The 72,089-nt window shown below is 42.1% G+C and overlaps 1 protein-coding gene and 1 pseudogene across 4 annotated transcripts; both read left to right on the forward strand.

The window, feature by feature from the left end:
- The first annotated feature begins 2,911 nt into the window (after nt 1–2,911).
- LOC140516364 (E3 SUMO-protein ligase KIAA1586-like) lies at nt 2,912–6,264 on the forward strand (annotated as a pseudogene).
- A 32,515-nt stretch (nt 6,265–38,779) lies between these two features.
- On the forward strand, nt 38,780–59,434 carry LOC140516133 (putative P2Y purinoceptor 10). Of its 4 annotated transcripts, none has more exons than XM_072627108.1 (2): nt 38,780–38,886; nt 55,662–59,434. In XM_072627108.1, the coding sequence occupies exon 2, from the start codon at nt 55,708–55,710 to the stop codon at nt 56,695–56,697; it is 990 nt and encodes a 329-aa protein (XP_072483209.1). In that variant the 5' UTR covers nt 38,780–38,886; nt 55,662–55,707; the 3' UTR covers nt 56,698–59,434. The 4 variants fall into 4 exon arrangements, with proteins under 4 accessions (XP_072483209.1, XP_072483213.1, XP_072483211.1 ...); XM_072627112.1 differs by lacking the exon at nt 38,780–38,886 and adding an exon at nt 38,893–39,098; XM_072627110.1 differs by lacking the exon at nt 38,780–38,886 and adding an exon at nt 50,604–55,001.
- Nucleotides 59,435–72,089: the final 12,655 nt, after the last annotated feature.

A 72,089-nucleotide genomic window follows, 5' to 3' on the forward strand; every position in this document is an offset into this window, starting at 1 on the left:
CAAAGCCTAATTGTGGTGTTTGGGTTTGGTTTGGTTTTGAAGTCAGGAGACCCTGGAGTGTGTTTGAAGGTAGAAAACAGTCCGAGGAGAGCTGGGGATTCCAGAAGCTGGGAAGAAGGCATCTTGTTGGATAGGGGCTTATTATGGGGTGCAGTGGGGGTAGCGGGATTTTCATTTTCACAGAAGCTTCTTTGATGTGGAAGTGTCTTAAACCAAAGGAATGAAGCTTTAATCGTAGAATTTCAGGTGCTTGGAGCCTGGGGGTCTGATCCTTACTCCTCCAGTGCCCCAGGTAGGCATCTGCCTTTGCATGAAGCCTCTCGAAAGAGCCTGCAGGAGGGCTGGCTTCGAAACCACCCGTGTCTACCAGGCAGTTGGTGAAAAAAATCACTGATTTCAAGAAGATAAGGTGCTGACTGACATGACCAAAGTGTTCGTTTTTTATCTGGTTGAGGTGTCTTCTTACAGAACCAGAAGCAGCAGATGGAAATGGCAAAGGGGAGAATTTGAGATTGATGATAGGAAAAAAAAAACAACACACCAGAGCAAAGCAAACCCAAAGCCAACTTTCTAACAATCAGTGCTGTCCAAAAGTGGACTGGACTCGCTTGAGGAGGCCTCTGGGCAGAGGCTCATGGGTACAACGTGTCTTCTGTGTTTCAGTGAGGATTCTTTTCCAAGTATGGGTAGGACTAGGTATCCCCTGAGGCCCAGCCCGAACTCTCAAATTCTGTGGTTCTGTGACATAGCTTTAGGTGAGTTACCAAGGAAAGAAATAAAGATAATTGCCCTGGTATTAAAAGACAGACATTTTAGGGCCTGGGTTTTTCCTTTACAAAATGTGTGTTTATTTGGGTTTGGGAAGGAACAAAAAGTAGCTTCCCTTTCCCGCAGGTTTTCTTTTCGTGGAGGAGGATGTCTCCCCAAACCCCAGTTAAACCCACAATTAGAGACTGAGAGCAGGAAGAAAACTTCGAGATCACTTAGGTTTTTTTGTGTTCTGAATCCCTTTAACCATCTAGTGAAACCTTTAGAACCCTTTCTCAGAATAATGTTTTTAAATGCATGAAATAAAATGTATAGCATTACCAAGGAAAACAGTTACATGGGAATAAAACTATCCTTTTTCCCCATCCAAGTTCACAGACCCCCTGAAATCTGTGACCCCAGATTAAAGACCCCTGGTCTAGTGCAACTCCTTCGTTTTATAGAGCAGAGAACTGAAGTTCCGAAATGGGAAGTAACCTGAGGTCACACAGCAGGCTGGTGTCTGAGCTGGGATTAGCACAGAGGTGGCCACACTCCACAGCCCTTCCTAACTCTACCGCATTGCAAAGGCATGCTCTCATTAGCTCAAGTGTTCCCCCCACACTCCCTCCCCAGCCTCACACACCCCCAGCTCTTTAAAATGTCAGAAGTGGGGCCCAAGTGCTGTGGTTCTCTGGTGAACTGAGAAGTACCAGATATGAAGAAAGGTGGGAACACCCAGGGAGGAAATGTCATCCATGCAGTGCCTGGAAGTTGGCCTGCCACGGGGAGGACTGTACTATCTCTACTTCTGTCAGCTGGCAAACCTCCCTGAGGTTACATAGGCCAGGCCAGGAGTCTGGAGGGGGGCCTCTCTCTCCCAGAGGGACCAGCTTGAAGCCGCCTGCCTGAGCCATTCAGGCTCAGCCTGATTACGGGCCCAGCCTTGCTCAGTTCAGCACGGGGAGGAAAGGTGACTTCCACAGATGAAGGTGACTGTGTGGGCAGGTGAGGTTTGGCGGCTTTTTGACACACAGACTTTTGTTACAGTTTGTGCTGATGGGCCCAAAGCAGTAACCACAGCCATATGTGCACCTTCCTCTCTTGAGTCTGCCTGTCCTGCCTTGAGTTCTCCAGAAGCCCAGCTGTTCCTTAGTGTGGTCACTCAGAGAGAAACAGGGCCTTTCCTGCCACGTACAAATTTCCATTTTCTGTTTTATTGCATTTTTATTGATTTTGTTCCATATTTCCCAATTTTATTGTAATCTGGTTCAGGTGTACTCATAAGTATTGCTGGCTGTAATGCCTCATGTTTAATCTATAGTGTCAGTGGCTGCAGAGAGCTCACAAAGGATGATGATGGAGAAAAGGTCATTAGATTTGGTCATGAGGAATCATGGGTAACTGGAGAGAGCAGTTTTAGTTGAATGACGAGGTCAGAAGCCAGACTACAAAGAGTTAAGAAAAAAGTGAGAGGAAAGGAAGTGGAGGCCCTGTTTATAGAAGGCCTTGAGGAGTTTAGGCAGGACTGACAGGAGGATGTAAGATGATCTCGAGAGGGAACAGAGATCACTGTGTCCAACCCTTCAGTCTACCTAGCAGGAAAGTGAGGACCGGAGAAGGGAAGGGATCGGTTCATCACAGAGACAGTAGCCAACAAACTGGAATTCAAATCCATGTCTTCTTGCTCCAGCCAGTGGAACTTGCACACTTCCCTCTACCCATAGTACCACAGGATCAGATTCAAGGCCGAGTAAGAGAGAAAGTGATAATCTGATGGCAGAAATCAGGAGGAAGAGGTGAGAAAGATAGGAAGTTTAGCTGTAGACAGATTGAGCTGGAGATGATGTATAGATATCCAAATGGGATGAGTGCTTGGCATTATGCAGATATGCCAAGATATGCAGATCTGAAGCCATTGACCCCAGAAGTTCCTTGAGTATGAATACAACATGGCTCCCTCCCCATCTCTTCATGCTTTCTCCTGGCCTAGACCAGGGGTGCGGAACATGCAGCCTTGAGGTCACATGTAACCCTCTAAGTCCTCAAGTGCATCCCTTTGACTCAATCCAAACATCACAGAACAAATCACCTTAATAAAAGGATTTGTTCTATAAAACTTGGACTCAGTCTGTGGGCCACACCCAAGGACCTAGAAGGTCACATGGGGCCTGAAGCTCGCCACAGGTTCCCCACCCCTGATCTAGACCTTTGTGAGGTTGAATTCACTGGTATGTGGAACTACCCTTTTGGGTTTCAGATTCCTGCCCCTAGTTACCCCCTCACTCACTGCCACACTGAGCTTAGCTCTCCCCCTGCTGCGACCCTGGTTTTCAGTTGCCTTTTACCACTCTTGCCCTGAACATGCCACTGAGTGCTTCTCAGCTCTAACTTGTCTCCACCTCTGAAAGATACGTGTTACTTACAACATATCCCCCCTTTCCATTTAGGTAAGTCCACGCTCTCTTGACAGTGTTAGCTTTGGAGTCAGGAGGCCTGGGTTGGAATCATATGTCTCGGTCCACTACTAGCTATGTGACCTTAACGTCTTTCTGGGCCTCATATCCCACCTTGGTCACATGAGGGGTTTAGATTCCGTGACCTCAAAGGTTCCTTTCAGTACCGTAGCCTATGGTGCTCTGACCACATGTGTCTGTCTTTGCCCTCCAACCAAACGTTCCTGGAATGGATACAGGCATTGCAGTTTCTTTTCTCTCACACACTCTTCCATCCAGTGGCATTCGTCTCCTTACTGTTTGTTCTTCAAACAAGACTCTCCCTCTCCCAACTGGCTGTTCTCCATGCATGGAATGCCTTCCTTCACCTCCATTTCCTGGTTTTCATGGCTTCCTTCAGGTCTCAACTAAAATCCCACCTTCTGCAATGAACCTTTCTTGTCTGTCTCAATGCTAGTGCCTTCCCTTTGAGATTACTTCCAATTTATCATATACATATTTATGTGTAATATATTGTTTGAAGAGCAGCTAGGTGGTACAGTGTGCAGAGCACTGGGCTGGGAATCAGGAGGACTTATCTTCATGAGTTCAAATCCAGCCTCAGGCACGCACTAGCTGTGTGATCTTGGGCAAGTCACTTTATTCTGTTTGCCTCAGTTGCCTCATCTGTAAAATCATCTGGAGAAGGAAATGGCAGACCACAGTATCTTTGCCAAGAAAACCCCAAATGGGGACGAGATGAGTTGTGATCGAAAAACTTCAGAACAAAAACCAGAATATATTGTATTTATATAGTTGTTTGCATCTTGCCTCCCCCATTAGAAATGAAGCTCCTTGAAGGCAGGGACTGATGGTTGTGTCTGTTTGGTTTTCTTTTGGGAGGGAATGTTCTTTGAATCGACAACAGGAGGCACATAGTAAGAACTTAATTGCTTATTCACTTGATTCTCAGATCCCTTCCAGTTCCATCCTATTGTCTTGAATTCTTCTTTTACACCTCTGTCCCATCAGCACTTAAATCCTGTCATTTCTTCATCTTTAATTTCACTTGCATCCTTATCTTCCTTCTTCTACTTTTTCTCGACAACATCAATCCAATACTTGTTGCCTCTCACCTGAATTATTGTAATGGCCTGCTAACTGCTATCCCTCCTTTTGGTGTTTTCCCTCCTTGATCCATCCTGCACACCCAATCAGATTAATCCTCCTAAAATCCTTTTTAAGATATCCTATTATTCTTTCAGTGGTGTGCTGGAGCAAATCATTAAATTTTCAGAAATTTTCCAAACCAGTTGGTAATACAGCCATTGGGCAGTTCAATCAGCACCTGCAGAAGTAATGTGATTTGTTTCTTTAAAAGCATTGGTATTGTCTACTTTAGGTGATTGTAGCTTTAATAATGAATATTTAAAAGCTTATTTGAAATGAAATATTTGAAAATATTTGGGGTGTAGGGTCTGTTCAGGGAAGACTAGTACCTCTGGTGAGAAGGTTGCTTTTCACCTTTGGTTCCCTCTGTTCCACCTAACTCTCACCTGTGACTCCAAGATGCTGTAGCATGCCCATTGTCCACATCCCGGTAAACTGTTTCAGCAAACCAGTTTAAACTGGGTTGAGGGTAACTGAAGGGTCTCAAACCCATCAATGAACTGGGGAGGGAGGTGTCTACCCCAAGCATGTGAAGACTTCCTCTGCTGAATGGGCAAATGAGAACACTTTGCTCTAACTGCCATGAAGGTAGCGGAAGCAGGTACTGTGGAGCGCTTGGAGCTTGGTTCAACATCAAAGCCACCAAGGTCCTCCACTGCATCCTGAGCCATCACCATTTCTCTTGACTGTGTTCTGCCACTGGACTGTGAAGACTCTGGAGGAGAGAGTGAGGCAGACTACTTCATGCAACCCTGCCTCATTTCAATCCAGTTTACGAAGGAATCAAAAGATATCACCCATACCATTTGAAATGGAATCAAATTGCATTTTTCTCTGATGATGCTAATACAGTACTGGGGAAAAAGTCTGTAGTGGCTAAGGGTTTGCTAGAATTTTTTCCTAAAAGCATCATTTGAAACTGTTTAAGTGATAGATTGCAATTATCACTTGATAATTCAACATTTGAAACAAAATAAGTCAATCATTTAAAAATATTTCAAGATAAAATTTATTCTATTTACCACCTATATATGACATGTATATTCTGCATTACATATTCGTTTTTCTTGCTCTTATTCTGGTTTGGTAAAGAGATTAGCTAACATTAACTTCTTATAAAGTCTCGTTTTAATGATTAACATTGTTGAAGAATTCTCATTACTTTCAAGTGCATTACAATCAAGACCACCTAAAATTCAGAAAGCACAAAAATTAATCAAATGTACCATAAGAGTTTTGGAAATTTTAAAGATTGGTACTGTAAAGCATGAGTCTCAGATTGAAGATTTGATAAAGTTAGATAATTTTAGAGACATTCTATTTAGTAAAAGATAATAAATTTAATGTTCTTCCTAGGCATATGTAACTAGAAAATACGATTCAGCACATGAATTTATGTCTCTTATTCGACAGAAACAATGATGAAAGCATTTTAAATTATTTTGATTTATTAGGACCATCTACTTGACTTTATAAAGAACTAACTTCATCATGGATGACTGGTGAGGAAAATTGAATGATTTAAGTGAAATTTTAAAACACCAAATTGATTTGAATGTATTTAAGAATTGTGTAGATAGTAATATAGAATTAAACAATGTTCCAGTCCCTGCCACCAATAATAAAGCTAAAAAGATAGTTGACACTATCGTGCTCAGTAGTGCTAAAGCTGAAAGAGGTTCAGTTTAATGAACATAATTTGTATGAGGGTAAGAAATAGTTTAACAGTGGACCTTATATCAGATCTAATAATGGGTTGTGTTCCCAACAAACACATTGGGCAAGAAGTTAGTGTATTGGGATGCAATTCCATTTGTCAAGTCATGGTTGGATTGCAACATAGATGGTTATAGATAGAAGAGATCAGCAAAAATCAACGAAAGCATTTTGTGAGAATCAATTGGCTATGTGAAATTTACAAAAAGGGTCTTGTATTTTTTTTATTAATTGTAAATTGTGTGCTAGATACCCTTTATATCAGTAAATTACTATATACGGATGGATGGATGTATCCGGTTTTAAATGTTGTCTTTCATCCCCAAAGAGGACCAAAACGACATCACTATGTTAGAGTTGTTACAATGTATCTGACTGTGGCTGATCAGACCAATATGAGCTCAGAATGTTCTACCACACATAGGGCACAAATGGTCTGTATGAACATTTGGGGTGGACTCTAAATTTTTGCATCTTGAGTTTCTTTTGAGCTACTTCACTTCTGCTTTGCTCATAGAGTACAGCACCTTCTCTGATGAGGGCACACCATGCTGGGTGGTCCTGGGCCAGTGTCTCCCATGTCACACACTCATTAGATGTGTGTATATGCACATATATGTACATATATGCACACATACAGGCTTTTTTGGAGAGTTAGTTAACCATTTGCCAGCATCCCATCGTATTCCTCCCACCTCACATCTTTGATGGCTTCCTGACTTAGCTCATATCTTTGCTGGTGATTCTTCGATCTACTTTTCTAGCTCTAACCTCTGTGCTGGCCTTCATTCTTACATCTCTAACTACCTCATTGAACAACTTGACATGGATGTCCCCTAGACATCTTAAACTCAGCATGCCCAAACTGAGTTGTTTTCTTTCCCCCTCAACTTTCCCCTCTTCCTAATTTCTCTATTACTGTTGGGATAGATGGATGTATCCGGTTTTGATGGCTGTCTTTCATCCTCAAAGGGGATCAAAATGACATCACTATGTTACAGTTAAACAATCTGCACATTTGCATGTTGCTTCCCCCATTAGACTGTGAGCTCCTTGAGATCAGGGGCTGCTTTTTGCCTTCTGTTGTATCCACATAGAAGGTGCTTAATAAATGCTGTTAACTTGCCTTGATTATAGGAAAAAATCCAGATTTCTTAATCTGGCATTCAGGCACAACCTTTTCAACCTTTATCTCCTATTTAATCCTTTGCTTTATTCTAGAACAGATCCACTAAGGTCCCTCACGTTCTGCTTGTTCCTGTAGTCCCCAATCTTCAAGGTCCAGCTTGTATTAACCTCATCTGGAAAGGTTCCCTTTAGTGCCCCAGTTCACAGAGTGCTCCCTTGTCTCTCAGAACCCTTCTTTTCTGTGTTGCTTATTTGGTAAAGCATCACAATGTCGCTTTTTCATTCAGCAATGTCTTGTCTTCCCAGCTTGACTAAGTTCTTTGGAGACAGAATCCATGCCTTAGAACCTCTGTAAGTGTCTATTTGCCTCATCTCCCCCAACAAACATTGAGAACTTATCATTACACCCACCATTTTACTAGATATTATGGAGTGGTAGAATTACAAAGGAATAGTATAATTCTAGGGCCAGAGGAACCTAGAACCTATCCCAGGAGTGGGGAACCTGTGGCCTCGAGGCCACATGTGGCCCTCTGGATCCTCAAGTGTGGCCCTTTGACTGAATCCAAACTTCAAAGAACACATGTGCTTTTATTGGGGATTTGTTCTGCAGTGGACAGAGCTCCAGGCTGGCAGTCAGGGATACCTAAGTTCAGATCCAGCCTCAGACACTTACTAGCTGTGTGACCCTGGACAAGTCATTTTACCATTTGCCTCAGTTTCCTCATCTGTAAAATGATCTGGAGAAGGAAATGACAAACTATTCCTGTATCCCCAAATGGGATCAGGAAGAGTTGAACAGGACTGAATCACAAGTGATGGAATATGGCTTAGCCAGAGGGGCATAGAGGAAGAAGATGGAAAGAAGTAGTATTTCTGATTAGAAGATGTGTAAAGAAATACACCCTGGAACGGGAAGGAAACAGCAGAAACCATCCTAATCCAGCCCTGACTGCAAAGTTAACCATGCTTCTTTCTTTGATTTCTAGGAGCCCTGGAATCAGTTTTGTCATTTTTAAAACAGGGTGCTCTGGAAGCTTAATTTCAACTCTAACATTCTATGAATTGATATTTTGTGAGGGAGGGAGAGCTAAGGAGTTGGTCCCAACCCTGAGGTACGGTAGTGTGCCATGAGCTGAATTTGGAGTTATAGTTCTTGAGTTTGATAGTTATTGCTGATATGTAGCATTAAGACCTTGGACAGATCATTTCACTTTTCAATTGGCCTCAGTTTTCTCCTCTACAAAATGATTGGATTGGTCTCTAAGTTTACTTCCAACTTAGAATCCTACCACTAAAAAGGGATTTTGGAACTATTTCTCCTCCCCCTCTTTCAACCTGTTTCATCGTCTTCTCCCTTTCTCCTCCTTCCCTCACCCCCAGGAAAGGAAGGGATGTGTGTGTGTGTGTGGGGGGTATCATTGCCATGTGGCAGAACCTGTCAGGGATGTAACCCTCCTTCAGACTAATAATCCAAAGCAATAATGGCCAATATCTGTAAGACACTTGAAGGTTTGCAAAGTGTGTAGATACATGATCTCATTTGAGCCTCATAACAGCCCATTGAGATGGGTGCTCGCTGCACTATTGGCATCTCCATTTTACTGATGACAAGCCTGGGAATCAGAGAGGGTGGGTGGATGACTGCCTGTAATCACCACAGCTGGTAAATATTTGAGGCAAGCTCCCAATCCAGGGTTTCGGATTCCTAGTCTAGCATGTTGCCCATTTTGTTCTGCAGTCTCTCTTTCAAAATGTTTTACACACTCAAGGTTGCAGAAGACAGATATCTATGGGAGGGGCTTCCTGCCCCCAGTGCTCTTAAATAGTTCTGCCTTCTCCATTCCAATCTAAAGTCTAACAAAAGAATCTCTGTGAACCTTATGCAAATCTTAAAGTATTATAGAAATGTTAGCAAGCCATTATGGTAGTGTGGTCTAGAGAGCTTGTCTTGGAGTCAGGAAGACCTGAGTTTGAATCCTGCCACAGACACTAGCTGCGTGAGTCTTGTCAAGTGACTTTACTTTGCAGTATCTCACTTTCCTCATCTACAAAATGGGAGTAATACTTCACAGGGTTGTTATAGGGCTCAAATAAAGTATTGTATTGTGCTATATAAATGTTACCTCTTATTTTGAGATAAATTATTAATACCTTAATGGGAATTAGGTTTAGGCCTTACCCCTCCCAGAAGTACCATCTTTTTATAAGAAGTTTGGAATGACGCCAAAGGAGTGACTAATGGTGGTATTTGAGGCACAGTGAGACCTGATACTTTTTTTTGAGTGGGAGAGAAGGGCTTCTTGATCCACTTCATCACGCTCTATAAGCAACTGCCTACCCTTCTTGGCTGTTAGGGCAGTCCTACCTATACTAACTCTCTTGGGATTTAGAGTTGAAAGAGACCTTAGAGCTTATTTGGTACAGCTGTATCATCATAATAATGGCTACCATGTGTATGGTGCTCCAAGGCTGACAAACATACTTTATATCATTTGATCCTTACAACAACCCTGGGAAGTTATTGCTATTATTATTTCAGTTTTACAGATGAGGAAACTGAGGCTCTAAGAGATTAAGTGACTTGCTCAGAGTTACATAGTAAATGTCTGAAGTTAGAACCCAGGCCATCCTGACCTCAGACCCAGCACTTGATAGACCCATAAGGTCAGAGTAGAACCCAGGTCTTCCAAATACAAATCTGTCTTTCCTCTACACTACAGGGTCACCTCTTTGGGATCCCTTCTGGCCCTGATTCCTCAGATCTCTAATGCCTCTGATTGACAGGTGTGCTGGAGTCAACTTGAACCCAGAGAGCCGCATTTCCACCTAAAGATCAGCAAATGCTACAAAGGGAAGGCTTGGCTTATTGTTTTATTGATTGCCTAGACTTGAGAAAGGGGTAGAGAAAATGTTAATAATGCAGATTATTAATAATGCATATTAAAAGTGTATCCTGTATACTTTTTTTTCCTGGAGAGATGCCATCACAACCCTGGTTTGAAAAGTGGACTCTAGGATTTGAGGCTTTAGAGCTTAGAGGTACCTGAGGGGTCCTCTGGTATAACTCCCCCATTATACAGAGAAGGAAGCTAAAGCCTGGGGAGGGAAAGTGACTTGCTTAAGGTCACACAGGTAGTTACAGTGTAGCTGAAAGGATTATTGGGAATGTTAAACAGAGAGCTTCCCACTCAGGTAATTCTCTCTGGTCCTCAGTTTCCTCCATTATAAAATGAGGGCATCGGACTTTATGACTTCTGAGGGGCTGCCCACCTCTAAATCCACGTGTGCTCCCCCCCAAGTCTTAGTCCAACTCTGAAATTCCCCATCTCTGTTCTGGAATTCTTCAGTCAAACACAAGACAAGGGCTGTTTAAAGCTGCACGTGTTAGCTGTAATGGTTTCCCTTTCTAGTAATGCTTGAGGCTGGACACATAACAGCTTCTCAAATCCTTGCTTGATTGAAGAGTGGAAAGGGCCTGAATGGCTGTAAAGAATTGGCAGGAGAGCGTGGGAAGCACAGAATTCAGCCGAGACAAGTCATTACTAGTTGGTGGCTGGCGGGTTGCTACTCTCCAGAAGTATGTGAGTGGGTCCAAGTACTGTAAGTAACAGATGGATTTGTCATGGACCAAAGCATCCCAGTTACTGCTCATCAAGCCTCTTGTGTTTTCTGACAGAAAGGGCCCTGGCTTCCAAGAGACTTTGGTCCCAGACCAGTCTCCTCACAGAGTTTCCCCTGACCTGTGCCTGCTCCGTCTGTTTCCCAGGTCCAGTCTATGTTTGGGGTATTTGGACCTTCCAGTCTGGGAGCTTTTAGAAAGATGGACTTCACTCCCACACAAAGAAATGTTGGAGAAGCTTAAGCTGAAAAACTCTTCTTAACCAAAACAAGGCACTAAAAACTGAAACCCGAAGTCCCTGTTTAATAAATCAGTCAGGCTTATTGTTTTAACAACCTTGTCTCTTACTCACAGAGCCTCACAAGAGCCCTCAGGAGATTAGGGGGTTTCCAGCTTTCTCCAGTTAGTTTTAACAGTTAATAGTCAAGAGGGGCCCTTCCTGCCGAGTGCTGTGTGTATGGTTTCTGAGCACTAGTGACCTATCTAGCAGCCTTCGGGCATTATGTTCCATCAATCTTTCTGACCACGCTCAGGAAGAATTAGCTAATCAGGCACAAAAGGCATCCTTATCTGCTATCCTAATGTCACTCATACATCCCCAAGCCTTTCCTTTCTATATCTCCCCTCTGCCCCCCTCCCCACCATAGGGCACTGGCATGACTTCCTTAGTGGATCTCTAACCCAAGAGATTCCCTCTTCTTTCTCTCTGTCTCCCCTCTCCCACCCCTCTCATTTTAGTCAATTATAAATATTTCAAAAGTCAATCCCTGATATTGTGCTCACCAGCATGGACATCCTTGTCTCCCCTTTTCTGCTATATGTTACTGAAAACTGAAGACCTTCTGCTATGTCTCAGAATACAAAGTGCCTTGAGTTCAGGCTAGCCTTTTCATAGCTTTACCCCTTGCTAACACAGAGCTGAAGTCTATTGCAGGTAAAGGGCTGTTCAACACTATGCCACCCTCTACTCCATCCCCCTCCCCATACCACACTACACACATGCGTACCTAATACTCCTGTCCCTGCAAGGGAAAAGGGAATTGCCCAGAATCATCATGAGCCATGACTGTGTGTTTTGGGCCAACCAAGGGGAAAAAATAAAAAAGGAAGTATATCTAGCAGTCTCTAAGTCTCTGTGACATTTGTATGGACTGTTTAGGGGCTTTTGAAAATGTGTGATGTCAGTATTCAAAGCACAGAGGATTATTTTTCCCTCCAGCAAAGACCAGAAAAAACACCAAATGCACATTTTTTTCTTAATAAAAGTGAGGACCAGCTTAGGGGGCCAGGACAAGGTTGGTGAGGAGAAATCAATGCCTCCCAAGGGCTACTATAAAATAAAGCTCTACTCAGAGATTAGAATGAAGTCAGTCATCCCAAAGAACCGATGGTGCCAAGATCTACTGAGAGTTGTAATTTAAACAGTTCAAGTCATAAGCTTATATGATTTTGAGCTGGAAGGGCCTTTTGAGACATGTGATTAGTCAATCACCACGAATTTATTAAGCAGTTATAGTGTGTCAGGCACTATGCTAAATGCTGAGGATACAAAGAAAGGCCAAAATATGGTCTCTGCCCTCAGGGAGCTCATGTTCTAATGGGGAGATGATATGCTAATAATAATGTACATACAAGATACATACAGTATAAACGAAAGGTAATCTCAACAGCAAGGTACTAGAAATGGGGGGTGTAGGATGGGGGACCAGGAAAGATCTCCTGCAAAAGATGGGATTTGAGCTGTCTCAAAGGAAGCTAGGGAATTTGGGAGGTAGAAGTGAGGAGGGAGAGCATTCCGGGCATGGGGACAAACAGTGCAAATTTCCTGAAGGTAGAAATGAGAACAGTTTACAAGAGATTGAATGGGAATGGTGATGAGAGAGAGTGAAGAGTCAAGGATGACACCTAGGTTTCAAGACTGGATGTTTGGGAGGATGGTGATGCCTTTTACATAGGAAAGCTGGGAAGAGAGGAGGGTTTAGGTAGAACTAGAAGGTCTGATCCTTTATAGTGTGGATGGCCTTAGAGCCAGAAGAGACTCACAAAGTCATCTAGTCCAGTCTTCTTACTTTCTACAACAAGAACCTGAACATGTATTCACATGGAAGGTGACTAGTCAGTATCACACACAGGAAGCAGCAGAGGTGGGATTTGAACTCAGATTCTTTGATCCTAAATCCAGTTTATACTATGCTGTCTACATTGATACACTGGACAATTATTCCTTGCTAAAAGATTAGGCCTGGACAAAGATAGTGACCCAAGCAATTTGTTGTTTTGTTCTGTGTCCAAGGTAGTCAGGAGTTAAGAATAAGGAGGGTTAACTCTGGGTATTTGAAGGGAGGGTTGTGGATTTAGTGTGGCCTCATCAGTACAGTAATAGCACGGCCTAAACTTTCCTCCCCAGGGGCCTGCCTGAATCCCTGCCATTGACCTCCATTGTGTTAACTTTGAATAGACCGCTTGACCTTGCCCTTGATTGTACCTAAGGCCTGACACAAGCCTGGACCCTTCCTTTCAGTGAGGTAACCAGTGATGCTCAGCTCCCCAGGGGGGAATTCCCTTTCTCATCTGTTTAGCCCTACCCCACCCGTTTTATTTATGGCTTGGAAAGCCCCCAGAGCTTTTGCCCTTTTATGCAGTACTTCCATTGATATCCTAGGCAACAAAAGGGCTACAGGGGAAAAGCAACAGAACTGAAAGTTTGATGTGTCTGTGCCAATGAAGGGAGAAGTTTCCATCACCCATAGGCCCTATCAGTGTTTGCATTGTAACACAGTGGAATGAACAGCTAGCCTTGGATCCCTGATGGGCACCTCCTTTGCTTCCAGTTCTTTGCTGCTACCAAAATGCTGCTTTTGACCAGTGACCTCCTACCTCCCTTACATATGCTTACAGCTGAGAGACAGGTATAGCAAGAGTCAGGGGACTCAGGTTTGAATTGCGGCTCTGATATCTTCCAGATCAAAAACTCATGTACAAGCCACTCGGTGTCTTCTCAGCCTCAGTCTTCTCATCTGTAAAATTGAAAGAATACTTTATTAGATCGTAGATCTGGACCTGGAGGTGGCCTCTTCTAGGTATTATAATCTGACTCTCTATTTTACAGATGGGGGTCCAGAGAAATTGGGACATGTTAAGGTCACATCGCTTTGCCCCCAGGGTTATGATGATGAAAGCTTAAAAAGATTAGAGAAAGGGGAGTTATGCCATCATGTATAAAAAATTGGGCTGTTATTTTATCCCCCTTTTTAAGATGAAGAAACTGAGGCTTGGAGAAGTAATATTTCTTAAGGCTTGGTAGTGGCAGAGCCAGAACCAAGGTCTGCATCACTCAGTCAGTTCTCTTGCCACTCTACCACTCAAACTCCCCTCCTGCCAAGGCTGGCCCACTATATGTCTCCATCCCTAGAGGATGCTTCTGGATGTTGGAGGAAACTGATGTCGTTTGGAGAGATTCCAGGGAAAAGGCCACACAGCCACTAATGGGACTAGGCCTGCAACAGCAGGAGAAGAAGTCAAGCTTCATCTAAGGGTAGGACTCATTTTAAAAGCTGGCTAGTGAATAAACTAATCACCCTGAGGAGAAATGGAGTTAGAGGCAAGAATGGGCTTGCTTGGGGCAGAAGCCATGGAAACCCTGGCCCAAAAGAAGCCAAAAAAGGTGACTGCCAGGCAAGTTCAGAATGGAAGAGCCAAGGGGAATCTTTGAGGGACAAATCACAAAGTATCTTGCCCAAACAGCCTCTCTAGCCCAGGGGGAGATGTGCCCTAGAGGCTGGTTGACATAGGAGGTGTAGCAATCACAGCCAATCTGAGAGGAGAGTTTAGTGTTGCTAGGATTAGAGTTTAGAGCTCCAGAAACTAGTGTGAGGAGTTTGTTTCCGTTTTCTCTTTGGTTTGTTGTGGTGGTTGTTGTTGAAGTTCCTTTTTAGAGTGCTTGTACTGTCTCTTGAGTTGGAGGGTTCAAATCCTGCCTCTGATGCTTAATGCAGTGCGACCACTTCACCTCTCTGAGCCTGTTTCCTTATCTGTAAAATAGTGAGATTGGAGTAGATGGCCTCTGAGAACCTTTCAAACTCTAGATCCGTGAAGACCCAACTTGGTCTAGGGACAAGGAAAGAAGAAATTTGGTACAATGCCTGTGCATCTTGAGTTTTCTGGAACCATCTCAGTTTTGAGAATAGAAAGTGTGCTGTTAATAAGATTTTGCAAATTATCAGACTATTCAGAGTTTGGAAAATGTGGTTACCATCCATCCAGGACAAGATCGCTGGGGAAATCTGAGCCCTGGTAGAGAGCAGGTATGGGGATGGTCCCTCCAGTACATCTGATGTACTTAGGGAGGGGATGGATGGGGGCTTACTCTGTAGTTGCTGATTTCTTCCTGCTAGAACCTTTCCTCACGTAGGGGAACTTGGTCTTAAGTCACAGGACCACAGATTCAGAGCTGGAGGGAACCCTGGAGGTCATCTAGTCCAACCTGTAGTCAGTCGCATGGAAGTCCATCAAGGACTTGCAGTCTGTTTGTTTCCCTAACCACAATCTTTTATTCCAGCAAAGCTCATGAAAATGTCTCCCATTTCTGACCCTGAAGGGCTGCCTGAGAGTGTCCAGCAAATGCTACCTGAGGGAAAAGAACAGTGAAGAAGAAACAAAGGGAAATCTCTTCAGTCAATAAACATTTAAGTGCTTACTATGTGCCAGACTGGCGCTAAACACTAGGATTACAGTCTAATGGGGAAGACAACATGCAAACAACACTGTGCAAACGAGATGGATACAGCATAAAAGGGAGGCAATCTCAGACAGAAGGCACTAGCATTAAAAAGGACCAAGAAAGGCTTCTTGCAGAAAGTGGGTCTTGAACTGAGTCTTAAAGGAGGCCAGGGAAAGAAACCAGAAGGTGAGGTGAGGAGAGAGAGTGTTCTAGGTATAGAGGACAGCTGGTGAAAATGGGGATGGAAGATGGGGTGTCATCGGGGAGGAAACACAAGGAGGTCAGTGTATCTGAGTTTTCAAGTATGTAGAAGAGAGTGAAGTGCAGAAGGTCTGGGAAGGGGCCAGGGTATGAAGGGTTTTAAAAGCCATAGGAAAATTGTATGTTTGATCCTACAGGTTATAGGGAGACATCACAGTTTGTGGAGTAGGGGCCGACATAGTCAGACCTGCACTTTAGAAAGATGATTTTGGCCTCAGAGTGGGGAGAGACTTGAGACAAAGACACCAACCAACCAGAATTCTCTTTGGATCCTCGAAGGGTTGATGACAGTCTTAGGATGGGCCAATTTCTCTGAAAGAATCAGTATGAGAAGGGAGTAGGGAGATTTTTCCTTGTTTTTTCTTCACTATTGATTCTTTCCCCTCAGGCTGTATTTACTAGACACTCTCAGACAGCCCTTCATGGGCAGAAATGCGAGGCATTTGCATGGTTCTTGCTGGAATATAAGATTGTGGGTGGGAGAACCAGTTGAGGTTGGAGAACACTAGGGAAAGAGAGGTGGGACCATTGTGCCTAGGGTGAATGAAGAGAAGAGTTGCCAAAAGAGACTTGTGAGACTGCCACTGAGATCAAGGCAAAGGAAGGAGCTATTTGGGCTTTTATCTGCACTAGTTAGCAGGTTGACAAAACCACACATAACTGTTTCCTATAAATTTGGGATTTCTTTGAAATCCACAGGTTTATCAGACATTGGCCACTGTCAAACAGTTATACCCACAGCTCTGCTGTTTGATCAAATTGAAAGCCTTTTGTGCCCATTTTCTTTACTTCTTTCTGAGGGGGAAGGAAGAGAGCATTTGAACTGCAGAAGTCTTCATTTTGTCTGGAGGTTCTAAAGCAAAGTTAAAGTATTGAATTTGGCTGTTTAGAATTTTCAGTATTTCTAGCTTTCTCTATGGAATCGATAGCCTTTCTGGATGTTAGGCACAGTCTACATAATAGAAAGCAATGAAGGCAAGCAGTCAAAGAGGAAGAGCCCCTCAGCCAGGAGCCAGATCATCTGCCTCCATGGACTTCCATTTCCTCCAGTGTAAAGTGAAGGGCTCAAATTAGATGGTCTCTAAGGGCCCATCTAGGCCCAACATCCTAGGATTCAAGATTCTTCCCAGCTCTGATATTCTAGTGATCACTCTGGATCACTACTCAATCCATCAACTGTCTTCATTTTGCATATAGCCTGTATTTAGTTATCTATCAACATGCTTTATCTTCCCAGTACAATGTAAGCTACTTGTGGTCAGGCACTGTCTCACTTTTCTATCAATCCATACACATTTATTAAGCACACACTATACGGCAAGCATTGTACTAGGTTCTCTGTTTTGAAAATGTTAAGATTAAGATACCTTCAGGAAATCCAGTTTTAAATGACCAGTAGGCACTTGGTGATGCCACACTGCTCAGGAGAGAAACTGGAGCTGTATATATAAATCAGCATAGAGATGATAATTAAATCCATAGGAGGGGATGAGGTCACTAAGAAAAAGGATATAAAGAGGAAAGAGAAGGGGGCCTAATACAAAACCTCAGGGAGCACCCACAATGAAAGAGTGTGATATGGACAATGAAAGAGCGAAAGAGACTGAGAAAGAGGAAAACTGGGAGATGGTGGTGTCATGAAAATCCAAAAAGGCCAGGTGTGGTACTGTGTACCTGTAGTGCTATATAGTTCTTTCTACTGGGAAGTCTGAGGTTGCTCGATCATTTGAGTCAGGGAGTTCTAAAGCTATCATAGAACTAAAGCTAATTGGATCTCTGCACCAAGTCTGGCACCAATATAGTAAGCCCTTGGGAATGGGAGGGGGGGAAGGGGATGTCACCAAGCTGCCTAAAGGCAGGTGGACTGTCCTAGGTCAGAAACAGAATGAGTTCTTTGCTTCCCTGCAGGTCATCAGTGGAGTCAGGCCCATTATTAGTGCCTGCACTTACAGCCTGGATGAGATAGGGAAAAAGGAAGGGAGGGAGGGAGGAAGGAAAGAAGGAAGGGAGGGAGGGAGGGAAAACCCATAGGAGAGAGTATCCAAGTGGAGAGGATGGTTACCAGTGTCAAATGCAATGAGAACTGAAAAAAGATGAGTATATGTGGCAAAGAAGAGATCATTGTACACCAAAATGAGGCACTGACATAAGACTTTTGTGGAGGTTAAGATTGTGGGACAAGTATTTTCTAAAGATATCAAACTCTATCAAAGTAAGTTTCTTTTAGCCATGTTTCCTTGGTATTTTAATGGGAAAAACCCTATATAGTTAGACTTTTCTGAAAAGGTAACCTCTTTCCCTCTCCTCTTCATTCCACCCTCCCACTCCAATACCTTGGGTTTCTATTTTTTTCTTTTTTAAATCATGACCTTGAACATGTCCATAAAAAGATAAGAAAAGGAAAATAGGAAAAAAGGAAAAGGAAAAAAGGAAAAGGAAAAAGAAAAAAGTGAAACCACGAGTTTCTATCATATACCTACTTTTTTTTAAAAGATCTATCAAATTTAACACAGTAGTATCAATACTGTCCTATTTGTCTATATCCCCTTCTGAACTCCCTTCTACTCTATTCTGTGTTTTTAAATTGTCATTCTTTTCTTTTTTCTTCTTCTTTTTGGGCATTACTATCACTCTTCTTTTCTTCCTCATAACTCATCCACAGTCTCACTTCCAAAATTAAAACACTGGAGACAAAGTGACTTGGCCAAGAGCACACAGGCAGGTGGCCTGACTCTTGGCTGAGGGGTTCTTCTTCTTCAACTTGTTGTCCTCATCTCTTAGACATTTATTGTGTGTATCACTACAACATACAGTTTATTGAATACCAACCTCCTGTGCTTTATAACCCTGTCATTGCCCTCAAGGACTTATAGACACAAGCCAGATACTAGAGAGTATCATTTGAAAGAGAACTCCATCTGGAGTCAGAGGACCTGAGTTTGATTCTCAACTGTGACGTTTATTACCTCTGTGACCTTGGGTAAGATACTTAACATCTTTAGACCTCAATTTTCTCATCTGAAAATTACAGCCACTGGTAGTTTTAAATATCTGATCCTATAAATGAGATAAACTACAAAGATCATTGAAATTCTTACAGCTTACAAACCATAATCAAGAAAGAAAAGTACATTTATAATAATGATACAACAATTTGCATCAAGTTGCATTAAGTTTCAAGGACAGCTGTAAAACAATACTCTTAGAAATACATGAAGAATTGAATAATTGTCTGCACCTAGTAGACACTTAATAAAGATTCCTTGAATGGAATTGACTATTACCTGCCATTGGCTAGGAAAGCTAGTAAAAATGCCTTTATTTCTCAGATTGATTTGGAAATTCAATACAATGCTAAGCAAAACAGCAGGGGGTGAATTCATGGAGTTAGATAAAATAATAAGAAAATTTGAAATGTAAAGGCAGACTGGTAAGAATATTAAAGGGAAGGATAAAAATACTAATTGATTTTTAGGTAGAAATGAAAATTCACTTGAATGAATACAATGGATTCTTAATAAATGAAACAAGTAAAAATAAATGAAAATAAAGAACACTGAAAATTTTGAGTATAATCTTGCATCTCTGAATAAAATAATAGTTGCCTTGGAATGAAAACCTGAGATAAATGACAAATAGGCACCTGTAGTACAATGGGACAAGTAATAGATATGGAATCAGAAGACCTGGGTTTGAATCCTGTCTGTGCCATTTACTATGTGACTTTCACCACCTCCCTTAGACTCAGCTTCCTTCTCTAGAAAATGAGATATTGTACTATATCTGATCTCTAAGAACTCTTTCAGCTCTAAATACTATAATCTACTTATCTCCATTTTACAGATGAGGAACCTGAGGCATAGTGCTCCAGCAATCAAATAAATATTGTCATTAATTGATTTTGTCAGAAAGTGGTCTAAACATAAAATGGAATTATCTGAAATTTTTCAGTGAACAGTATCTCATTGTTCTAATTCTATCTTGCGCTCACAGATTGTTTAATAACCTTCAAGTACTTTCACCTTTGGCTTAGCCCAAAAAGCATAGGGTCTGAAGTCATTGAATGGGAGATTTCCAACTAAGAAAAACTTTAGAGACCTTTCTAACTCAACCCTCCCTTTTTGCAAATGAGAAAGCTGGAATGTAGCACAAGTAAATTAGTTGGCACGGATCACACAGGTAATAAATGAGCCTGGCCCTTCCAACTCCAAAGCCACTTTGCTTTTCCCTGGGTTCAGATCCCAACTCTTCTGTTTAGGAGCTGTTTGTTTGTTCTTGACCAAGTCCTTTGCTTCTCCCATTGTCACTGTTCTCTTCTGTTAGATGATGGAGTTGAACTCGATGACCTCTTTCTTATGAAATACCACATTGTATTCTTGCAATTTCCTCATTTCAGATTATCCTAGTTCACAGATGAGGAAACAATCTCTCTAGCCATTGGTGGCTTGCCCAAGGTCACACTGCGAGGCAGCCAATAAGAAGAAGAAGAATAGCTAGCATTTATATAGAACCTGCTATATGTCAGGCATTGTGCTAAGTACTTTAGAAATATCTCATTTGATGGTCACAACCCTGGAAGGTAGGTACTATCGCTGTACCCATTGCATAGTTGCAGGAACTGAGGCAAAGCAGAGATTAAGTGACTTGTCCCAGGGTTACACAGTTAGTGTCTAAGGCTGGATCTGAATTCAGTTCTTCCTGGTTCCAGGCCCAAGGCACTACCCTCTGGGCCACCAAGCTGCCTCTAGACACTGTCATGGCCAGAGCCATCATGTCCTCTGACTCCCACACTAGTACACTTTCCACTGAATCAGGTAGGGGAAATGATAGGGAGCTAGCCAAAGTCTGGAGGCCGCTTTGCAAAGATCAATATTTACTTAACAGGACTTTGCTGCCAGTGAGATAAGAACTGTAGTTTATACAAAACTTTCTAGGAACTCGGCAGGATATCTGCCCTGGGTGGCCAAGTCAGCACCATTCACTGCTGATAGAAACTGTCAGCCAAAAGAGGAACTCAGGTCCACCTCCTGTGCCTCAAGTCTTACCTGCTAAAGTCTGCAAAAGACACAGTGACAAGTTAGCCTTCAAGAGCTAATCCTCATCAGATAACAGCTGAAGGGGAGGCAAATCATTCTGTTTCTTTGTCTGAGGAAAGGAGGCAGCAGACCTCTAAGGACAAGGCCCCTCCTGGGAGCCCTCAGGCATCAGTGGAGACCTTGCACTTGGCCTAGTGCCTGCAACTAGGAGCTGAAAGGGTCTAATGGAAGGAACTCTGGGCCTGGAGCTGGAGGCCCGATTTGGCATCTTCACTGAAATATAGAGCCTTCCTCTGTGCTCTGGTAGCATGAGGGTTAGGGAATGACTGGAGGGGTAGTGGCATTCTGTGCCCTACCTTGCTCAGAGTCTTCGTAAATCTGACAGCTATGGCTTCAGGTAGTAGGAAGAGCTAGAGAAGTGTAAGGGGCTATCTCTGTGCATTCTCAAGCTGAGTGTGGACAAATAGTGGTTTCAGTTCAGTGAGCCTTTACTGAACACAGACTGGGCCTGGCAGATGCCATCTAGGGCAGGCTGGCCAACAGCTTTGCCCCAGGGTGCTGAAATGTTTGTGGCACCCACAGCACTTGTACATATACACCTCCCGCACCAGGTAGAAACTAAACTAGGTGTTAGCATCTAGTTAGAAAGAATAATTAAAGTAGGAAGCTACCAGATGATGGGTTTCCTCAGCCTCTTTTTCCAAGCCACATGCCACAAATGAAATCCTGGTCCTGCCCCCATCCCACCCCCAGCACTCCCAGGTGCCCCAAGGTCTCCACACATGGGGTCATAGTCTCTTCCACCCAGGGAAGTGTCCTGGGGCTTCTTCCCCCTCCAGGCCATGTGTCCTGGGATCCAAGGGCTCTCCTAATCCCTCGCACCCCACTCTGAGGAACAGAATTTGTCTTAAGAAGTTGATTAACAGGTACCTTTCATTCTACTTGCCTGAGGGTGTGGGGTTGGAGGGGGTAAGGAGGGACAGGAACATGGTGAGCTGTCCTAAGTACTGTGGGAAGCTGTTAGCTTATATTCCTAGAGTAAGACTTCTCATCATATTGGAGAAACATATGAAATAATTGGAATGATGGGTGGGGTACCTAAAGAAGTGAATAACAATAAGAACTCACATTTATATAACACTGCACAGTGCCCAAGGCACGATGTGTCAAGCTTCCAAATTACTGGGACAACATAAACAAGAAAAATTTCCCTAAACAAGATCCTTGAATATTGCCCTCGTGGGCTGTTGAAGCACAGTTTAATGTAGCAAAGGTGTCCCAAAAGTTTTAGTACAGTTTTAAGCTTTAATAGCTTGCACTGTATTTTAATTACAGGGAAGTGGGTCCTACCTTCTTCAGGGTGCCAGACAGATCTGAGCTCAAATCCTTCTACTAAGGATTACAGTTAGCTGTATGGGCCCAGATTGAGTCACTTAATAACAATGATAAACATTTATTTTATTTGAAAAGTTGCAAAGCAATTTACATATGTTATTTAAGCCTCAGCACAACCCTTTCATGTAAGTACCTACAGATATTATAAGAGAGGAAATCAAGATTCAGAGGTTAAATGGTTTGACCATGATATCACAGCTAGTGGGTGACAGAGGTAGCATCTAACCCCAAATCTTCCTTTCTCCAAGTCCCACACTCTATTATGCTATACTGTCTCAGTTTCCTTGTCTATAAAATGGGGATAATACTTATAGTACCTATATCAGAGGAATGATTGTGAGGTACAAAGAAGTTAAGGTATGTTGGTGGGTTGGTGGTTGTCCTTTGTCTTCGAAGAGGACCAAAATGACATCACCGTGATAAAGTGAAATTTCAGTGTGTCCCACTGTGGCTGACCAGACCAATACAAGCTCAGAATGCTCTACCACAGATTGGGCACAGATAGTCCATGTGAATATTTGGGGTGGATATCTCAAATTTGCACATCCTCTGTTTATTTTGTGCTGTCTCAATTCTGCTTTTTTCAAAGAGTACAGCACCCTTTCTGATGTGGGCACGCCATGCTGAGCGGTCCTGTGCCATTGTCTCCCATGTTGCACAGTCAAATACAAAGTTCTTGAGAGAGACCTTGAGACTGTCCTTGTATCACTTCTTCTGACCACCATGTGATTGCCTGCCCTGTGTGAGTTCTCCATAAAATCATCTTTTTGGCAAGCGTACATTTTGCATTCGAACAATGTGTCCCGCCCATCGGAGTTGCATTCTCTGAAGCATAGTTTAAATACTTGGCAGTTCAGCTCAAGCAAGGACTTCAGTGTCTGGTATTAGTTTAAGCTACTAAAGCTTAAAACACCATCTATCAGGGGGCGGAGCCAAGATGGCGGAGTGAAAGCAACGACTCACCTAAGCTCCTGGACAAACTCCTCTGGATATCTCTGAAAGGAGAATCTGACCAGACTTTGGAGGTGTGGAATCCAGTGGGTGACAGACTTTGACAGATTCGGAGCCCAGGTTAGACTGGAAGGTCCACGGGAAGGATCTGTTCCGCGGGGGTAAGACCCCAGCGCACAGCGCAGCGTGGTCAGCGCAGCAGGGTGGAAGGGACCTGAGAAGCCCGAGAGTGGCGGGCAAAACCAGCGGAGCAGGAGACAAGCCAAACCAAGCCAGTGAGAGCCACTGAGCGCCAGATATCAGCGCAGCAGCCCTTGAAACCTTCAGCCTGAAGACTAAACTTCGGTAAGTCACCTACTTGAACTTCTGGGAGCCAGGATGGTGGAGTGATCAGTAAATGCTCTCTCCTCCCCCCTGATGACAGTGAAAGAACCATAAAATATTTCCCCAGATAAATCCTGGATCAGCGGGAACAGCAGAAGGGGGCAAATAGTCTCATAACACCAGAGGCTAGAAAAATAGCAAAGGGGGATTCTTCTTACTGTGGCGGAGGCGATCTGGAAGGACAGACGACCCAGGGCAGAGAAAATTCGCACTGAGACCCAGGCAAGCCTCAGCACCAGACGAGCCCCAGGAGGGGCGGGAACACGCATTAGCATCTAGGCGTGCCCCAGCCCTTCAGGGGAAAAGGGAAGATAATAGGGAAGCTGGGATCACCATCCCCTGACCTTGCCTTTGCCTCAGGTCAGCTGAGATCTCCTGAGACCAGACCACCCCTCCCACACACCTAACAAGCTAACCCCAGGGTTGATCTGGGAAACAAAAAACAAAAACCTGCTTTTAGCCGCGACACACATCAGCTCAACACAAAGATCTGTACCTTCTGACTGAAAGAACCAGAAGCTACAACACTCAGCCAACATCATGAATCGGAAAAAGCAGACGAAAAGTGAAAAAACCATAGAATCTTTCTATGGGGATAAGGACCAAAACACAAACACCAAAGAGGTCAGAGCTGAGACTGTACTTCCATCTGAAACCTCAGAAGGGACTATGAATTTCTCGCAAGCTCAACTAGATTACCTGGAACAGCTGAAGAAGGAAATAAAAGAAAAACTGGCCAATGATTTTAAAATTATAAAAAAAGAATTCACTGATGAGAACATCACTCTGAAAAGGAAAATTGAACAAATGGAAAAGGAAGTTCAAAAATTAACTGGAGAGAATAATTCCCTAAAAGGAAGAGTTAATCAAACGGAAAAGGAAACCCAAAACCTAATTGGGAAAATTGATCACATGGAAAAGGAAACACAAAACCTAACTGGGAAAATTGGTCGAATGGAAAAAGAAGTACAAAAATTAAATGGAGAAAATAGCTCCTTAAAGGGAAAAATTGGTCAGATGGAAAAGGAGATGCAAAAGTTAACTGAAGAAAACAATACGATGAAGATTAGAATTGGGCAAGTAGAAACTAATGACTCAATGAGGCAACAAGAATCAGTCAAACAAAATCTAAAGAATGAAAAGATAGAAGAAAATGTAAAATATTTAACTGGAAAAACAACTGACCTGGAAAATAGATCCAGGAGAGAAAATTTAAGAATTATTGGCCTGCCAGAAACCCATGATGAAGAAAAGAGTCTGGACAATATCTTCCAGGAAATCATCAAGGAAAACTGCCCAGAAGTACTAGACCCAGAGGGCAAAATAGTCATCAAAAGAATCCACCGTTCCCCTCCCGAAAGGGATCCCAAACTCAAAACCCCAAGAAATATCGTTGCCAAATTCCAGAGCTATCAAGTGAAGGAGAAAATACTACAAGCAGCCAGAAAGAAACAATTCAAATATCAAGGACATACAGTCAGGATCACACAGGACCTTGCAGCTTCTACATTAAAAGATCGAAAGAATTGGAACCCAATATTCCGTAAAGCAAAGGAGTTGGGACTTCAACCAAGGATCAACTACCCAGCAATGTTCAGCATAACATTTCAGGCAAGGAGAAAGTCATTCAACGAAATAAGGGATTTCCAGAGCTTCCTGACCAAAACACCAGAACTCAATAGACAATTTGATCTTCAAATGCAGGTCTCCAGAGAATCATAAAAAGGTAAACAGGGGGGAAAAAACAAAAACAAAAACTTGCTACTCAATTAGGGCAAACTGTTTACCTCCCTATAAGGGAAGATGATACCTGTTAATCTTGAGAACTGTGCAGCTATTATGATAAAAGGGATATATGTAGAGGGAACGGGTATAAAGTAAATGATGTCATGTCAAAAATATGATTTAAGTATGAGAAGGGATTGTAATAGGAGGTGTGAAAAGGGAGAAGCAGAAAATGGCAAATTATATCACAGGAAGAAGTACAAAACTATAGCAGAGGGAAGGAGGGGAGGGAGATGAGCATTGTTTGAGAGGTACTCTCATCTGATTTGTTTAAAGGAGGGAACAATAATCTTAAGTAGATAATCCTAACTAGCTCTATAGGTAGTAGGAAGGGAAGGGGGAAGAAAGGGGAGGGTGGCTAAAAGGGAGGAAAGAAGCAATAAGAGTAAAGGGGAGTAAAAGGGAGGGGGGCTAAAAGAAGGAGGGGAAGGCTGCAGGAGGAGGGGGAGAAAAGTGAATACTATTGAGGAGGGGAAGGGAGACGGGAGAGCTAAAAGCACAAATGGTGGGAAAGAGGTTGGAGGGAAATACACAGATTGTTATCATAACTGTGAATGTGAATGGAATGAACTCTCCCATAAAACGGAGACGGATAGCAGAATGGATTAAAAGCCATAATCCAACAATATGCTGCTTACAAGAAACACATTTGAAACGGGGGGATACACATAGGATAAAGGTCAAAGGATGGAGCAGAATATATTGTGCTTCAGCTCATGTAAGAAAGGCAGGAGTAGCAATCCTAATCTCAGACAAAGCAAAAGCAGAAATAGATCTAATCAAAAGGGATAAGGATGGAAACTATATCCTGCTAAAAGGCACCATAGACAATGAAGCAATATCATTACTAAACATATATGCTCCAAGTGGTATAGCATCCAAATTCTTAGAGGAGAGGTTGGGGGAGTTGAAGGAAGAAATTGATAGCAAAACTATACTAGTGGGGGACCTCAACCTCCCCCTCTCTGAACTCGATAAATCTAACCTCAAAATAAACAAGAAAGAGGTTAAGGAGGTAAATAAAACTCTGGATAAGGTAGATATGATAGATCTTTGGAGAAAATTAAATGGGAATAGAAAGGAATATACCTTTTTCTCAGTGGTACATGGAACATTTACAAAAATTGACCATGTACTAGGACATAAAAATCTCACAATCCAGTGCAGAAAGGTAGAGATAATCAATGCATCCTTTTCAGATCATAATGCATTAAAAATTACATGTAATAAAAGGCCATGGAAAGAGAAACCAAAAATCAATTGGAAACTAAATAATCTAATCCTAAAGAAGGGTTGGGTTAAAGAAGAAATCATAGAAACAATCAACAATTTCATTCAAGAGAATGACAATAGTGAGACAACATACCAAAACTTATGGGATACTGCAAAAGCAGTTATTAGGGGAAGTTTTATATCTTTGAATGCTTACATAAATAAAATAGAGAAAGAGGAGATCAATGACTTAGGCTTGCAGTTGAAAAAGCTAGAAAAAGAACAAATTGAAAATCCCCAAGTAAATACCAAATTAGAAATACTGAAAACCAAAGGAGAGATTAATAAAATTGAAATTAAGAAAACTATTGAATTAATAAATAAAACCAATAGTTGGTTTTATGAAAAAACTAATAAAATTGATAAACCTTTGGTCAATCTGATTAAAAAAAAGAAAGAAGAAAATCAAATTACTAATATTAAAAATGAAAGGGGTGAGCTCACCTCCAATGAGGAGGAAATTAAAACAATAATTAGAAACTACTTTGCCCAACTTTATGCCCACAAATTCGATAATCTAAATGAGATGGATGAATATTTTAAAAAATACAAATTGCCCAGATTAACAGAAGAGGAAGTTGAATACTTAAACAACCCCATCTCAGAAAAAGAAATTGAACAAGCCATCAATGAACTCCCTAAGAAAAAATCTCCAGGGCCAGATGGATTCACAAGTGAATTCTATCAAACATTTAAAGAACAGTTAATTCCAATACTATATAGACTATTTTTGAAAATTGGGGAAGAAGGAGTCCTCCCAAATTCTTTCTATGATACAAATATGGTTTTGATACCCAAACCAGGAAGAGACAAAACAGAGAAAGAAAATTATAGACCAATTTCCCTAATGAATATAGATGCAAAAATTTTAAATAAGATTTTAGCAAAATGAATATAGCATCTTATCATGAGATTAATACATTATGATCAGGTAGGATTCATACCAGGATTACAGGGCTGGTTCAATATTAGGAAAACTATTAGCATTATCGATCACATCAACAACAAAGCTAACAAAAACCACATAATTATCTCAATAGATGCAGAAAAAGCTTTTGACAAAATACAACACCCATTCCTACTAAAAACACTGGAGAACATAGGAATAAAGGGAACTTTCCATAAAATAATAAGCAGTATCTATCTAAAACCTTCAGCAAGCATTATATGCAATGGGGATAAGCTAGATGCATTCCCAATAAGATCAGGGGTGAAACAAGGTTGTCCATTATCACCACTATTATTCAATATGGTACTAGAAATGTTAGCTGTAGCAATTAGACAAGATAAAGATATTCAAGGAATAAGAATAGCCAAAGAAGAAACTAAGTTATCACTCTTTACAGATGATATGATGATTTACCTAGAGAATCCCAGAGATTCAAGTAAAAAATTACTTGAATTAGTAAACAACTTTGGCAAAGTTGCAGGTTACAAAATAAACCCACACAAATCTTCTGCGTTCCTATATATTAGCAACAAAGTCCAACAGCAAGAGATAGAAAGAGAAATCCCATTTAAAGCTAGGGTAGACAGTATAAAATACTTAGGAGTCTACCTGCCAAAACAAACCCAGGGATTATATGAACACAATTACAAGACACTTTTTGCACAAATAAAGTCAGATTTAAGTAAGTGGAAAAACATTAGTTGCTCATGGGTAGGCCGTGCTAATATAATAAAAATGACAATTCTACCTAAATTAATATACTTATTTAGTGCCATACCAATTAAACTATCAGACAATTATTTTCTCGAGCTGGATAAAATAATATCAAAATTCATTTGGAAAAACAAAAGGTCCAGAATATCAAAGGGACTAATGAAAAGAAATGCTTGGGAAGGTGGCCTAGTGCTACCAGACCTCAAACTGTACTATAAAGCAGCAATGATCAAAACCACTTGGTATTGGCTAAGAAACAGAGAGGTAGACAAGTGGAATAGACTTGGCACTCAAGATGCAGTAGGCAAGGAATATAGCAACCTTCTGTTTGATAAACCCAAGGACCCCAGCTTCTGGGATAAGAACTCATTGTTTGACAAAAATTGCTGGGAAAACTGGATAACAGTGTGGCGGAAATTAGGCATAGACCCATACCTGACACCGTACACAAGAATAAAGTCCAAATGGGTACATGATTTAGGTATAAAGATTGATACCATGAATAAACTGGAGAAGCAAGGAATAGTGTATTTATCAGATCTATGGAGAAGGGAAGAATTCTTTACTAAAGGAGAGATAGAAAGCATTATGAAATGCAAAATGGATAACTTTGATTACATTAAACTGAGAAGTTTTTGCACAACCAAACCCAATGCAACCAAAATCCGGAGGGATGTAGTAAATTGGGAAAGAATTTTTACAGCTAAGCTCGGGGATAAAGGCCTCATTTCTAGAATATATAGAGAACTGACTCATATGTATAATGATACAAGTCATTCCCCAATTGATAAATGGTCAAAGGATATGAACAGGCAATTTTCAGAGGAAGAAATTAAAGATATCTATAATCATATGAAAAAATGCTCTAAATCACTATTGATTAGAGAAGTGCAAATGAAAACAACTCTGAGGTACCACATCACACCTATAAGATTGGCAAACATGACAGAACAAGAAAATGATAAATGCTGGAGAGGATGTGGGAGAGTTGGAACACTAATTCATTGTTGGTGGAGCTGCAAGCATCCAACCATTCTGGAGAGCAATTTGGAACTATGCCCAAAGGGCTACAACAATGTGCATACCCTTTGACCCAGCAATATCGCTACCAGGACTATATCCCCAAGAGATCATAAAAATGGGAAAGGGTCCCACATGTACAAAAATATTTATAGCAGCACTCTATGTAGTTGCCAAAAACTGGAAGTCAAGGGGATGTCCATCAATTGGGGAATGGCTGAATAAATTATGGTATATGAATGTAATGGAGTACTATTGTGCCATAAGAAATGATGAACAAGAAGACTTCAGAGAGGCCTGGAAGGTCTTATATGACCTGATGCTGAGTGAAAGGAGCAGAACCAGGAGAACTTTGTGCACAGCAACGACCACAGTGTGTGAGAGTTTTTTCCGGTAGACTTGGAATTTTGTAATAACGCAAAAACTTCTTATAAAAAAAAAAAACCCAAAGGTGGTTCTCAAGGCAAAATGCCTTCCACACTCAGAGAAAGAAATATGGAAGTCATTCACAAAATGCAGCAGATCATGTTTGTGTATGTGTATGTGTTTGTGTATCATGTTTTGATTTGTTATATGATTTCTTTCATTTATTTTAGTCTGACTACATAGCATGACTATAGTGAAAATATACTCAATAGGAAAGTATGTGTAGAACCTATACAGAATTGTATGCAGTCGTGGGGAGGGAGGGGGGTAGTGGGGGGTAGGTGTGGGGGGGATAAAATCTCAATTGTATGGCAGTAATTGTTAAACATTAAAAAATAATAATAATAAAAAAGAAATATAATCCTTCAAAACTTCAAAAAAAACCACCATCTATCTAGATATGGAGATTGACCTACATTTATATATCTCACTTTGCACATTTAAACACTAATGTCAATTATTAGTATGAATACAGATAACACTAACATCTACTGCCTCACTACTGGACTTGCAATTAGAAGAACTGGGTTTGAATCCTGGTTCATGTAAGATCTGTGTGACCTTGGGTAAATCATTTTCTCTCCCTCAGCCTCAGTTTCCTATTTAAAATGAGGCTGTGAGATCCTTTTGAGCTCTTGAGCATATGGTCTACAAAATCCCTTTAGGCTCTAAATCCTGTGATGGGGAAGGCAAAGCCTAAATATTCCCATTTATCAGTAGTATATGTATAAATATGAGAAGTTATATAGAGGTAGTGTGGTGACCTCAAAGTCAGGCACACGTGTGTTCAAGTCTCACTCTGACACACATAGGCTGCATGATACTCTTAGTGCTCTAGCTAATGTTCAAAGACCATACTTCGCATAGAAAGTATCAACCTGCATCAGTAGGGAAATGTCTTCAATTAGGATTCCCCTTCACCAAAGAGCAACAGGTCTAGCCCCTATTCCTCCATCCATCCATCTGTCTGTCTGTCTATCTGCCTATCTAGTGATCTATCCTTCCATCCTTCCCTCCCTCCATCTATCTATCCATCCATCTGTCTGTCTATGGATATCTGAGTATATTGTGGCCTTGGTATGAAAGAGAGAGAAAGAAGTGACTAATAATAGTGATGAGGAGAACATAGTTTTCTAGGGTGCTGTCAGACTTAAAATAACTGCCTGAGGTCAGTGGTAGAGGAAGAAACTGAGGCTCTGAAGGTCGAAGAAGTGTTGTACTTTTACAAATTGCTAGAGAGGCTGAGGCATCGAGTGGGGCAGGGAGCCTCGAGACTTTCTTCACTAACATGATTAGTGAAAAGATTTGTCTTTGGATGAAATCCTGGGCTGGAGGCCTGCTCCTCTCTCTACAGCAAGTTCGAGGTTGTGGCTTTTATCTGATTCTCTTCCAGGAAGAAAATGCATGCAAACACACAAAACCAAAGCAAGGCAGAGCAGAGACACTGAGGATGAAATCCATGGGTGACAAACAAGAAAGTATTGAGTGACATTGCCTTAAAGCACCCTTAAGCCAGGCAGCTACTCTCTGCCCCCATGAACCCTCTGTTGTCTTCTTGAAATACCTTTGGATACTGTGAATGATAAGGGACTTGGGGAATCAGCCGGTGTAAACATTGCAATGCACAGAATGTAGGAAACTGAAGCCCAGGGCAAGGCAGTGACATAACCAAGATCACTAAGTAGCAGAGCCCAGATTTGAAGTCAGGCCCACTAGCTCCAAATCCTGCCCTCTAAGTTTTGTAAGCCTTCATTTACCATGGAAATATAAGCACAGATTTTTGTTCTGAACCATGTGTCTCACCATGGAGACCTTAGGATACCCTCCCACTACCACACTCTGCTAACACTATAAACACATTGAGCAAACATTTGTGATATGGTTCCAGTATATAGAGAGTCCTGTGCTCAGGCTGGGAGAGATGCAGGTAGGGGAATCTCACGCAATCTTTGGCCGCATGGAGTGATGTCTATTGTCCATCTGTACTGTACTCTGTTGGTCAGAGCACACTTAGGGCACTGTATATAGTTCTAGGCACCATATTTTAATAGGGATATTGTCAAAGTAAAGTATGTCCAAGGGAGGGAGACCAGGACCTTTTTAGGAGTTCAGAAGCTCCATCATCTGAAGATCATAAATTATCCTGGAGCCTTGAAAAGAGAAGTCTGAGAGAAGATAGGATGATAATGGCCTTCAGATACCTGAAGGGCTACAACCCTGTGGCAGAGGAAAGAGACTTACTCTGTGTAGCTCTAGCAGGGGGAGTTACAGAGGAGCAGATTTTAGGTTAGTTTGTAATAAGATCTACAAGGAAATGATAATCAGTTGGAATTTTTCTTTAGGTTCTCCAGCTTCAGGAAATCCCCTGGACTGGGCTATCAAAGACCCCAAATAAATCCCTTTTCTTCTTCTTCCCCTTTTCCTCCCTCCCCTCTCCTCATCTGAAAGTAAGAAAGTCCCCCATGAACTCTTGTGCTCGTTGCATATTAGATGCGGTTTTCCACAGAGACAAATCTGTGGCGCACAGCTCCAGTTCTGAGTCTAAAAGAGCAAAACAAATTTCAGCAAGCTTGAGGCTCCCAGCTCAGCCAGCTTCTTTCAGTTTCTTACACTTCTGACGCATCTGTTTTACCCATTTCCTCCTAGGCCGAGCCCAAACATGCATGATACATAATGCCTTGTGTTTGTAATAAATTCCTGTGCACCCATCCTGTGTGTTTTAGAATTAAAACAGCTAGAAATCTCTAAGAACCTGAATGCACAGTGATAATTGAACTGTGTAATGGTGGGCACAGAGCAGAGTGAAAGCTGTTCCATAACATGAAAGGATCTCATTTTTGGCTCCATTCTTGTATTTTCCCCTACTATTACTACTGCTGCTGCTACTACTACTACTACTATTGACTTCTCCTCCTTCTCCTCCTCCTCCTCAGGACATATTTTAAATTTAACCTGCATTTCCATCTCCTCCATCACTTTCTTAAGTGTAGGCCATCAACAAAACAAGAAATCAAGACCTGACTTGTAGTATTTGCCAATTTCTGAAGAATAAATGCTCCCACTAAAAATTTAACAATCGGTTCCTGTCTGCTGCTGTTGGAGCTATCCCCAACACACTCCTGCATCTATCCCAGTTATGTTTCATTTGTCCAGTGGGAAGTCCAGTGGGAATAGTAGCCCTTGTACTCCTTGTGTCACAGGGTTCAGGGAAGTACTTTGCAAATCTCAGAGCTAGAACAAAGGAAGTGATCATTCTGCTCGTCTGCCCTTCCATTGCCTTCTTCTGTCAGTCATGAACCTCACCTTGCAAAAGTCTCAATGAGAACTATGAAGTCCTATTTACCTTACTGAGTAACTTTCACATTTAATCTCTTGGTTTCTGTACTCAGTACATTGGTATATAAAACCACCAGCAGCTCTGAGTTCTGTTCCCCACCTGCTTTATTGGCGTTTTCACCTGGGGCTAGCTGGGCCCCTCCTCCATTATGTTGGTTTTTTCCTACCTTACAACTGCTGTCCTCACTAGGGTAGTCCCATAAGACCTGCCAAAACTTTTTCTCTATTGGTACTACATTTGAGAAGCAGAGGCTGAGCAGCTAGGAACAAAACTGATTTCAGAAAAAAAACAGAATAGAAAAGATTATTAGAAAATGAAGGGGGATGGATGGACTACAGCATGCTGGTGTTTGGTAAAAACAAGAATAAAACAGGCAGCAAGGTGTAAGGGAGAAAACTCAGGCGCCATATGTTAGGAGGGAGCCCCATCCTGCACTGCTTGGCTCCATACCAGCCCCTAGGTGTCCTCTACTCTCACAGTCCTGAGTCACAGAGTCTCACTCCCTGCTGTCACTATCGCTGTCTCTGCTCTGCCTTTGGGGTGCTTAGGTGCCTCTGGATATGCTAGCCTTGGTGTCCCAAACCCCTTCTTCCTTTTACTCCATCTGAGACAAAGGTGGGGTTTTCAAAACCTAATTCACTAGCAACTGAGAGAGATGAGGCTGAAATTCGAGTCAATTCACTAAGCATTTATTAAATGCCTCTTGTGTGGAAGGTCCTGTGCTACAAGGAGATGCTAAGGCAAAAACGGAACATTCCTGTCTTTACAGAGCTTACATCCAGCTAGGGCAGCAGGGGTATAATGCAGAAATAGGTAGGTAAGGAATTGTTTATAGCATTTTAAAGATTTTTTTATTGATATCTTTTTGTTTTTCCATTGTCTTTTAATTCAAATATATCTCAACCCCCTTCTTAGACATTTTCCAGCTGTGGGAACCTGGACAAGTCACTTAAGACTGCCTCAGTTGCCTTAACTGCAGAATTGGGGTAATAACAGCATCTATCTTCCAGGGTTGTTGTGAGGATCAAATGAGATAATAATTATAAAGGGCTTGGCATAGTGACTTGGAACATAGTGTGGCTTGGCACATAGTAGGTGCTTAATAAATGCTTGTTTCTTTCCCTTCTCTTCCTTCTCCCCAGAGAGCCATCCCCTGTAACAAAGAGTATAAAACAGAGGGGGAAAGGCAGTTTAACAAAATTAACAAATACATTGACCAACTGATAGTGCACACAATTACTAGAGTGGAGAGTTTGTGAGGGAGAGTGATATAAAATGATGCTTGGAAAGGTAGATGGGAGCCAGACTGTGGAGAGCTTTAAATGCCAGGCTGATGGTTTTGTATTTTATTCTCTAGGCAATAGGAAGTTATTGAACATGTTTTTAGTGGGGGTGGGGTGGGGGTGGGAAGGGATGGTTAGATAACTGACTCTTACTGGCGTGCTTATTACAGATTTTCTTTCTCATCCCTCCTCCAACCTCCCACAGCAACCTTTTCTCTAACCTTGAAAAAGTTGAGAATATTCTCTGAGTTTCTTCTTTCTCCTCCTCATCTCAGACTTCTTCCTCTGCTATATCCTCCCTTGTGTCTGTCTTGCATGAAGAGGTGACCTTTCACATTGTCAAAGCAAACCCCTTTAAGATATACCATTGATCTCATTTGCTCCCAACTTTTCCAGTAATTTGTCATCACTATCATCTCTTAACTCTTCAGTCTCTATCCACTAGCTTCTTCTCTGCTGCCTAAAAACATACTACGTCTTCTCCTTCTTACAAAACAACCCTCATTTGATCCTGCCATCCCCAATAGCTGTGGTCCTCTACATGCTTCCATTCTTGGTTCAACAAATTGATAAAACCATTTGCGCTAAGGGTCTCTACTCTTCCCCACCCCCATTCACTTACTTCTAAACCCTCTGCAGTCTGGCTTTAGATCCCATCATTCAAATGAAATTGTTCTCTCCAAAGTTACCAACTATTTCTTAATTGTGAAATTGAATGGCCTTTTCTCAATCATTTATCCTTCTTGACATCTCTACAACTTTTGACACCATCCCATCTCTCTCTTCTCTAGGTGTTTGTGCTCTGCTTTGCTTTCTTCTCATTCTTTTCCTACCTGTCTGACCACTCCTTCTCAAGTCCACTAACAATGGGTATCCCTCCCCCCTCTTTCCTCAGTCCTCTCCTCTTTTCCCTCAAACCCCCCATATGGGATCATGACCCACAGTTTACAAAGCACTGAAAGGATCACAAGTGGAAAAAATTTAAGAAGCCCTACTCTATCCTATCTCACTTGGTAATCTCATCAGCTCCTATGGACTGAGTTAAGATCTTCTATTACCTCTAGCCCTAAAAATCTAGCCCTAATTTCTCTCCTATATCACCAGTTAACTGCCTCTTGGACATCTCAAATTGGGTGACCCATAAGCATCTCTAACTCAACATGTCCAAAACAGAATTCATTACTTTTTTCTCAAACCCTTCTCTTCCCAACTTTCCTCTTACTGTATTCTCCTTCACTTAGGCTCACATTGCACTCACCTCACATATCCATTCCATTGTCAAGTCTTGTCATTTCCTTCTTCACAACATGTCTCATATAGGTCTGCTTCTCACCACCTTTCACCTGGACTGTAGCAGTAGTCTTCTGGTGGGCCTCCCTGCCTTTGCACTTTCCAGTGCAATCTGTTGTACTCAGGTGCAACATGATTTTCCTAAAGTTTAAGTCTGACTGGGTCACCCTCTCCCTACTTATTAAACTCGAGTGGCTCCCTAATACTTTCAAGATCCAATATAAACTCTTTTGGCATTTAAAGCCCTTCACAGCCTGCCACTTTCTTACCTTTCCAGTTTTCATCTTTGACCGTACACTTCACAATCCAGTGACACCAGCCTTTTTGCTGATCCGCACACACGTCACTCTATCTCCAGATTCTGTGCTTTTTCGCTGGCTGTCCCTATTTCTTGAATGCTCTCTCTCATCACCTCTGCCACTTACCTTCCCCTGGCTTTCTTTAAGATTCAGGTCAAATTCTACCTTCTACAGGAGGATTTTCCCAGCCTCCCATCCCTGTTAATGTTTTCCCCATGAGATAAGCTTCTACTTGTAACATGTTATTAGTATGACGCCTTCCCTGTTAGAACGTGAACCCCTTGAGAGCAGAGATTGTCTTTGCCTTTCTTTGTATCATAGCACTGGGCACACTTAATAAATTCTTCTGGACTGGTGGACTGTTTTCTAGATATTAGCTTGGTAGCTGAGTGGAAGATGGAGTGAAGAAAGGAGTGACTAGAGGAAGGGAGATGAATTTGGAGATTTACAAGAGTCTATGGGAGAAGTAATAAAGGTCTGAGACTAAGGTGCTGGCTACATGAGGAAATTTCCTAAATTTGGGAAGAAGAATGTGTTAGTCTGGGGGGACATAATGAATTTTGTTTTGGACATATTAAGTTGGAGATGCCAATGAGACATCCAGTTTGAGATGAGGGTCTCCTCAAGGCTAGCAGAGAGAGACTGGGGCTGGATGTTTGGAACTGATGAGATCTTATGGAAGAAGAGGATGCAGCATAGAGCCTTAGGGGCTCGCCACAGTTAATGAGCATGACCTGGATGAAGACTGAGTAAAGGAGACTAAGAAAGAGCTATCAGACAGATAGGAGAGGAGTCAGGAGAGATGGGCATTACAGATGACAAAAGAAAAGGAGGGCATGGGTCTACATCCATGAAACAATTCCATAACAAAATTCAGCCTGATGTATTCTATACATAAAGGAGGTGAGGCGTTCAGACTCAGCACCCAAGTTCAGAGGTTAGAGAAATCAGTCCTTTGGGCTGATCATTACCATTTTTCTAGGGCTGTGAAAGGACTGTCATACTCATTTTACGGGTAAGGAAAGGGGCCTAGAATGGTGAATTACTTTGCCTCTACTAACTGGAGAGTGCCTAACATTGCTCAAAGAAAAGGAGAGCTTTCCGTTCCTCTTTCACAGGCCACCACATCTTCCCATTTCTTCTCGGAAAGCCAAACAGTTATGGCTGGGAGTGGGGTTGGGTGGGGTTGGGATGGTCAAAGGTGTAGATGGGAGCCCAGAACTGGCTTCACTTGAGTTCAGTTTGGGCAAATACATTTGAAGCACCTGCTGGGTACTAAAGTCTGGGCAAGGTGTGCCAGGGATACATTAGAGAAAGGCATGGGCCTTGTCCTCAAGGCGCTTAGGAGGGGGTGCATGGATACAGGAAAAAATGAATAGACTATGAGTAGGAAAAGGGGATAGAAAGCTCTAGAATACTGGGGGAGCCCATGAGAAGAAGGGATGGCATTTAGCTAGGGTTCAAGTTTTGACTATTCCTGACACCATCAAGGTTCTCTGTGTCTTCCTAGGTGACAGAGCCTCACCTACACACATGGAATCTGTGCTTTTGTGACCATGAGAGAAACTTAGGGCATTCATCCTTCCTTCTCTAAGACGGAAGCCTCTGAGTAGAACCCTTTTATCACAAACTCATTTCTCTCAAGTGAGGCAGCTCATTCTGACATGGAACAGTTGGTGTTCCTGCAGATCCGTAGCCTTCATGATTTAGAAATGTTGAGCCAAACCTTCCTAATTCTCATTCACTGAAGCCTTTATGATGTTCATGCTATATGGCAGACCCCAAGCTGGTTCTGGGCACACCATAATGAAACTGAAAAGTCCCTGTCTTCAAAGAACTTCCATTCTCCTGGGAAGAACATATAGTCAGTACATGTTATAGTGAATACAAAATATATTCCAAGTTAAAACAAATAATTTAGGAAAGAGAGATGGAACAATGATGAAAATTGGGGTGGAGAACATAAGGAAGACCTCATTTAAGAGAGGATACAAGCTGAACCTTGATGGAGTTAGGAATTCCCAGAGGTGGAGGTGAGGAGGAAGTGCATGCCAGGTGTGGAGGCACAGCCTGTGCAAAGGCACAGAGGCAGGAGGTGGAATGTCATTTGTGGAGAATATCTTAACTTGAACATAATGTGCATGGAGGAGGTGTAATGCAAAATTAGTCAGGAAAAGTAGGTTGGAGCCACACTGTGAAGGGCTTTAAATAACAAACGAGTTTGTATTTTATCCTCTGGACTGTGCTCTTAGATTCTTCTCAGTTTTCGGCCCCCCAACAAAATGTAATGGAAAGAGCCCTGAAATCTGGGTCCAAACTCTACTGCTTGGTAGCTGTGGACAAGTTGCTTTCCTTCTCTGGACCTCACTTTCTTCTTTAAAATGACAGGACTGACATGAGGGAGCTGTCAGATCCCTCCTGTGATTTGTGGCACCAGGATCCCTGCTCATGTTCCCTGTGGCAGTCCTTCTTCTGCCATGTAGTCACTGGGTGACCTTGGGTCATGTCCTTTTTCTGAGGCTCAGTTTCCCCACCTAAAAAATGACGAGGTAAGACCAGTTGATATCCAAGGTGCTGTCCAACTTCCCAAACTGATTCAACTCCCAAGGGGCTCCTGTGAGAACTTTGTGTGGGGAAAAATGCCAGGTGAGTGCAAAGGAGAGCCTCACAGAGGATGGGCCACTGATTTCGTGTTTTCTGATGCACAGCTCTGGTCTTTTGAATTTTATTGCACCAATGAAACAAAGAAGAAATAAGGGTTGATGACATCACCTATCTAGGGCACCTACCTTCGTTTCTGTGGTGAGACACCACGCACATTTAACTTCCTCTTCAAACAGCACACTGTGCATTTTATCAGCAAGCTTCTGTGTCACCCGGGCCCTGCTGCTGCTCCCCAGGCTTCATGCTGTGTCACCGAGCTGCCAGTCCAGGGTGAGCCTCAGGGTAAGTGTCATCATGTATGGTTTAGCCAGGACCTGACCTCACCCAACAACCTAGCCATGGAGGCTGGCCATGGGAGGAGGAAGGGATCTGAAAGCTTTCCCGAGGGTTCTACTGTAGCCGAGTTCTTCCACCAGAGTAAGGAAAAGGCTCCAGCAGCTGCCAAAGAGCACAAAGACGGAGGAGCTGGCCAGGCCCAGGAGACCAAGCAACAGGTAGCCTCCTCCCGCCCTTTGACTTCAGAGGCACATAAGGGTCCAGATGGAGCCCAGCTCTGAGCACTCACTCAGACCTTGGAGCATATATTTCCCAGCTGAAAAGGACAGAGAACATCAAATTCAACCGTCCCATTTGACAGATGGGGAAAATGAGACCCAGAGAGGGGAAGCGACTTGATTTTCCCACCTCTCAGAGGGCAAGGAGAGTTTCCACATTTTGGGGTGATTGGCTCAGAATGAATCTGTGTGTTTCAAAAAAGTCCTTGTGCCAAAACATGGAGATTTGAGGGCTGGTTAGCTAGAGATTTGGAGAAATGAAGTCTGTCTTGTAAGTTTCTGCGATGTGGAAGTCTATCAAGAGACATCACCAGGTGGGGGGTGTGGTGGGAAGGAGGGTGTTAAGTTGTTCTAGAAGTGCTTTGTAGAAGAATGGAAAAGCTCTAGAGGTTGTCTGCTGTCCCCAATCCCAGGATGGGAAGCGAACTCTAGTTCTCTCTATCCTAAAGTCTTGGCTTTGTATTTAGGGACCCCTTCTGTTTTCAGCTGGAGATGGAACCCAGACTCCAAGCTCTTGGGGAAATGGAGTTGAATGAGCAAGCTCCAGGGTCAGCTGTGGTGTTTCTTGGGGTGCTCTGGCTACCCCTCTCACTCTCAATGAGCTCCGAATCCTTGAATGGTAGCACTTCTCTGGGCCTTAGCCAGCAGCTTTATAGGGTGAGTCAAAAAGAGCTTCCCCCTGAGGGTGAGCTGTGCCCAGCCTGTCAGAGTCATGACCAGTTGGGAGAGAACAAGAACAGGTTCTGGTGTTTCCTCTGGGAGTAGCTATCTGGTCACAGGGTTTTAGAAGGTATAAGTCACATTTATTTTTCATTGTCCAGATCCCCATCAGACATAATCTCTATCTCTGTTACCTGGTTGTTTCAGCTTCTCAGTATATGGAACCTGGTGTGATTGTTAATGAAGAGAAGCCAGCGTATTGAGGCAGGGAATGGCAGGAGTTGTTGCTAGAGATGTAGCAAGCATTCGTGGTGACAGCCTTTGCAGCAAGCTGGGAAATACACACAAAGAAAGATTTCCAGTTCAGACAAGTGGAGCACAGCTCCACCTTTCTGGGCCCCAGGGAGTTCCCTTTTGGGCTCACTTGGGAATGTTGCCCAATTCAAGTAGTGTAGATGGCTCGAATGTCAAGCTGCATGGCTTCCAGGTAGAAGAAGGCATTTGAGGGGAAGTTTCTTCCAAGATTTCTCTGGCTACCTTGGAGGGATCACAACACAGCTCTTGGCCCAAGAGATGCTCAGCTAGAATTTAGCCCGGTGGCCCAGAATAAAATGAGTCTGTGGCAGAGCATAGTTTCTCAGGGGCAGGGTAGAAACCTGGGTTGTAGAATGCTAGAGTCAAAGAGGGCCCAAGAGATCACTTGGTTCAGCCGGACCAAGGATTCTTCTCCTTTTTTTTGTGCCATGGACCACTCTGGCAGGTCAGCATAAAACAAAATATGCAGTATTACAAAGCACATATCAAAATGCTTTTGAAAACAAGCTCCCAACCCCAGTTTAGAATCCCTGACCTAGTCCAATTTCATCTTATTTGTATTTCAGATGAGGACCCTGAGGGTCAGAAGGGGGAAGAGCTTGTGTGCCATCCTGCTAGGAGTTAGAGGCTTGCTCTTCTGGCCCAGTATTCATTCCATTATCCACCTTGGTTATTGCCCAGGAGAGATGGCAGTGTGCCTGATCTGGCCATTTGGGTGGGATGTTCATTCACCCATGCCTGGTGCCATATGCATAGGTAGGAGGAGGGGACCTGAAGGATTGGAGCAGGAGAGAAGGAAGGGATCGGACCCCATCGGAGGCAGCTGTGTGCTATCATGCAGGTCACTCTCTCTCTCTCTGAGCCTCAGTGTCCTTTTCTGTAAAATGAGGGTGGGGATGAGAATCCTTATATCCCTTTGCTCCCAGAGCTCTTTTCAAGGAAGTCTCTCGGTCAGTTTTAAAGCTAAGGAAATAGAAGTGATGATCAGGCTCAAGCCTGCAGAGACCCCACAAACCTTTAAAGGACACTGGACTTTTTTTAGCCAGTTACACCCCGTGAGAACAGAATGTCAGCCTCATGACCACAGGCAAACACTTTGTAAGTAATTTCTCTTTTTTCAAATGAAAAAACAGCTATCAGCTACCCCAAAAGAAAGGAACTCAGAAGTTCTGAAATCGGGTTTGCAAGCTTGGGGGCTGGGAAAGGACCGAGGTACTTGCATTATAGTTGAGAGGTTTAACACTCCTTTCTCCACTCTGAATTTCTTGGACCCATCTCATTAAAAAACAGAGTCACAGCTACTGAGTATGGAAACAACGGGGTCACCCCAAACATGAGGGAGCTCATTTTGTACTCAAGCACAAGTGCTTTCGAGAAGCTACACCCCTTTTCACTTTTGAGCATCTGTTGATTCTGACCTTAGGGAAGAGTCAGCTGGGGTGGGAGAGAGCTAGCCCTGGCTGTAGAGTCACATAGACCTGGCCCTGTCATTCTTGGCCTGTGTGACCCTGAGTGATGCATGGGCATTTTCCTTCTCTGCGCCTAAATGTCCTTCCACTGTAAAATGAGGGAATTAAATGGAATGATCTCTGTGGCTCCTTCTGGCTAGATGTAGAGAAAGCTCAAAATTAAACTTGGACATGTAACTCCTTGGAATGGAAGGTACAAGCAGGCAGTTAAAATCAGTTGTGAAGCTAAAAAGGATTTATTTTTCTGTTCATTTATCACACACACACACACATACACACACATACACACAAATGGTTCAGCCTCGTAAGATTTGTCCAAATTAGCCTGTAATTGGGACCTCCTGCAGTTTGAAAAATGAAAGATCATGAAGCTGGATAGAGCCTCAGAAGCCATCTGGTCCAGTAACTGGGACCCAGAGAGGGAAAGGGACTCCCCTAAGGTCACAGAGGCAAGAGTGGGAGAGGCAGGCATCTAACCCAGGCCCTCTGCCTCAAAGTCACTCCCCTTAGCTAAGTTGTTTAACTTCCTTAGGCCTCACTCTCCTCCCTGTACAATGAGCAGACCGAGTTCCATGGTTTTGCAGGACTTTCTGTTTGCAACTGCTACACTTCAGTCCTAGCAGAGAATTTAGAGATAGGAGGAACTCCAACCGGCCTCTAATCCAGTCTCCTTATTTTACAACTGAGGAAATTGAGGCCCAGAAAAGACCCCCCCCCCCAGGTTCTTAGTAAGGGCTTCAAAGCTAGCTCTTTGGGTGCCACACCCAGGGCTCTTTCATGGCCCACAGCAACAATTCAGGTCTTCTTCTTCGGGTTTGGATTCATGTGCTTAGGCAACTGGGCACCAGAGCCCATTTGCAGGATTTCATCAGCCAAACATGAGAGGAAAATTGAACTTTGGCCCTATCCCTTACTAACTGCGTGCCCACAGACCAGTCACACACCTACCCTAAGGGTCCCTTTCCTTATCTTAGAAAATGGGGATGAGAACTCCCTTGCTGTAGGGAAAGTTGGAGAGATTCTCCTGCTGGGCCACCCCACCACCAACTGATGAAGTTGGTAAATGCTGTCACTTCCACAGAAAGGGAGGAGGAGGGGAAGGCGGGCAGGCACAGCTCTCTGGGCCACCGACCTCTTTCCTGTCACAAAAGACAGTAGAAAAAAGCAAGCCGGTACAATGAGCCTCACCAACTGCTCAAGGATTTAATTGTTTGAAGGGCATTGGCATTTCCAAAGAGGATGCGCTGGAGAGGGTTATGCTTAATCCAAAGGACTGGAGCTCCAACTGTGCAATTTCAGGCATCAGCAGGGGCGCATGTTATGGTGCCGCATAGGGACCAGTTACGTTGATTACCAGCACGAACTTAGTTGTCAGGGAGGGCACATGTATTTCTAGGTGAGAACCTGGAGCCCCAAGCACCTGGAGGAAAGCGAGGGGGGCTGCTTGTGAGTGGGTTTTAACCTCTCTGGAGTATCCTCCCATGGGGAGGAGCATTACACTAAGAGTGAGAAGTCTTGAGTTCAGATGTTCACAATGCTCCTCCCTGCGCCTCAGGATCCCCCTCGGTAAAATGAGGACTTGGACTCCATGATTTTGATGGCCCCTTCCAGCTCAGAATCCATGGGGCAGATCTCCCTCCCAAGCCTCCCCAGTCTCTGCCAGTCTTGGCACAGCTCTGACCCCTGCTGGCTAGTTGTTTCCAAAGCCTGCCTACAGTTTGAGCTGCCATCCAGTGTTGGTCCCTTGACCATGGACTCAGAGAGCTTTGGAGATGAAATGAATCTTACTCTTAAGCCTAGAATAGGTCCATTATTTATGATTACGTGTCATTCTGGTATAGTGAAAGGAGCACTGGCTCTGAGGTCTGAGGATTTAGGTTCGAATCCACCCTCAGAGACCTCGGGGGAGTTATTTCACTTCCTGGGGGCTTAGTTTCCTCCTCTAGAAAATGAGTGTGTTGGGCTAGATGGCTCCAGAGGTCTTTTTTCTACTTGAGTTCTGTGTTCGTTTCTCTAATGATTCATTATTTACAAATCGCTTCTCTCTCAGCAACCTTGGCAAGGAGGTGGTTAGTACAGGACCCACAACCCTCACAGAACAGATGAAGAGACTGAGCTCAGAAGGGAACAGGTGTCTTGCTTCTGGTCACACCACAGAATCAGAGTTGGAGCCCTGTCTTCTTGGTGAAAACATTGCTAAGATTTAATCAGTCAAACGCGGAAGCCTTTACTGAGACTTAGACTTACCGCCTACTTGATGCCCACACCCCCTACCTTTCTGCTTTTCTAAGGCCAAGTGACCTTTTCTTGTAAAGAATGTGATGCCAGGCCTCTCTATGTCTAAAGAATTAGTGATTCCTTCGTAAAATTGCCAAAGTGATTTTAGTGCCAGCAAACTCTTGGATTTAGAAACTCTCTTCTGTGCCTGAGAAGTTTGCTTTCTAATTGTAATACTGTGTGTGTATGTGTGTGTGTGTGTGTGTGTGTGTGTGTGTGTGAGAGAGAGAGAGAGAGAGAAGAGAGAGAGAGAGAGAGAGAGAACATATGGACACACCAGTATCCATTAATATCACAGTATGTTTGGTTCTTCTTCAGAAGGCCAAGGCTACCAGATAGTCAAACAGGCATTCTTATAGACCCAGTCTATAGTCATTATTCCATTTTTTTACCACTTCAGTGTGTCCTCACACCAACCAGGTGTCATTATTCCCCTTTGACAAAGGAAGAAAGTGAGACTCCAAGAGGGGAAACCTCTAGCCTGGAGCCCCAGTGAGTAAGCATGTGAGAGTTCTGATTCAGACTCAGATATTCTAATTCCAAAACCCATGCTCTTCCCATCATACCTCTGTATGTGGCCATTGGCACGTTCCCATTACACACACTGGGCTCTCAGCCTTTTGTAAGTCCAATTTTAGAATTTGCTCAGCCTCTGCTTTCCTTAGATAAGCTGTAGGTGATTTCCTAGAATGCAAGAGCTGATACTGAATCCTCAAGCGCCCACAGATCATGGGATCATGAGAGGCCACTTGAAGGGCAGCTAGGCTGACCCCCTCACTTGAGAAATTAAGAACCAGCTCAGAAGAGGGCTGGTGATTTTACCTACTCCTTACTTACAACTAGTAAGTAGTGAAACCAGGATTCCTACATAGGTTGGAGCATTTAGCTTTAAAGCCCTCAAGTGTTCCTGAACCTTTCTGGTATGCTCTGGATCAGTTATCCTTCCTAGCTTTGGCCTGAGACTACAAAATTGCAAAAGGTTTTCTAAGCTCAAATATTAATTGACCTACTTACAACCTTGACAAGCTGCTTCACCTCTCTGAACCTCAATTTCCTCCTCCAAAAAGATCCCTTCTGGCTTTATCATGGACAACTAGGTTGTGGATAGAGTGCCAGATCTTGAGTCAGGAAGACCTGAGTTCAAATTTGACCTCAGACACTTCCTAGCTGTGTGATGCTAGGCAAGTCACTTCACCCTGTTTCTGTCAGTTTCCTCATCTGTCAAATGAGCTGGAGAGGAAATGGCAAACCACTCCAGTGTCTTTGCCAAGAAAATCCTAAATGGGGTCACGGAAAGCCAGACACAATTGAAATGAATGAACAACCATAGCTCTGTTACTCTCTTGTCTGATATATTCATTTGAGTTTCTTTTAATTAATCATTAGTTACAATTCATTATTAATAATAGTACTGATGAATAATAACACCCTTCCAGAGTGCTTTGCACTTTACAAAACATAAGGAAAATGAGGAAAATAGCACAGGTATTACTGTGCTGATTTGATAGAGAAGCAAGCTAGAAGGGAGAAGTCACTAGCCCCTACAGAAATGGCCTGGGGGGTGGGGGAAGAGAGGAAGAGGAAGTATTTCCTGAACGTTGTCTTATTCCCAGCACTGGGTGCTACGGCTGTTGAGGAAGACAAAGACCTGGGCATTATTCTCTCTACAAGTTCACAGGCTGGTTGAGGAAAGAGACACACAGAGGAAACTCTTAGAAAACAATGGTGCGTTGGGCCCCATGGCCCTGACTCTAAGTCTGGCTCAGCTCAGCAAAGGGGGAAGGAGAATCCAGTGAAGGGGAAGGGCTGGAGCCATCAAGGGAGGAAGACTTCACCAAGGAGGGCCACCTGTGTATGACCTTAGGCTGACTGCTCCAAAGAGTCTTGAGATGGTCCAGATGGGAAGGCAGCACCACCACAAGGAACCAGCCGTGCACTAAAGAGACAAGAGTAGAACAGAAAGCAAGTTTGAAGGACTTTCACAGGAGAAGGGGAGTGATGCGATTCATTTAACAAACATTGATCTAAGCCCAGAAGGAAGCAAGGCTCTAGTCTCAGAGCTGGGGATAGAGCTAGTGGGGGTGACAGTAGGTAAGCATATCCCCTAGGCTAGACCTTGAAGAAAGGGAGATACTTCAGTAGAAGGAAATGGGAGAGCTGATCAAAGGTTTTTAAATAGTCTTTTAATAGCCTTAGAGGGGTCATAAATCTAGACCTTAAACACTATCTAGTTCAATCCTCTCATTTTACAGAGGAGGAAGCTGAGACCAAGTGATGTTCAGGTTTGTTGTTCAGTTATTTTCCAGTCGTGTCTGACTCTTCATGCTCCCATTTGGGGTTTTCTTGGCAAAGATACTGGAATGGTTTACCATTTCCTTCTCCAGCTCATTTGATGGATGAAGAAACTGAGGCAAACAGGGTGAAGTGACTTGCCCAGGGTCCCACAGCTAGGAAATATCTGAGGCTAGATTTGAACTCAGGAAGAGAAGTCTTCCTGACTTCAGGTCTGGTGCTCTGTTCAGATTGCAGCATCACCCAGTAAACAGTAAGTGGCAGAGGTGTGATTTTAAACCCACATCTTTTGACTCCAGATCCTGTGTCCTTGCCATTGTACTATGCTGCCTCCTAAAGGGTAACAGTTGTCCTGTCCACCTCTCTAGTTTAGGCCTTCTCCAGAGAGAAAAGGTTGAAAATAGACATTTGGGATCACAGATGCACACATTAAGGGGAGTAGGATGAGATCAGACTGAAAAGAGAGAAGGGAGTCAGTCAGCTTGTGGAGGGGTTTGAATGATACCTCCACAAGTTTCTACTTTATTCAGGTGAAAATAGAGCACACTGAAGGTTTTAGAAGAAACCAAGGACATGGTCAGAATGGTACTTTAGGAAGAAGGCTTAGGCCGATGTGTTAGAGGTAAAAGAAAAGAGACTCTGGAGGCAGGAGCCCCACTTAGGAGGCTGGCTCCTACTACAGTCCAGGCATTGATGGGCAGGGGAGAGACTCTCCCAGCCTGGGCTAGTGAGGGGACAGGAAAGAGCCAGAGAGGAGGAAGGCCAGATTATGGTGCCTGGGGTGGTCAGAGAAGGCTAGGAGAGCTGTCTCTAAAGGACAGGCATGGGATTTAGATGAGTCTAATAACTGTCAGCATGGGAGTTGACTGAGGCCCTTGTGGTTAGATGAGGGGTTTGCAGATTTCCAGAGGGGACTGGACATTTCTGGGATGTTGATGTGAATAAGTAAAAAGTTAGTCTGTTGTGGTTTGGAGAACAATTCACTCAGAGCAGGTACAGATTGGTCCATAGCTCATCAGACCATCAAACCTTATCTGTAGCCAAAAACACCTCCTGGGGCCCAAGGCTTGAAAAGAGGCAGTTACCGGTTGAGCACTGGCTGCTGATTAAGTGTGAGTGACTCCCTTCTTGCCAGAGCTGGGCTCAGGTGCAAATAGCTGCCATAGGGTAGAGGAGGAAGGAGAGAGGGAGAGGGAGAGAGGGAGAGAGATGCTGAAGAGCCTGCTGATTGGTCCCTTCTGAGGCTAAAGGCAGAGTATGGCTCAAATGCTGCACTTGGAGTCTTGCAGCTTAGATTCAACAACGTCTCAAACAGCCACGTGAGCCAGGGGTGTGCTGGAGGCAGTTCTAACCTAACAAGAGTTGATTGTTAAATTTTCAGTAAAAGCACTTAAACGTCAGAAATTGTTTCATTGATTGTAGACTTAAGAAAGCAATGGAAAAATGTTAGTAATGTAGATTGAACTTTAAAGTGTGTCCCACATGTATTCCTCCCTTCCCCCTCCCTTGCTAAATATTTACCAGCACATCCCTTCATGTGACCATGGCAAGTTTCTTAAATCTCTGAACCTCAGTTACCATACTTATAAAATGGTGAAGGTAATAATAAAACTTATATTGCCTATCTCACAGGGCTGTTGCTTGCAGACTTTTAAATATTAGAGAAGTAAGGGTGAATTATAATGATTGTTTCAGCCCCTTTCTTGGGAGAGGGAAGACAGGAACTGTTACCACTGTCCTCGATGCTGACCCTGAGCCTCGGGTCTGCAAGTAAGAAGTGGCAAAGTTGTCATTTTATCGAATCACAGAAGATCAGAGCTGGAAGGAACCTCAGCGATCCTATACTGCAAGCTCTTCATTTTACATAGTTGAACTCTGTGACCCAGAGAGGGAAAGGGGCTTGACCAAGGTCACACAGCTAGTAAGTGGTAGTGACAGGACTCAAACCCAGAGCTTTTGACTTTCCAAGCCCTGTGCTCTGTGCACCTTTGCTTCTTTCTTCAAAGTTAGAATGTAAGTTCCTTTAGGTCAGGGACATTTTTCCCCTTTTGTCTTTGTTCTACCTAACACCGTGCCATGGTGCACAGTAGGGACTTAATATTTATTAAATGAAATAGAACGCTGTAATTGGAGGCACTCACCAAAAGTTCTGTTTTCAGTCCCTGGCTCAGTAGTTTCTAACCACAGGATCAGGGACTGAAATGCAAAACTTGGAGGGCCGCCATTTGCATGGGTTATCATTTGTCTTGGCCCCCATTGTTTCTATGGGCTGACTGCTACTTCTGTTTAGTTCAGTGGGTTAGAATACAGCACTGATGATGCTGAGGTCATGAGTTCAGACTTCATGGAGCTGGTTAACCACAGCAAATATCTTTTGAACACTCAAGATCTAGTTAGCCTTGTTAGATGCTGTTGGAGCCCTAAATAAAAGCAAAATAATGCTCCTCAAGGACGTCACAATTGAGTCAAGGAGATAGGTTTGTCACAATACTCGTGTTTAATTTATTTTTTTGTGCTCACCTGGGTTTCAACAGTGTAAGGAATGAACTCCTAGCATAGAAACTCCCTCCCCTGCTGCAGCTTGGCTTGAACTTCTAGCTTTAGGGAGCTTCCTGGGACACTGGGAGGTTAAGCAATTGGCCCAGAACCACCAAACCAGGGTGTTGAGGAGGGAAGTTGAACCCAGGCCTTCCTGATTCCAAGAGAACCCTCCACCCACTATACCACAGTCATGGCTATCATTTATTTAGATCTTAGTGATTTGAAGAACACGTGATGTTATCTCATTAACTCCTCAAAACAACCCTGCGTTCCCATTGGATGGCAATTATTATTCCTGCTTTACAGTTTGGGAGTCTGAAGATCAAAGAAGTGACTTAACAAAACCCTAATGTAGGGCCAGGACTAGGGTAGTGGACATAGTACCAGAAATGGAGTCAGAAGGCCTGGGTGAAGAGCTCTGCCATTTTCTTTCATCCACTCAACAAATACTTGTTAAACAACCTACTGTGTGTAAAGTGCTGGTCTTATAGGAGTCCAGAGATCTGGATTCTACTAATGACTCTGTCACTAATTAGGTATGTGACCTTAGGGACATAGGCTCTTAATGAATACGTGTAGATTGGCTGAAAGGGAGGTTACTTTCCCTGTCTGTATCCTGGTGTCCTATGTAAATTGAAGGGGGTTATCTTCCAGTTATGTTCCTTCCAGCTCAATGGGTCTGTAGCATGCTTGGGATACCTGCAGCCTCAAGGCTACATGTGGTCCTCCAGGTCCTCAAATGCAGCCCTTTGAATCCAGACTTCACAGAACAAATCCCCTTAAGAAAAGGATTTGTTCTGTAAAACGTGGACTCAGTCAAGACTGCACCCAAGGACCTAGGCCACATGTGGCCTCGAGGCCACAGGTTTCCCTTCCCTGGTCTATAGTATCTCATCCTGGGATTCCACTGTAAGATAACAAAACACTCCGGAATGTAGCCAGAACCCAAATAAAATGTATTTGGGAAATACTAACAAAACAAATAAAAATACAATAAAACATAGGTAACATTAATATGTGGTTTTCTAATCCCACCTGCAGATTTCCTTAAGTACAGTTTAGTGTTTCTATTTGAGGTTGACACCCCAATATAACATACTTCAAGGCAACTTGTCCCAAAGGCCTAACGAGTAAAGAGGTCTGTGGACTAGAAAAACCTGGGAAGGCTTCATGGAGGAAACAGGGCTTATATTGGGTCCCTTCCCCTGGGCAACTCTTCTGACAGTGACACCACAAAGTGGTGGCCATGAACATTGTAGATATCTAGGAAGCCATTTGGCTGCTGACCAGACAATGCAAGCTTCTGACCATGGTCCAAGCCCCAAAACAGGAAGCTGGAATACATTTTGGAAGTAGACCCTAAGGAGTTCTGGAGACTTAGCTAAGAGTATTTGCTGATGGCACTTGGACGTGATGATTTCTCCCTATTGAAAATGTCTGGCCACGCGTGATTTCTGATCTGATTATGTTTTGGTGTTTCTGTCTTCTCCCATCCTGATACTTCTTAGCTGGAGAGGGAAGGTGAGGAGGCTCCTACATTGTTTTCTTAGGCTATTGGGCTGTATACTAGGAGCCTAGACCAGCTGGGAAAGAAAGGATGTCTGCAAAGGTGATTGTTGATGTGGGGAAGAGGCTGGTTGTCAACTTTGCACTTAAAGTGGCAAGACCTGCTGTTCCAGCCAAATAGTGCCCTCCCTTCAGAAGACACCTAGTTTGACCCACATATGAACAGGAGTCACAGCCAATCAACAAGCAGTTATTTACTGTCTACTCTGTGCCAGATAGTGTTCCAAGTGTTGGGAGCAATAAATACAAATGTCCCTGAGAAGCAATCATTCATTCTCCATTTGAACACCTCCCTTGGGTGGGTGGGAGGGGAGAGGCCGTTCAATTTGCCTTGAAACAGCTCTGATTATTATGTACGTTGTTTTTCAGTTGTTTTAGTCATGTCTGGCTCTTTATGACCATTTTGGGGGTTTTCTTGGCAAAGATACTGGAGTGATTTGCCATTTCCTGCTCCAGATCATCTTACAGATGAGGAAACTGAGGCAAACAGGGTTAAGTGACTTGCCCAGGGTACCACAACTAGTAAGTGTTTGAGGCCAGGTTTGAACACAGGAAGGTGAGTCTTTGTAACTTCAGGTCTGGTACTCTATCCTCCACAGCACTACTTAGCTTCCCGGGATTATGATGTCTTCAATCACAGAAATGACTCAAACTACAGAGCCAGCCCAAGTTAACCTTGTCCCTTCTCAGAATCCATCTTTCTGCAAATTTCCCTAGGATTTCACATTTAACAGGGACAGGTAAGGCTGAGTTGGGGGAACCCCTTATTTCCCCTCATAGTTCGCAGCAAAAGAGGACTGAAATTGTGTTCAGCTTGAACAGTCATGGTGGTTCAATGAAGGGTGACCCAGAATCATTCAAAAGACAAGAGGCTTGGGATTACTTTGAGCAAGTCATTTTACTTCTGAGTCCCTATTCCCTCATCTGTAAAATGAAAGGTGGGTTAGGTGTTCTCTAAGATCATTTCCAGGTTATGTCCTGTGGCTTTCTAGCACGAAAGAATCTTGTTGTTTGTTTAACACAGAACTTCTTAAATGTCACATGCCAAAGTATCTGACCTCAGTGAGGCAGGAACAGATAGTGAGATCTGCCAGATAATTTTGATGAGTCCATGATGGAAGCTGCTGCTTCGAGGGCTGGGTCAAATGGACAGGCAGGGGATGGGTGTGGATGGCTAACTTGCTTACCACTCTCTCAGTCACCCACAGCCATTCTATGCCCTCTGAGTGCAGCTACTGGAGATGAAGAGAAGACATGAAGGGATAGATACACTGTGATGTGGCAACCCTGTGTAGCTTACGGGGGGGAGGGGCAGCAGCTCCTTATCCCTCCTATAGCTCTGAATTCCTAGAGTGAGACTGGTGGAGGGGGGTATTAAAGTGACCCCCTCTAACTGTGGCTATACATAGCAGCCCAAGTACCTGTGATCCTGTTGATTTGGCTCCTGGTATATAGGGCCTGGTAACTGGGATCCAAGTGAACAACATGGTTTCCTTCAACTCTTATCACAGGTGATGGATCAGGTGGGAAGGAGTGACCATATAGGAGAGAGAAGTGAATGATCAGAAGGATAAGGAGCTCCTCTATCATGCCTACACTCCTTTTTAAAAATATTTTTTTATTTGCTTTGTTAAATATTTTCCAATTACATTAAATTTTTTTCAACACTCATATTTTTAAATCTTGATTTCCAAATTCTCTTCTTCCCTCCCTTCTACCCTTTGAGAAGGCGAGCAAGATGATATTGATTATACATGTGAATTCGTGCGAAGTATATTTCCATATTGCAAAATATGTTTCAAAAGAAAATACACACATACAAACAAGAAAAATAAAGTGGAAAAGTATGCTTCCATCTGCACTCAGAGTTTATCAGTTCTCTCTCTTTTCTGTCACGTTAGCCAATATAATAAGTTGAGGTAGTACCTTAGAGTTGTTTTAATTTGCATTTCTCTAATTATTAGTGACTTAGAGCATTTTTTTATGTGACTACAGCTAGCCTTGATTTCTTCTTCTAAAAACTGCCTGTTTATATCCTTTGACCATTTATCAATTGGGGAATGGCTCTTATTTTTAGAAATTTGGCTCTCTTATCTTTTGATGAGAGTGCATTTGTACTGCTTAATCTTTTTTTTTCTCCCCTAGGAACAGAATCTAAAATGCAATAAGAGGTCATTTCACTTCCTTTCTGGGAGAATCTGTAGCCCCCCTCAGCCATTTAACAGAGTCAACTAAAGTGACAAGGAACATGGAGAAACTTTGATATCCGGGAGGAGCTTTGGGATATTGAAAATACTGCACCATTTCCCAGGGGCTATTAAACCTACTCTCCTCCTTGTTCGTTGTCCATCTGCACTATCTTTTCAGCATCTTTACAGATATGTACATATGTGTCTAAACAAATATAAAGCTTAAAACAGCACTAAGAGTTTTGGGATACTGTATATTTGTGTGTATATAAATGCACACATATGCACACTTTTATTTCATAACACATACACACACACACACACTGATGGACCAGCTCTCTGGGCTGCTCTTCCAGCTGCACATCATAGCTTTTCAATTGAACTCTGCTCAGGACATCCTCCATGACAGTGGCATGTGTTCCTGTTTTATATGTCATTTAACATAACCAAAATATAATTAAACAGTTATTTCTGTGGTTGAAGCTATCAAAGAATCTTATCTGGAGTGTACGGGAGACAACTCATTGGGGGATCCTTTTGGGGTTGTATTCTACTGAGTGAAATGGTTATAAACAATAACAGCAGCTTATATTCTCTGCCCCATTTAGTCAGTTGCACGATCATGACAACGCAGTCTGCTGTGGAATATTATCTACTACTTCCTGCTTCTTCGTTTCTCATTTTTTCTATCAAAGATGCCCTTGGTGTGTGCATAGACCATTGCCCTAAAGATTTTATACTGATGAGAAAATGAGTGTGTGGGTTGGTAGTTTCTAATTCTCTTCCATTACTTTTTTTGTGATAATAATAACTCTCTGGTTTTTTTTTTACATTTTCTTGTTATCCTTCCCTCTTTAAGGCATTTTTAAAATTGATCCTGACTACCCTGAAGATGTGTCACCTTGCCCATAGATTTCTCTTGAGTGTTTGTTCAGTTGCAACTACTCTTCCCCGTTTTATCTTCTTAAGTACTATTTTCATTTCCCCGTGTAGTAAAATGGGTGCTCAGTAGGTTGATGAGGATTGATTCAGGGCATCTTAATTCAATAAGTGCTGTAGAAATGCTGGCAAGCGACTTCTATTTTCCAGCTATTTGTTGTCCTTCCACTGTTATTGGGAAATGATTATTGGGATGTCATCCTTCCATGTTATTGGGTGATCTGACTTAGCGGAGTCTTAACACCAAGCTTTCTGCAGGCCCTCTTTCCCTCCACCACTTCACTCTATTTTGAGATCTGATACAGCTTGTAACCTTTGACCCATTTCCTCTGTAATATTTTTACAAATGAGTTTGCAGACTAAACCAGTGTTGTCCTTGGAAACTATGTTTTTCAAGGAGATCAAATGTTTGCTGGATAAGTTGCTTTCTAGCCTCTTATGGTCTCTTCATAGTGGAAATTGTTTCATATTAGTCAAATCTTTTCTAAGAAATGCTGAGAAAGTTAATGTCTTTATTCATCCATTTCCCATTTTTCAGTCAAAAGTTTCTTTAAGTAGGTTGGAGGCATTATATATTTTTGAGAATATTATCTTCCCATCTGTATCCTTTCTTTTAGATTAATGTTAATATAGGTCTTTGCTCTAACCAGTTAGTGGTTTAATTACATCACAAGCATGATTCAGAAATAGCTCCTATGTCAGAAGCCAATTATTTCCTGTTTGAAAAATACAGTTATTTTAATTGTTTTTGTGATATTGTTGCTATTTACTTGCTCTTTTTAAAACCTCTGTCTTTGAAAAAAAGATTCATGGACTAGAGATGTACAGACGTCAAACTTTTGGTTTCTTTAATTCCCTAATCCTGAATGTTATTTTCCAACCTATTTGTCACTGTGCTCTTCTATTCAGATTCATGTTGAAGCCATTGAATATTGAGAGGAGTGTTGCTTTACTTTGGAGGTTTAGTCCAATCCTCCAAAAGTCTTCTTTATTTCTCCATCCTTTCCAAGAGATGCTGGTGCACACACTACAACTCATTATATTTGAGATGGACCTCTTGCTTGCACATGAGGGAGCCAACTGTCTCTGTGAGGTGCGTCTGGGGGTTACCTATCCATTTAGCTGCAATTTCCTTGCATCTTCTGGTTCCATTGAAAGCAAGAACAGAAATATTGCTGTGACTCAGTTTTTCTCATACTTAGAGGACCAACAATGATTAATATTTATATATGATTCAAAATCTATGTGATTCCTAATACCCTGTCCCTTTTTCCACCACCTTGCCATTATCGCTATGGAAGTGGGAGGGGGACATGCAGCATTGAGATCCATTCTATATTTTTCTTTGTTTCATGGCTAAATAATTCATCACCAAGGGCTGATCTGCTAATGATGAACCTCTCTGTACTTGGTTAAGCTGCTCATCAGACAGTAGGTACCATCTACTTCTGACTCCATGTTCATGACCTTTCCCATTTGGTAGAGTCTGTCAGAGCTCCAGTGGCATGACCTCATCATTACACCACACTGAGGCACTGGAGGAGAGGTTTGTGGACATACCGGAGCAACTCTATCCCAGCAAATGATTATACCTGGTAGGTCCTCAGAACCAGAGTTGGGGGTGGGATGATGCAAGGAGTTCTGTCAGGGTCACTTACCTGACCTGTTGAACTTGAGAAGAGGATAGAGTGACACAGCTGTCTCAGAAGCACTGGATCAGGAGCCGAGGGATCTGGTTCAAATCCCAGCTATTCTACCAGATAACTGTTTGACCGTGGGTTAATCACATGATCTCTTTAAGGCCTTAGTTTTCTCATACGCTGCATGATTGTTTTATAAGTTTCAAGAGCAGAGTTGGGCTCAGTGTTGGTTAAAGACTTTGTTTTGCACTCTTCTACTCCCATGTGCTTGATTGACCTGTTCCTTGTGTCCATTCTATGCTTATTGAATTCCTATCTACCCTTTAAAGCTCAACTCAACAACATGAAGCCTTCCTTTATTTCCCTACTCAGCTAGGCTCTTCTTATTTGACTGTTGCATAGCATTTTGTTTTGTACGAATCATATAATAGATAATACAGTCGTCTGTTTATGTGTCACATCCATCTACTGAACAATAAGGTCCATGAAGACAAGAGCCTTGTCTATCTCCTCCAGTGCCCAGAATAGAGCTGTGCACACAGTAGGCACCTAAGTAGTTTTTCTTGAATGGTGGTTGAATGAATGCCTTCACTTGTATTTCTTTGGTCTCTGCAGGAATCACATCCAGTCTCTCCTTAATGAACACACATCAACAGGCAAAATGGGCAGCAACGGCACAAGTGATACAACCAACAGCTGCAATGAAACAAATGTAGCATTCCAGTACTCCCTGTATGCTGTCACATATATCGTGGTCTTCATCCCTGGCCTCCTGGCCAACAGTACAGCCCTCTGGGTCTTGTGCCGCTTCATCAGCAAGAAGAACAAGGCCATCATCTTCATGATCAATCTGTCTGTGGCTGACCTTGCCCATGTGCTCTCGCTGCCACTGAGGATCTATTACTACATCAACCACCACTGGCCCTTCCCAAGGTTCCTGTGCCTTCTCTGCTTCTACCTGAAGTACCTCAACATGTATGCAAGTATCTGCTTCCTGACATGTATCAGTCTGCAGCGTTGCTTCTTCCTTCTCAAGCCCTTCAAGGCCCGAAACTGGAAGCGTAGGTATGATGTGGCCATCAGTGCCACCATCTGGGTTGTTGTTGGGACTGCCTGCTTGCCGTTTCCCATCGTGAGAAGTGCTGTCCTGGCCAACAAGTCCCAAGATGCCTGCTTTGCTGACCTGGGATACACACAGATGAATGTGGCACCCTCAGTGGCAATGATCATATTGGCTGAGCTGTCTGGCTTCGTGGTTCCTGTTGTCACCATTGCCTGGTGCACTTGGAAGACAGTGATATCTTTGCAGAACCCACGTGTAGCCTGTGAAGGGGAAGCTGAGAAGCAGAAGGCTCTTCGGATGGTCTTCATGTGTGCTGGGGTCTTCTTCATCTGCTTCACCCCCTACCATATAAACTTCCTTTTTTATACCTTGGTGAAGGAAAAGGTGATCACTAGCTGCCCCATTGTTCAAAGCACAAACTATTTCCACCCTTTCTCCTTGTGCCTTGCAAGTCTGTGTTGCTGCTTAGATCCAATCCTTTACTACTTCACAACTTCTGAATTCCGTGACCAACTCTCCCGCCACGGTAGCTCAGTGATCCGATCCCGGCTTATGAGCAGGGAGAGTGGCTCTTCAATGGCAAGCTAAGGATGCCCATCCCCAAAGACTTGCTTTTCTCTCATATTCTTTAGCTTGTCCCTAAACCCAGAGAAACAGTCAAGCTATACGTGGAGTTACTGGAGGCTTAGTACGGGGGCAGTGAGCATAGAAGGAGGCAGAGGTGGGCTTTGTTTGTCTGTAATGTTTTTGTTGTTCTGAAATTGAGGACTCTTTAAGAGAACAAGATTAAAGTCTGACAGGTGTATCAAATAAAAGAGAAAAGCTGTCATCTCGTTGAACACATTCTCAGTAAATTGTGGTAATTTCATCCAATATATACATTTTTTTAAAAAATATTTTTCCAGTGTACATATTTTTTTTCTGTAAAAAACAAACAAACAAAAGCTTATCTTCTCTGGAGCCAATGACTTTTCCCTTATTTATATAATGCAGATGAAAAAAACCAGTCTCTTAGATGTGTGGATTACACAAGCAAAGGAGGAAAACAATAGATAGAATTTGGCCCCTAGTTCCTTTTCTTGAAGAAAAGGGGGATTGGAGATTACCTCACTTCATCTAGTTGCCAGCACTGATTCAGTAGACAAGGACCCAGCACTTCACTTTACTTTGCCCATGAAGACACAGACCCAAACTGGGTCTACATATGTGAGTATGGCTGCAATGTACAACCCAGTTTGCCTGTGGTAATTGTGCTGATCCTTATGGGGTAGACCTGTTACTTTGTCTCTTAGCTGAGTCAGACATACAGGATTTTCTGATAATGTCCCATTCTTTAGTGCTCACAGATCTTGGTCCTAAAGGTTGAAACAATCCATTCCACCAAAAAAGATGTCTCCCTTTAGGTATGGCCCAAAGGGTTCAACCCATTAAGTTGAAAAAGAAAAACAGAATTTTGAGTAAGTCAGATAACTCTCAGGCTTAACTCCCTCACCCTACACACATATCCTTACAACTTTACAAATTTCCATAGAGTTTATTGCACCCCTGCTACGTGCAGGGAAAGCCAGTGCTTTGATAGACACTCCTGCCATTTAGCTCAGACATGGATAAGTTTGCCACGAGGAAACCGGATGACCCCAAAATTCTGTGGCCATTCTTAGTGGGTAGAGCGGTTAAATCCAATAACTCATGCTATTGTATAATGAACCTAGAATCTTATCACATCCTGTGTGAAAGGGATAAAGAGCAATTTCTGGGAGGACAAATTTCCAGCTTCAGTTTTTTCCAGAGGTGATTACTACAATTTCAGGATCATTGAAGAGGATTTCAGTATCTGCTTATGTGCATTACCTTCCAGTGAGGGGCCCACACCAAAGAGCTATTAGCACATGCATGCTGGTAACAGCAAAAGAGGCCTAGGGAGAGAGATATAGACAAACTAGTTTCTGTCCAAAGGGAGCATGTGATATGACTATAAATAACGAGAATTCACTTTTTAAAAATACAGTATCATTGACATCTTTTGTTTTTTAAAATAACATTTCCTGATATGCAAATTAAAGAACGTTGCTCATGTTGTTGTTCAGTCATGTACGAGTCTTCATGACCTGGTAGACCATATCATGCCAGTACTGTCCGTGGGGGTTTTCTTGGTAAAGATACTGGGGTGGTTTGCCATTTCCTTCTCCCATGGATTAAGGCAAATAGAGGTTAAATGACTTACTCAGGGTCACATAACTAATGAATGTCTGAGGCTAGATTTGAACCGAGGTCTTCTGACTCTGGACTTAATGCTCTATCCACCAAGCCACTTAGTTCCCTCTGCATTGTACATAATACACACTTAATCAATGCTTCTTCATTCACTCATTTGTATACTATCCTTCCCCTGGTAGTATTCTCCTTTGTTAAGAAGAAAAAGACAAAGCTGAAACAGTGATCATCTCTATCAGAATATACAACATTCTTCATTTGTAACCTGCCTGCACCTACAAGGATGGATTGATTTTCTGGTGTGGATGGTATATTCCCATGGAGAAACTTCAGAAATGGGTTGGACAAGGCAACTGCTTTGGAAAATGGTTTTCATTTTGATCTAGAAGTTCTGGCATGTATATAAATATATCCTGGGACCTTGGACAAGTCACAACCTCTCCAGGTCTCAGTTTCCTCAAATAAAGTAAAGGTGTTGGACTAGATGATTTCTAAGGTTGCTTCCATATGTAAATCTATGATTCTATGGTCCAGACATCTCAGCCAATCTTGAAAGTCCTTTGAAATAGCAAAGAGCAACATGGAGGACTTTTGACTACAATGAAAACATTTTGGATTTTGTGGCTACAGGCTTTGAATTTGCCCACTGTTCAAGGCAAAGTTTTTAAGGGTTTGGGTTTTTTTCACCTTGTGAAACAAGGCAGCAGAGAATGGTTAATGCAGTACATGAGGAAGAAAATACGCACATTTTACAGAGTTGTGTACCTTGTATTGCATTATGGCTATGCTAGAAAGGCTAAAATGATAGCTCAAGAAAGCAGTGAAGTGAACAACTAGGGGTCTGATACCTATGTGTGTAAAAGGGATCCCCAGATGTCTCCTTAAAGATGCCTGTCACCGTCTCCCCTGACAAGCTCTTCCAGAATTCCATCACCCCATTGTGATGTTGTAAAAAAGTTGTGAAGAAGTACGATAAGAACTTTGCGCAGTGATGCATTACATTGAATCCAATTGTGTGTTTTTGGTTGCTGTTTGGTTCGTACACACTTTTTAATGTTCAGTGTCAAGATATAACGTGATGTATATTTCATTAAATAGTTGGTTAAGCGCAGTGTTTGTATTCATGCTTGTAAACGTTGGGCGTCAAGCTCGCTTTTGGTCAGGAGCAAAACCTCCCTTTCAAAATACTGTTTCTATGACTGAATAGCTTGGTGTGACCCCTTAGGATCCTGCTAAATTAGCTCATGGGAGTGCCACAGTATTCCCTAAACACAATTATTTTTCATTCAAATCAACTTGATTCAATAAGTATTGATTAAATAGAGGGTATATTATTACCACTATTATTAATATCATCACCATCATTAGTGCTAATATTATTTCAAAGGTGTTCATCTTTAGCCACATAATCCTTTGAAGGAAGTGGGGGAGCACACATCATGAAAATCAAACAACAAAAGAGTGGTATAGTTCCCCCCAAACTGGGTGTCACGAGCCTCTAGAGGCAAGAGTTGAGTCAGGGGTGGGGAATCTGCAGCCTCCAGGCCATGTGTGGCCCTCTAGGTCCTCAGGAGCAGCCTTTTGACTGGGTCCAGGTTTTAGAGAACAAATCCTCTGTGAAGTTTGGATTCAGTCAAAGGGCAGCACTTGAGGACCTAGAGGGCCCCATGTGGCCTCAAGGTCATGGGTTCCCCACCCTTGAGCTGGGTAAAAGAGAGCAGGTGTAAATGTGCAACAAATAGCTCCTTTTTACCCAGGTGTTGTAAAACACACACACACACACACACACACACACACACACACACACATACCCCACAATCACGCACATGAAATACATAAATTTCAGCTCATAGGCTCAAAGTCCTTCTTGCCCTCTCTACTTGGACACTTAGAATGACTCCTTCTACCCTCAGCTTTCCTGATCCTGTTTTCTCCTGGTTCTCTCACTTGTCTGACTGCTCCTTCTTAGTCTCTTTTGCTGGATCACCATCCGTGGCATCCTCCCTAAATGAGTTAAGTATTGGGAAAACAGAAGACAGTCCTTGCTCTCAAGGATCATGCCATCTACTGGGGGAGACAATATAAAAACAACTTTGTACAATCAATATGTAGAAAGTGTAAATTGGAACTGTTTTCAAAAGGAAAAGCTTCTTGCACAAAGTGGGATTTTAACTAAGACTTGAAAGAAGCCAGGAGTCAGAGACAAGGAAGGAGAGCCTTCTGGGCATGTGAGAACCAGTGAAAACGTAGAGTTGTCTTCTGCTCCTGATCTATCTGGCTTCCTTCAAACCCTAGGTAAACATCATCTTCAAGAAACCTTTCCCAGTTTCCTTTAACGTCAGTACCTTCCTTTTGTGGCTTACCTCCAATTTATCCTGTACATATCTTGTTTGTGCTTAGTCGTTTGCTTATTGTCCTCCCCCATTAGACTGTGAACTACTTGAGAGCAGGAATTCTCTTTTGCCTTTTTTTGTATCCCCAGTGCCTGACACACTGTTGTTGCTCAGTCACTTTTCATTTGTATCTGACTCCTATTTTTTTGTTAAGTGATTTTATTTGTTTTCAGTGTTCTACAATCACTTCCATATATCTTAGATTTTTTTTCCCCTCCTTTCCCCTCCCTCCTCACTTCCTCCCTGAGATGGTGCACCATCTTATATAGGTTCTATACATACATTCCTATTAAATACATTTTCACCTTAGACATGTTGCATAGAAGAATTAAAATGAATGGGAGAAATCATAAAACAAAACAAAACAAAACATAATACAAAAGAAAGTGTTCTTTTTCATTCTGTGATCCAGTTCCATAGTTCTTTCTCTGAATGTGGAAGGCATTTTGACTCAAGAGTGCATTGGGAATTTTTTAATTCCTTGCATTGCATTGAAGTACTAAGTCTACCAGAAAAATTCCTTGCACACTGTGGTTGTTGCTGTGTACAAAGTTCTCCTGGTTCTGCTCCTTTCACTCAGTTTCAGTTCACATAAATCCTTCCAGGCCTCTCTGAAGTCTTCCTGTTCATCATTTCTTATAGCACAATAGTATTCCATTACATTCATATACCACAATTTGTTCAGTCATTCCCCAATAGATGGGCATCCCCTTGATTTCCAGTGTTTGGTCACCACAAAGAGAGCTGCTAGAGATATTTTTGTACATGTGGGAATGTCTGACTCTTATTGACCCCATTTGGAGTTTTTTTAACAAAGATAATGGAATGGTTTGCCACATCCTTCTCCAGCTCATTTTACAGATAGTGAACTGAAGCAAATAGGGTTAAGTGACTTGCCCAGAGTCACACACAGCTAGAAGTGTCTGAGGCTGGATTCGAACTCAGTAAGATGGGTTTTCCTGACTCTAGGCCCAGCACTCTATCCACTGTGCCACCTAACTGCCCTGAGGAGAGGCATACATAGTTAGTAATCACAACTGTGAATGTGAGTGAGATGAATTCACCCAAAAGATAGAAGCATAGTGGACTAAAAAGCAGAATCTGACAATATGTTGTTTACAAGAAAAACAATTTAAGAAGAGAGATACAGCTGGAGTAAAGGTAAGGGGCTAGAGCAGAATCTATTATGCTTCAGGTGATGGGTAGCAATAATGATCTCAAGCAAAGCAAAAGCAAAAAAGAAAATAGATCTAAGTAGAAGAGATAAGCAGAGAAACAGCATTTTGCTAACAGTTACCAGAGACAATGAAGTAATATCAATACTAAACCAAATGGTGTAACATCCAGATTCCTAAAGGAAAGTTAAATAAATTACAGCAGAAAGAGGAAAACAACACTAGTGGGAGACCTCAGCTTTACCCTTTCAGGATTTCATAAATCTAACCAAAAAGTAAGAAAGAAGTTAAGGAGATAAATGGAATTTTAGAAAAGAGCAAGCGTCTTTTAATTTCATGGCTGCAGTCACTGTCTGCGGTGATCTTTGAGCCCAAGAATATTAAATCTGACACTGTTTCCATTTCTTCTCCTATTTGCCAGAAAGTGATGGTACCAGTTGCCAAGATTTTAGTTTGTTTTTTTTTATATTAAGCTTCAAGTCAGCTTTTACATTCTTCTCTTTCACTCTCATGAGGAGGCTTCTTAATTCCTCTTCACTTTCTGCCATCAGAGTGGCATCGTCTGCATATCTGAAATTGTTGATATTTCTCCCAGTAACTCAGTTTTTTATTCATCCAGCCTGGCATTTCACATGATGTATTCTGCACAGAAGTTAAATAAATAAGGTGACAGTATATACAGCCTTGTTATACTCCTTTTCAAATTTTAAGCCAATCAGTTGTTCCACGTTTGATTTGAACTGTTGATTCTTGGCCTACATACAGGTTCCTCAGGAGCCAAGTAAGATGATCTAGTATTCCCATCTCTTTGAGGACTTGCCACATTTTGTTATGATCTACACAGTCAAAGACCTTTGTGTAGCCAGTGAAGTAGAAATAGATGTTTTCCTGAAACTCCATTGTTTTCTCCATAATCCAGCAAATGTCGGCAATTTGGTCTTTAGTTCCTCTGCCTCTTCAAAACTCAACCTGCCCTTCTGGTAATTCTTGGTTCACAAATTGCTAAAGCCTGGGTGGTAGGATCTTAAGCATAACCTTGCTGGTATATGAAATGAGCACAATTGTGCAGTCATTTGAACATTCCTTGACATTGTCTTCCTTCAGAATTTGGACATAAACTGATCTTTTCCAATCCAGTGGCTATAGTTGAGTTTTCCAAATTTGCTGGCCTGTTGAGTATAGCACTTTAATAGCATCATCTTTTAGGATTATTTTATGATTTTCTTTTTAAAAAATATATAATTAATTTATTTTTCCGTTCTCAACATTCACTTCCACAAGAATTTGAATTCAAAATTTTCTCCCCATCTCTTCCCAACCCCCACCCCAGGACGGCACATATCCCATCCACTCCTTCCTCCAGTCTGTCCTCCCTTCTATTACCCACCCTTCTTTCATCCCTCTTCCCCTCTAGTTTCCTGTAGAGTAAAATAGATTTCTATACTCCATTGCCAGTATAGCTTAATTTCCAGTTGCATGCTAAAACAATTTTTAACATTCATTCTTAAAGCTTTGAGTTCCATATTCTCTCCCTCCCTCCCCACCCACCCTCATTGAGAAAACAAGCAATTCCATATAGGTTATACATGTGTAACAATGCAAAGCACTTCCGTAATAGTTCTGTTGTAAAAGACTAACCACATTTCCCTCTGTCCTATCCTGCCCTTCATTTATTTGATTCTCTCCCTTGGCCTGTCCTCCCATGATAGTGTTTGCTTCTGATTATCCCTTTCCCCATTTTGCTGTCCCTTCTATTATCTTCCCTCTCCTATCCCCTTCTCCCTTGCCTGGATTTATAGAATAGATTTCTATATCCAATGGAGTGTGTGTTATTCCATTCTTAAGACAAATCCCATGAGAATAAGGCTCAATTATCTCCTTTCATCTCCTCCCTCTTCCCCTCCATGGTGAAAGCTCTTTCTTCCTTATTTTGTGTGAGATGCTACATTCTACCTCTCCCTTTCTCCTACTCCTAGTACATTCTATTCAATAGTAAATTTTATTTTTTTAGGTATTCTCCCTTCATATTCAGCTCTCCCTGTGCCTACTGTCTATGTGCACACACACACACACACACACACACACATATATATATACATACATACATACACCCATGTACATATACGTACCTACACATATATAACATACACATATATACCCATACACACCTACATATATATTCCCTCTAACTACCCTAATACTGAAAAAGGTATGAGTTACAAATCTTTCCATGTAGGAATGTAAACAGTTCAGCTTTAATGAGTTCCTTAAGGCTTTTCTTTCCTGTTTAACTTTTCATGTTTCTCTTGATTCTTGTATTTGAAAGGCAATTTTTCAATTCAGCTCTGGTATTTTCAACAAGAATGCTTGGAAGTCCCCTGTTTCATTGAAATTCCATTTTTTCCCCTGAAGTATTATACTCAGATTTGATGAATAGGTGATTCTTGGTTTTAATCCTATCTCCTTTGACTTCTGGAATATCGTATTCCAAGCCCTTTGAGAACTTAGTGTAGAAGCTGCTAAATCCTGTGCTAATCTGATTGTATTTCCACAATACTCAAATTGATTCTTTCTGGCTGCTTGTAATATTTTCTCCTTGACCTGGGAACTCTGGAATTTGGCTACAATCTTCCTAGGAATTTTCCTTGTGGGACCTCTTTCAGGAGGTAATTGGTGAATTCTTTCCATTTCTATTTTATCCTCTGGTTCTTGAATATCAGGACAATTTTCCTGAAGGTGATGTCTAGGCACTTTTTTTGACCATGGTTTTCAGGTAGACCAATAATTTTTCTCTCTCTCTCTTTTTTAAATTTATTTAAGTTTTCAACATTCATTTCCACAGAAGTTTTGGGTTCCAAATTTTTTCCCCATTCCTCCACTCCCCCCACCCCAAAACACCAAGCATTCTAATTACCCCAATCACCAATCTGCCCTCCCTTCTAACATCCCTCCCTTCCCTTATCCCCATCTTCTCTTTTGTCCTGTAGGGCAAGATAACTTTCTATACCCCATTACCTGTATTTCTTATTTCCTAGTTGCAAGAACAATACTCAACAGTTGTTCCTAAAACTTTGAGTTCCAACTTCTCTTTATCCCCCCCTCTCCATCCATTCCCTTTGGGAAGGCAAGCAATTCAATATAGGCCATATCTGTGAAGTTTTGCAAATGACTTCCATAATAGTTGTGTTGTGTAAGACTAACTATATTTCCCTCCATCTTGTCCTGTCCCCCATTTATTCTATTCTCTCTTTTGATCCTATCTCCCCCCAAAAGTGTTGACTTCTAATTGTTCCCTCCTCCCATTGCCCTCCATTCCATCATCTGCCACCCTGCTTATCCTCTTCTCCTCCACTTTCCTGTATTGTAAAATAGGCTTTCATACCAAAATGAGTGTGCATTTTATTCCTTCCTTTAGTCAAATGTGATGAGAGTAAGCTTCATGTTTTTTCTCTCACCTCCTCACTTTGTCCCTCCTCTGAAAAGTCATTTACTTGCCTCTTTTATGCGAGATAATTTGCCCCATTCCATTTCTCCCTTTCTTCTCCCAATATATTTCTCTCTCACTGCTTAATTTCATTTTTTTAAGATATGATTCCATCCTATTCAATTCACTCTGTTCTCTCTCTCTCTCTCTCTCTCTCTCTCTCTCTCTCTCTCTCTCTCTCTCTCTCTCTGTGTGTGTGTGTGTGTGTGTGTGTGTGTGTGTAATCCCACTAACTATCCAGATACTGAAAAGTTTCAAGAGTTACAAATATTGTCTTTCCATGTAGGAATGTAAACAGTTCAACTTTAGTAAAGTCCCTTATGACCTCTTTGCTGTTTAGCTTTTCATGCTTCTCTTCACTCTTGTGTTTGAAAGTCAAATTTTCTTTTCAGCTCTGGTCTTTTCATCAAGAATGCTTGAAAGTCCTCTATTTCACTGAAAGACCATTTTTCCCCTGAAGTATTATACTCAGTTTTGCTGGGTAGGTGATTCTTGGTTTTAGTCCTAGTTCCTTTGACTTCTGGAATATCCTATTCCACGCTCTTTGATCCCTTAATGTAGAGGGTGCTAGATCTTGTGTTATCCTGATTGTATTTCCACAATACTTGAATTCTTTCTTTCTAGCTGCTTGCAATATTTTCTCCTTGACCTGGGAACTCTGGAATTTGGCCACAATGTTCCTAGGAGTTTCTCTTTTTGGATCTCTTTCAGGAGGTGATCGGTGGATTCCTTGAATACTTATTTTGCCCTCTGGTTCTAGAATCTCAGGGCAGTTTTCCTTGATAATTTCATGAAAGATGATGTCTTGGCTCTTTTTCTCATCATGGCTTTCAGGTAGTCCCATCATTTTTAAATTGTCTCTCCTGAATCTATTTTCCAGGTCAGTTGTTTTTCCAATGAGATATTTCACATTCTCTTCCATGTTTTCATTCTTTTGGTTTTGTTTTGTGATTTCTTGCTTTCTCATAAAGTCATTGGCCTCCATCTGTTCCATTCTAATTTTGAAAGAACTATTTTCTTCAGTGAGCTTTTGAACCTCCTTTTCCATTTGGCTAATTCTGCTTTTGAAAGCATTCTTCTCCTCATTGGCTTTTTGAACCTCTTTTGCCAACTGAGTTAGCCTATTTTTAAAGGTGTTATTTTCTTCAGCATTTTTTGGGGTCTCCTTTAGCAGGGTGTTGACCTGCTTTTCATGCTTTTCCTGCATCTCTCTCATTTCTCTTCCCAGTTTTTCCTGTACCTCTCTTACTTGATTTTAAAAATCCTTTTTGAGCTCTTCAATGGCCTGAGACCATTGAATATTTATTTTGGATGTGTAGGATGCAGAAGCCTTGACTTTTATGTCTTTCCCTGATGGTAAGCATTGTTGTTCCTCATACAAAAGGATAGAAGAAGATAACTGTTCACCAAGAAAGTAACCTTCTATAGTCTTATTTTTTCCCCTTTTTTGGGCATTTTCCCAACCAGTTACTTGACTTTTGGGTCCTTTGTCAAGAGCAGGGTATACTCTGGGATTCTGTAAGATCTCAGTTCCTCCAAGGTGGCACAATAAAGCGTGTACACTGATCTGGAAGGAGGGAGAGAATTTTGTGTCCAGAATCAAGTCAGTGCTGCGTGCTGATTTTCAGATAAGCTGGATGAGCAGGGCCACCAATCAGTGCAAGACAAAGACCAAGCTCCCTCAGGGCCTCTTCACAGGGCTGAGGTAAGACTCAGCTCCTCAGTGCTCCCAGGGGTCTTACGATCCAACAATGGATGCAGGCTGTTGTAGGGGCTGCCATGAGAACTGCTGCCACCTGCCTGATGTGGCCTCTGTGGACCGCTGCCTGAGGCCGAAGCTATGGGAAGGCCCTTCTCCCTTCCTGGCCAGCTGAAAAAACCCCGTCACTGACCTTTGGCACCTGTGGGACCTGCTGCTGCTGCAACTGGAGATTCTGCCCCTGAGGTGCCCTCCTCTCAGAGTTGCTCAGCACCAGGGCCAAGGCTGGGCTGGGCTCCATGCATGGCTCCACATCCGGTGCAACCAACCTTTCCTGTGGGCCTTTCAGGTCACCCTGGGCTGGACATCTCCAGTCTCTTGTTTTCCACTTCTCCTGCTCCAAAATTTGTTGAGAGTCCCTCTCTACAAGTATTTTATGGGCTGTGTGGGGAGACCCTGCATATGTGTGCCTTTCTACTCCACCATCTTGACTCTGCCTCCCTAGACCAATAATTTTTAAATGATATCTCCTGGATATATTTTCCAGGTCAGTTATTTTTCCAATGAGATATTTCACATTGTCTTCTATTTTTTCATTCTTTTTGTTTTGTTTTGTAATTTCTTGGTTTCCCAAAAAAATTTCTCATTGACTTCCATCTGCTCCATCCTAATTTTTAAAGAACTATTTTCTTCAGTGAGCTTTTGTGTCTCTTTTTCCATGTGACCAATTATGCCTTTTAAAGCATTCTTTTCTTCATTGACTTTTTGGTCCTTTTTTGTCATTTGGGTTAGTCTGTTTTTAAAGGTGGTATTTTCTTTAGCATTTTTTTGGGTCTCCAAACTTGTTGACTCACTTTTCATGATTTTCTTGCATTGCTCTCATTTCTCTTCCCAATTTTTCCTCCATCTCTCTTACTTGATTTTCAAAATCCTTTTTGAGCTCTTTCATGGCTTGAGACCATTGCGTATTTATTTTGGAGGTTTTGGATGTAGAAGCCTTGACTTTTATGTATTCCTCTGAAGGTATGTTTTGTTTTATCTCATATGAAAGGATGGAAGAAAATACCTTTTCACTAAGAAAGTAACATTCTATAGTCTTATTTTTTCCCCTTTTTTGGGCATTTTCTCAGTCAGTTACTTGACTTATGAGTCCTTTGTCAAGTGGAGGGTATACTCTAGGGACCTGCAAGTTCTCAGTTCCTCCAAGGTGGCACAATCATGGGAGAGGGGTTTACTCCTCTCCTGGCCTGTGCTCTGGTCTGTGAGCAACCACAATCACTCTTTTCTGTCCTGGAAATGTGAGTGGGATTCCCTTCCACTGCAATCAGTTCCACTATGCCAGCACTCCTCCTCACCTCAGGACCGCCACTCAGGACTGCTTGATTCCCCCAGGGTCTTTAGGCTGAGGACTCCAAAAGTGAATGCTGCTGCCACCCTGGGCCTGAGGCTGGGGCTGAACTGTGTTCCCCTCTCACCCAGTTGAAAGAGCTTTCTTAATTACCTTTGAAGCTGTCTTTGGTGTTTGTGGGTTGAGAAATCTGGGAACCACAGCTGCTACCAGTGATTCTGTGCCCTGAAGTCTGTTCCTATCTGTGCTGCATGGCCCAGGCTGAGCTGCACTCTGCTCCAAGCCCAGTGTGGTAGACCTTTCCTGTTGGCCTTACAGGCTTTTTATGGGCTATGGAAGGAGAGCTACAGCAGGTCTATCTACTCCGCCATCTTGGCTCCACCCCTCATCTTTTAGGGTTTTTAATATCTCAGCTGGAATTCCATCACCTCCACTAGCCCTATTGTTAGTCATGCTTTCTAAGGCTCACTTGACCTATTTCTCAAGGATGTCTGGCTCTAGGTCAATAACCACACAATTATGGTTATTGGTGATGCTAAGATCTTTCTTGTATAGTTCTTTTGTGTATTTTTGCCACGTCTTTTCAATGCCTTCTGCATCTGTTAAATCCTACCATTTTTGTCTTTAATCATACTCATTTCGGCATGAAGCTTTCCCTCAGTGTCTCTCATTTTCTCAAGGAGATCTCTTGTCTTTCCCATTTTATGTTTTCTTCAATTTCTTTGTGTTGCTCCTTTAAGAAAACTTTCTTATCTCATTGTTATTTTCAGAAATTCTACATTCTATCTTCATATATATAATATACATATATACACATATATATGCATATATTTCCTTTTCTCCTTTACCCTTAACTTTCCTTCTTTCCTCAACTATTTGTAAAACCTCATCAGACAACCATTTTGCTTTCTTGATCTTCTTTTTCTTTAGTTTTGTTGCTGTTGTTGCTGCTGACTCCTGTACAATAATGTGAACCTTTATCCATAATTCTTCAGGCACTCTATCTAACAGATCTAATCCCTTAAATCTATTCGTCACCTTCACTTCATATTCATAAGGGATGCTATTTAGGTCATACTTATATGGTCTGATGGTTTTCCCTACTTTCTTCATTTTAAGTCTGAATTTTGCACTAAGAAGCTCATGATCTTTTCTCACCTTTTTAATGACTATGAGAGCTATTCCATTTCTTCCAAAGAATTCTTGCCCACAGTAATTTATATAGTGATCATCTGAATTAAACTCATTCCATTTAAGTCCACTGACACCCAAGATGTCAGTGTTTAATCTTTCCATCTCCTATTTGACTACATCCAGCTTAGCTTGGTTCATAGATCTTACATTGCACATTCCTTTACATTATTGATCTCTATACCATTAGACATTCCTTTTGTGGTCAGATGTATCCACAGCTGGTCTTCCTTTCAGCTTTGGCCCAACCACTTCATTCATACTGGAGCTATTTATAGTTGTCCTCCCCTCTTCCCCAGTAGCTTATCAGAGACCTTCTGACCTGAGGGACTCATCTTTTGATGTCTTCTCTTTTATCATTTTAGTACCGCCCTGGGGTTCTCTTGGCAAAGATACTGGAGTGGTTTGCCATTTTCTTCTCCAATGGATCACCTTTTGTCAATATGACCTAAAAGTCTTGAGCAACCTTGCGTGGTATCATAGTTTCATTGAGCTATACAAGCTCCTCCACCATGATAAGGCAGTAATCTAGGGTGGGGAGGTACTCATGGGTAGGCCAAGTCAATATAGTAAAAATGACAATTTTACCTAAATTGATCTATTTATTTAGTGCCATACCAAAGAAAATTGCCAAAAATATTTTCTGGAGCTAGAAAAAATAACAAAATTCATCTGGAAGAATAAAAGTCCAAGAAGATCAAGGGAATCATTTTTTAAAAATAAGAAAGAAGATAGCCTATCAATACCAGATCTCAAACTATATAGCAAAGTGGTAATCATTAAAACAATCTGGTACTAGCTAAGAAATAGAGTGGTAGTTCAATGCAAAAGATTATTCACACAGCCCACAGTAGTAAATGACCATAATTATCTAGTGTTTGACAAAACCAAAGATAGAAGCTTTGGAGACAAGAACTCACTATTTGACAAAAATTGCTGGGAGAACTGGAAAGCCGTTTGGCAGAAACTAGGTATGAATCAACATCTCACACAGTATGCTAAGAAAAGGTCAAAATGAGTACATGATTTAGACATAAAGGGCTATATCACAAGCAAATGCTACCTGTCAGATATATGGATAAAGGAAGAATTTATGACTAAACAAGAGATAGAAGGCATTACAAAATGCAAAATGGATAATTTTTATTACAGTCAAGTAAAAAAGATTTTCTACAAACAAAACCAATGAAGTCAAAATTAGAAGGAATGTAGAAAATTGAGGGAAAGTTTATAGCAAATTTCTACTACGAAGGCCTCATTTCTCAAAAATATAGAGAACTGAGCCAAGTTTATAAGAAGACAAGTCATTCCCCAATTGATAAATGATCAAAGAATATGAATAAGCAGTTTTCAGAAGAAGAAATGAAAGCTATCCATAGTCACATGGAAAAAAATGCTCTAAATCACTATTGACTAGAGAAACTCAAATTGAAACAATACCTCCCAACTATTAGATTGACTGATGAGACAGAAAAGGACAATGACACATGTTGGAGAAGGATGTGGAAAAATAGGGTCACTAATGTACTCTTGGTGGAGTTGTGAAGTGGTCCAACCATTCTGCAGAGCAATTTAGAACTGTGCCCAAAGGGCTATAAAACTATGCATACCTTTTGACCCAGCAATGCCACTGCTAGGTCTATATCCCAAAGAGATCAAACAAAAAACAAAAGGATATATATGTACAAACATATTTACATAAACTTATATAAACATATTTATAAATTTCAGGAAAACTTACATGAACTGATACAAAGTGAAATGAGCAGAACCAGGAGAACAATGTACACAGTAACAACAACATAGTTTGATAATCAACTATGAATGACTTAGCTATTCTCAGCAATACAGTGATTCAGTTCAGTTTTGAAGGACACATGATGACAAATGCTATCCACCTCCAGAGAAAGAGCAGATGGAATCTGAATGCAGAACAAAGAATACTTTTATATTTTATTATTCTTAGGATTGTTTGGTCTATGTTTTCTTTTGCAGCATGGTTAATATGGAAATGTTTTGTGTGACTTCATGTATATAATCTATATTAAATTTCTTGCCTTCTGTAAGAGAGGAGAGAGGAGAGAAGGAGGGAAAGAACATAGGACCCCAAACCTTTTAAAAAACAAATGATAACAATTTTTGTTTACATGTTATTGAGAAAAGTAAATTTAAAAAGAGATTATTGGTAGCTTTGGAGAGACCAGTTTCAGTTTACTGATGAGGGCAGAAGCCAGACTGCAGAGAATCAATGAGAAGAGAAGCAGCCACCAATTACATGTGGCCTTCTCAAAGAGTTTAGTTACAAAAGAGATGTAGGAAAATAGTGAGATGAGATGGTCAGATCAAATGAAAGATTTTTTTCCTTGAGAGTACAAGAGGCATGGGCACATTTAGCAGGGAAACAGCCACTAGGCAGGCAGATATTGACTATAAGAGAAAGGTAACATTACTGATGAAGCAATCTGCTGGAAAAGAC

Source organism: Notamacropus eugenii, chromosome X, assembly GCF_028372415.1.
Source record: "Notamacropus eugenii isolate mMacEug1 chromosome X, mMacEug1.pri_v2, whole genome shotgun sequence".
Taxonomy (NCBI): domain Eukaryota; kingdom Metazoa; phylum Chordata; class Mammalia; order Diprotodontia; family Macropodidae; genus Notamacropus; species Notamacropus eugenii.

Coding starts and splice junctions, on each gene's coding strand:
- LOC140516133 (XM_072627108.1), top strand. CDS start 55,708: ATGGGCAGCAACGGCACAAGTGATACAACCAACAGCTGCAATGAAACA.